Genomic DNA, 60,948 nt, shown 5'->3' with positions numbered 1-60,948 from the left:
GGTAGGCAAATTGCCCACCACTATTTTCATTACCTTTTTATTCTACATCCTGTGTAGGAATGAAACTACGTTAGCTTGAAGCAGGCATTGGCCTCTGCTTATTGATGTCATAATTTCAATTCATTATCATCACACTGTGCAATACAGACCGAATGAAAATGGCGATGGACAATTCATCTACTGTTTCTTTTGCTGTTGGGTGTACAATGGATTACTAAGTAAGAATTCCTAATTTTTAAGAAATTGTTCATGATCATCTATTTAAAACTATTTTTTTTATTCAGCACGGGGGGATATATTTCAGGGGTATAGGTCTATGATCAGTATGAAAATTGTTTTTCAAAGTCTTTGATTATGAACTAAATTACAAAAAAAAAAATAAGACCAGTAAAACAATTAAAATAGCATGTTCTTACTCAGCACACAACAAAGAAAAAACTGGAAATTCCCTAATTTTTAACTTGTCACAATTTTTACAAAATTTCCTACATATTATGTGAGATATTTGATAACTGGAATATCAAAGGAGATAATATATAATAATAAACTAACTCCTCTGCAAAAATCAACAAGACTTCCTTTATTTGCAATCATAATTACACTAACAATTACATAAATGTATAAAAAGACGAAATGATATTTCATTAAATGTGAGGACTAGGTGTGACTTAACCCCTTATCTTAATGATTTACGATTCTTATACTTTGACAAATACAAATAATTTCAAAAACAAAACAGTCGTAAAATGCATGTCAAATTCTAAAATCATTGTGTAACATGGAGTACAAAAATGAAACACTTCACAATAATTGCATGCCTTCCAATAAAGCAAGTCTAAAATCTACCCAACTTTTTTGTAATAGCACTATTAATTGGAAATGCATGATTCAATCATATCCTTATAAACATATGAAACTTCATTGTGCACATGTATTTTGTACAATAAAAAAGGAAAACTAAAAAAGTAATGTGTATTGTGTCATTTGAATCTCAGACACTATTTTCAATTTCTTTCATTATACTGAACTTAAAATCCTTACTGTCAAAGAAACACATTTTGAAAATAAAAACTATAGTATTACATATTTGGATAAATGCATTATAAAACTAAAAACATTACCCTCATTCTTGTTTTGATAATGACACAGATTTGTATCACAATCATAAAAGCACTCTAGGAGATCTTCTCCTCTGCGGTACGCAAGGTGTGTTTCCAACATGGAATGCTTTCATCGGTGTCTGTCTACGTATGTTTTCTGCTGATCTCATAAGACTTCTTGGAGTTCTGCCTGGTGTATCGAGAGTCCTCAATGATTTCTTAATTACTGGTGTCCTATGTGGTGTTTTGTGCCTTACAAAGCTGGAATTTTGCCTGTTTGATATTGGTGAAATAACTCGACCTATTTTTGTCATCTTTTCTGGCGACTGCAAAATCTTCACTGCCTCAATGTTTCTATTACATTCCTTAAGAGGAGATATAGATGTCTTACGTATTTTATCAGACAGAGGAGTGCATACATCATAGATAATTTCTTTTAAACCATCTGGTAACACCATGGTAGGAGAATAAGACACATGCTTTCTCGTTTCTCCTGTACTTTCATCTTGCTTTCCCATTGAAAAATTCTTTGATGCATTTTCCTTTTCTTCCATACGTGAACTAATTTGAGCACTGGGAATCTTATCTTGTACAAATGCTCTTGGATCTTTCAACAGTGGTGATTTCTTTTTCTTACCTTTCACAGCATCCTTGTGTTCGGCATTCCTTCTGGGAGAACCTATCTTTTTTGGACTGTTTTCAGACAACTGTTTACATCTGTTTTTGCATAATGGAGATTTTGAGATATTTCTATCGCTTTTTTGAGATGGCACACAGCAGCTATTAGAATTAATTTTCATCGAAGAGCTGGACACATTGTTTTGAGCCAAAGAGTCCTGTTGCATTTTGACACCATTAACCCTCATCTTATCAAATAATTTCACACTGGCAAGCACACGGCCAGCATTTTGGGAACGTAACTTGGTGATCGAGGCTCTACCCGTTGTTGGCACCTGCTGTAGTTCATCTTGTAAGTATGTTTGTGCATTTCTCCAGCAATCATTAACATTGCTGCTTTCAGTATATCCCTGTCCCCCTGTTCGGGTATTTTCATTACCCTGAGATGAAATGCTGCCATTTTTCAGCACTTTCACATCATTTGCACTTGTTGTTTTTCGAAGATTGCAGCTCCCACAATTCTCAATGCCATGAAACGAAGATGCCCGCCTCCTAATTTCAGGCTCAGTGTTGGAATTGTAAGAATGTTGAGATGATTCATGACTCATGCTACTCCAAAATGTAGAATTATTACTGCTACCAACTCGGATAGTAGTATCCTCTTGACGACACAATACTTCTTCATCCAAAGAATATGCCTTTGTGAGCTTCTCGTTGTTCTTCAATTCTGATGCATCCTGCAAGAAGGAAAGAACAATTCTGGCATCATCTTCTCCATCATTCTGCAAAACTCTTAAAGGACTAGGCTGTGGCAAACCTGTAAACACGGTATTTGGACGGCCTCTTCTAAGTGTAGCACGGACATACGATCTGTTACTGAAACCATCCGTGTAATAGAATTGTGGTTGCAGAATACAAGACTGACTTCTTGTGACGATATTGCCACCTCTTTTCTCTTCAGGGCAAAATTTACTTTGAGAACTTTGAGCATTTTCTTTTGATCTTCGCCTAATGGTTCCAATTTTGCGAGCACTGGGAGATCGTATCACTTTTCCTTCAGCACTACGGCGAATTTTTAATTGCTTGCCAAGAGTTCTGGCTAACTGATCAGCAGAAGTGTCAATAATCTGCCCTGATTCTTGTAGCGTCTTCTCATAAGCAGCCTGAACAAAGTGAACACTGCTCTGGCTATCAAAACTACCTGTAGAGATCCTGCTGAACTTTTCTATTAATTCCGATTCTGAACATACTTCCTCCTTGTGCGTTCCCTGATTATCGGAAAATAAAATGCTGAACATATTCTCATCTTCAGAAAGGTCTACGACTGATTCTTGCATGAAATTATGAACAATATAAGGTGAACGTAGCATATCAATGTTGCTTAGATTACCCTCTAGATTCATGCCATGAACAGAGGATGAAATTTTGGGTGTTTCACAAGTGACCCTCTTGTCTCTTATTGCACTAGCTGAACTCCATCTTCTTTCCACACTGGCAGCCGATGAAAGCATCTGAGATCTTGTTTCCCTTGGCTCTGTTACCTGTGTAGCAGTCTGAAATAAATAATTCGATTCAGTTTTAACAGAAACTGATCAATTTATACACAAACAAGTAACTTAGCATCCCAGCCCTCAATGATTATTCCTGCAGGCTGAAACCTCGATTTTATGTTTTTCAGGGGACCAACTTGAAAGAACTTAAAAAGCAGGAAAATGTAAAACCTGGTTTCCACTGTACTTGCCACTATGTCATGTCAGTATATCTGTTTTGTTTTACATTGAGGGATCTCTGAACACATAGGCAAGAAGAAAACTAGTGTTTCTGTAATAGGATTCCTTTACTGGACACTCCATCGTTAGGTAGCAAGAGAGAGAGGTGTGAGGAATGCAACCTGAGCCTCCTACCCACTCAACCTACTGCTCCTATGAAAAGCCTACCACCTTGGTGAATATAACTGCAGCAAAAGGACAGAAGAGGAAATAGGGGGAGAATTTGCATGGTGAACAGAACAGGCTTCTGGCATTTTTTTAAAAAATCGACAGTTTAGGAAAACATATGAAGTGGGAAATGAGAGTTACGGCAAGCATAAAATCAAGGTACACATATTTTTATTTAACAAGGCTTTTTCCCAGGACATGGATAACTACATGTATTAAGTGGGAATGTAAATTCAGGGTTCCATTTTTAAACATACTTCATTGGCTTCATTCATCTGATGTGATGTGCATAGGTTGGTTTTAATTCTTCTTGTCGCGTTTTTAAATTACTTATGCACAGATGGCTAATCGGAACTAGATATGGATATTGAACCCAGAACCCATTGACTGCAAGGCGGTGATGTTATTACTGTACCAATGGGGAGGCCCTGAATTTTCTTATTTTCTTTTCCCTATTTTTTCTATTATTTTCTTTCTTTCTTTATTGAGTTTGTACATTCAACATTTATATCATAATATTAAAAATTACTTGTCAAACAATAAAGCTTGGAAATAAAATGTTATGAATATATTATTTATTACATTTTACACATTTAAGCTTTTTCATCTCAGTTCTGTGAAAAATGTAAATTGAGGTTGCACTCTTATTAAAGTTCTGGTTCGAGTATGGAGGGGAAGGTGGTGTAATTTGATTCTGTGATGTTTTCTAATAACAGTGGGAATATTGTTCTTAAAAAAACAAATATGACAAACAATAATGAAAGTAAATTTACTTGATGGAAACTAACTGCTTATGGTATTTATTCATAATATTGTTGCAACAGAATATAAACTATACTTTAATATCTATGGGAAGTAGCTAGGTTGGAAACTATGCAGGTGAGGACTTTATTAATACAAACAATGAAGCACATGCTGACTTCCTGCTCCATCTTTAGAGCACCTGCAACCCAATGTACGAGGGTTGCTCAGAAAGAAATGCCCCACAATTTCTTTCTCAGGAACTATTTATTCAAAATGTATGAAAAGCATCCATAGTACAACTGAATGTTTCCTTTACACATGATATTTTTTCTACATAATCTTCATCTACGTCTACGGCCTTACGTCAGCACGAAACAAGGGCATGAATTCCTTCCCTGAAACAGCTCGTGTCACCGCATGCGATCATGAAGCTCCATTTCTCCACTTCCTGAAGCCTTAACTCTCTGCACCCAGTGTCAAAAGGTGCTCCTATCAACCACAGAACTTCCATACACAGCACACAACAGATTGTGAATGTTTCCCACACTTTCTTCATCCGCCACTAAGAATTCAATTACAACTCGTTATTTGTAATGTGGGTCACTCACAGATGCCATTTTCACGGACCACTACCATGGTGCTGTCAGACGACCATGTACTTACACACATGCGGGCATTAAACTTCAATGTTGCTACCCTTCCATTTGCACACTGTTCTTTTCATTCCGGAATGAAAAAAAATATGGGGCATTACTTTCTGAGCATCCCTCGTATTTTGTACAGTTTCCATAAATTTTATCCAAGTCAAAAATCAAAATGAATGATTAAAATGAGGCGAAAATATATCCATGACCTGGTTAAATCACATGGATTTAACTTCCGTTCCTTTCTAAACTTTTTCAATATATAAATTTTACAACTTATTGAAAAGTCAGTGAAAATTGAGGGCTCAATCAGGAATAGAACCTGGGACCTCTACATCCTTTACCAATGCAGTACAACATGAGACTTTGGCTTTTCCATCACCATTGTTATTATTTCAGTTAGATAAGTTTTAGACAAAGCTCTGTAAACTTCCAGCTCGACAGCACTAACCTGCATTCCTTTCTTGGCTGAGGTGTCAAAGCCTCTATCCTCAGAGAACTGCCTTCTCTTTTCAGGAGTGCTTCTGTAATAAACAAACACAAAAGAACAGAAATAAATATTTACTCTAATGTAATTCATGTAGTTACACTCTGCACTTAACTTTAGCAACAAAACTGTACACGTATTATTTATATGAATACCTTATTTACTTATGTATTATGTGCACTTTTTCTAAAATTTTTGTCCCCAAAAACTGTGGTGTATTACGCACGAAATAATTCGAACAGCCAACATGAAACAGGGTCATTCCATGATTTTGTGACACTTGCATTGATTTTTCATGTTTACGGAATCCTATGTTATATATTGTTGTAAAGATTAAATTCTGCGCAGTTTCTGAATATGGCAACAGTATCCCATTCAAGATGGTGACTCTAATGTGCAATGTGATTGAAATAAGCTCATCACAAAATGAAAGAATAATTTTTATGGTACTTTGGATGAAAGAAAAGATAAGGAAAAAGAAAATAATAATTAAAATGTATTACTGGCCAAATAATATGACATATATGGAGTGTGTAAATGCCTTAATTGAAGAAATCTTGTGCTGTTAACTGCTACTTTGAGGGTCCTGCATGTGCCTCTTATAAATGTTACGCTAGTCATGGAAGAAGTATATATTTTGAAGTTTTCTTTAGAAAAAGGAAAGAGAAAATTAGCAAAACTACATATAAAAGTTTAAAGGCCATTTCCCACGACTTGTCACTTTGTACTGTAAAGTTCAGCGACATCAAGAAAAGGAGTGCCATTCTGGCGGAATTCGAGCATGCACCTTCAGTCACACAAGATGCGTATCCCTGGTATTTGTTGGTCAAGAAAAAATAGAAAATACAAGGCACGTCCAGAAAGTAAGTTCCGTTTGGTAATAAAATTAAATTGTGTACAGATACAGAAAAGTTATTTATTGCACAAAATTCTACAACTCTTAAACTACTTTTCCACATAACTGCCGAAATTTTGCAGGCATTTGTCATAGCGTGGCACAAGTTTTTGTATACCTTCTTCATAGAAATTTGCCGCCTGTGTCTTCAACCAGTTGGAAACAGTTTCTTTCAGCTCGTCGTCATTGTTGAAGTGTTGACCGCCAAGGAAAGACTTGAGATGTTTCCCTCTCTCTCTCTCTCCTCTCTCTTTTTTTTTGAAAAGAAGAGAGAGAGAGAGAGAGAGAGAGCTGTCTCCTCTTTCTCTTCTCTTTTCTCTCTCTCTCTCTCTCTCACGCAGGTAGAGGAGAAAGGAACCCCTGCCCTAAAGAACCTTCCTCCTCTTCCGCCCCCCCCCGCCCCCCCTTCCGGACGAATGATGACGAGCTGAAAGAAACTGTTTCCAACTGGTTGAAGACACAGGCGGCAAATTTCTATGAAGAAGGTATACAAAAACTTGTGCCACGCTATGACAAATGCCTGCAAAATTTCGGCAGTTATGTGGAAAAGTAGTTTAAGAGTTGTAGAATTCTGTGCAATAAATAACTTTTCTGTATCTGTACACAATTTAATTTTATTACCAAACGGAACTTACTTTCTGGACGTGCCTTGTAACTTCCTGAGCACTGCAAATCCATAACGTAATTTTGATCTCTCTTTCTACTATTACAGAATAAATAAGTTGGTTAAAGAGTGAAAGCTTTGGGATGCTAAACACAGTGGATGGATAGGGGGGAGGTGGCATAGGTGGGTGAATTATTGTTTACACAAGAGGATATTTTCATCTTGGTCCACATAGCAACAGGTGACTCATTGAATAGGTGTGATGAAATTCACTTTTGATCGGCATAGCAATAGCTTTACAACCTACAACTAAGAAAGCCATTTCTTGAACCTGGATTATACTGCTCATTATATACAAGATAAAAGTAATTTTTTGTCACTTTTCCCCATCAAAAACGAGGGTGTGCATTATACACACACACGCAATTATGTATGCGTAAATACGGTAACATAAGTAATGTACACTTCTTTTGTTGGATTTTCGAGCCCCTGCTTGGCTCAGGCAGGTTCCATTAAAAAAAAAAAAGTTGCAGTCTTACAGATTGATCATCTTTACCGACTCAGCTCAGGAAGACTGTTTGAAAATGTTGAAATACTGTGATAAAAATAAATATGTGCAAGAAAAACCAATAAAGTAAATCAACAAATTACTTTAATTATTCATAAACATGTTGGCACAAGGTGTAAGCTATGCCCAAGAATATACCTCATAGCTTCTGAATTTCAATAACAAAAGCAGAAAAAAAAACTGAAAACAAGATATTGATGTCAACACACACAAAATACAATGCACTATCAAACTGCACAATACCAGTCACCATTTTTGGACACTACTAACATAATTAAAATTTTAAAAGACATGAACAATGTACTCCTATTGATAAAATGAAAATTCAAGAAATAAAAAATTGAATTCAGCATGTTGGTTGAAGAGCTATAATTCAAGCTGAGCAGCAGCAATAACAAGATGGGAGGGGAATAACTGGGTAAAAGTGTTCCCCTGTGCTTAGCACCACGCCATGAAGGCGTATAGGGGGTGTGGGGGTAACGCCCCACACTTTCTTGATCCGGTCGTGAGTGGGGGTGATGTGATCAGCATCACACCCCTGACCGCCTTTACCTCCCAGGGTTTCCCCCAGGTATCCATGTCATTCGATGCTGGGTGGGCACCGGGGCCCGCTTCCAACGTTAGAACGTTAGAACAGTTCCCGGATTTGAACCGGCCGGGGATCGAACCCGGGACCTTGAGCATGGTAGTCAGACACGTTACCGACTGAGCCACCGTGGATACTGGATGATAACTGGGAGACGATAAATGTGACCAAAAAGCTGAATAGCAATACTGAATGAGAAGTAACAAAAGACAAAATAGAAGATAAAGATGGAAAAAGTGCTTATTTTTTGCGTATGTATGATGCCTGTGAAAACAGATTTGATTTTGAAAACAGTGCTATACGAGGTTTGTTCAAAAAGTATCAGACTTTTATTAATAAAAAAATTGTGTATTCAGATACCACAATCTTACATTAATCTCATTCAAAGTAGTCCCCTTGGGCTGCCACACACTTCTCCCAAAGGTTCTCCAATGGTTGGAAGCAGTGCTGGAACGCCTCTTTTGGGATTGCGTGCAGCTGGTTTGTCGCATATTGCATGATGTCTTCTCTGGACTGAAATCTGTTTCCTTTCAGGGCATTTTCAGCTTGGGGAAAAGCCAGAAATCACATGGAGCCATGTCAGGAGCATAGGGAGCCTGACAAAGCACAGGTGTGCTGTGTTTGGCCAGGAAAGTCTGTATCTCCAAGCTGAGTTTCTTCTGCTCGATCGTTAGCAGCTTGGACACAAACTTCGCTGAGATTCTCCTGAGGCCCAAATCATTAGTCAAAATGGAATGAACGGATCCAATGCTAATGCCCACCTCGTCTGAAAGTCCTCTGATCGTGATTCGACGATCCTGCATCACCAGGATCCTCACTTGGTCAAAGACGATCTCATTTCAGGATGTTGAGGGCCTACCAGAACATGCTTCACTCTCCACTGACATGTGGCCAACTTTAAAGTGGTTGTACAACTCCTTTATCTGTGGGGTGCCCATTGCTTCATCCCTGAAGGTCTGTTGAATCTTGCGGATCGTTTCCACTTGGGATTCTCCAAGCTTGACAGACAGAAATTTTAATGCAGTAGCGTTGTTCAAGTTTTTCAGTCATTTTGTCAAAAACGAAATTCCGACGCCGCTCACTTACACCTCCTCACTCAATGGCAGTCTGCCAGCGACCGACTGCTTCTGCAGCCAGAAAATAAAAAAAATCTGCATTAGGATCACCTACATACGTGCATCAAACCAGGCCTCCCTAACTACATTTGTTTACGCAAAAAAATTAAGGTCTGATACTTTTTGAACAAACCTTGTATATGTAAATTAAGACAACATGCAAGGCAAAAACATCATGTAACATTCAATTTATTTTATCTCCCACTAGCAGTAAAAAAAAAAAAAAATCCATTTACACACTGTGCTTTATCTAATTCTTACCTTTCTGCAACTTCTGGTGTACATAATTTATTTCTCATCAGACAAATCTTGCTGGAACTTCTTAGCATGTAACGACTTGTAGGACTGAAAAACAAAATGAAATTAATACAAAACTGTCAAACTTTTCAACAACACAATGAATTAAGTGGAATAAAAATGCTAGTGGAAAATTGTTGGTTGATAATGGCTTTGAGCCTAAGATTGGGTGCATAGCAAACGTATCACAAGTTTAGCACATCAAACAAACCAGTTATGGCATTCGTAAACTATCCTTAAAATGTGGTTCAAATTAGAAATAATTTCTGTAATAGGGTTTCTGCTGCATGCCATGTGCAAACATTCCATTAACAAAACACTGTGACTGGCACTTTCACTTTTGTGTCCCTACAGCACACAATGTTGGTACATGAAGTATGCTTTGTTAGAACTTAAGGAATCCACCCATCAAATACCAATGCTCCAACCAAGGTTATCGAAGAAACATTTAGGATAAGGCATTCTACATCTAAAGTGGTCTATATCTCAATGAAAAATGGGACAAAATAAATGAAGCACATATTGGCACTTATAAAAACAACAGAAAAACCTTAGCCGGGATATATGACCATGGAATTTGAACCTACAACTTATCAGATTGTTTCTACTGGGCATGTTACAACCTCTGTTGTCATTCACTATCTGAAAACAATACACAAGTGGAGAGAATCAAATAATTTATTTAAGTAGAAATAACTTTTCACTCCAACATTGATGTACTTAATTGAATACTAAATGGAAATTTAGTTTCTACCACAGATGTATCCAGTATTCAAATAACAGCAGATACAAGCTATGGTATTACAGTGGAACCTCGATTTTACATTTTTCTAGGGACCAAGGTGGAAGAACTTAAAATGCAGGAAAATGTAAAATTGGGGAAAATTTTATAGCATTTTGCTCTATGACCATGAAGATTGAATGTATAATGCGGGAAAATGTAAAACCGGGGAACGTAAAATCAGGGTTCCACTGTATTCAGATTTTTTATGGCTGTTTACATTAATGCCTGATAATGCTAGTGCAAAAGAGGAAATTTTTATTGCGTTTTCTATTGCGTGCCATTTACCCCATATGATTTCGAGATCGTGTTCAATTGATAAAAAACACAATATAGTGAATAAAAACAAAGTACAGCAACATAAAAAAAAACATTCAGAATACATGAATATGTAATTCACTTCCTGAATAAATTAATGGAATGGTTGAAATATAGCATCAAGAGAATAAAAGTGAGGTCAAATTCTCCCAATGTTGCCAGGCATGTGAAGTTTTCAGTGTGTGCTTCTTTTATTCATTACCATGACTTTGCTATATTTGCATTCGTATAATTCTCTCACATGTCTACATTTTTCTGTGTTATTCCTGAAATGTAAATCAGAAACTGTTACAATATATTCAAATACTAAATACTTCAATTTCTCACAACAAAACGAAGGAACAATATCTTACGCAAAACATTACAGAAAAAAATGTAGAACAAAATTATTCTGTTGGCATTTACTTCCAATGTTTTGAGTGCATACATTGAAAAGCAAATTATCATTCCCTGGTGTTGAGAGCAATGTATGTGCTCAAAATGTTGGAATTAAAACTGACTTAACCTGGCTGGTAAAACAAGAACATCTGTTTGAATTGTACTGCCTAGAAAACCACAATTCTATAAAGCTCTGTGCTATGCTACAAAACATGTTTACTTGATATGTAGCCAAAACAATTGTAGTACTTAAGCCTTTCCAAACTGCTTGTGTAGAAACACTCACCAACAAATAACATTGTTAGTAAGAACAGTTTTTTAACAGTGTCAAATAATTAATTTAGCCACTAAAAAAAGGAAACAGTTATTAAGGTCACACTGAACCTTTTGATCAGTGGCAGAAGTCATTTTCGAAAAATCCCTACAATATTTCAAATTACATCCGTTTCGAATTCCTTCTAGTGCAGTGAAGTGAATTTTCGTGTCACTTGTTTGGTCATCTAGAGATATAGGCTTTCGCTGCCACAAATATCTAGACAACAATCAAAGCAAGCCCTGTAAAGATTCACTTCACTGCTTTACAAGGAATTCTTTAGACTTTAGTCATAAGTCCTGTAACATGAAATAAATTATGACTTAACAGAGGCACAAAAACTAGAACTAAATATACACCATACCTGGGGTTAGAACACACTGAAGGAGTCTGGTTAGATCCCTGGGACTTTTCAACAGAGAGCCACCGTGAATCATGCGGTGTATATGGTGTTTTACTTAATACAGAATTCTGTGGTAAAGTCTGCAAAATTTCACATCTGAAAAGCCAAAGAAATAACTGTTATATGCGTACATGAAATATGCAATATTCTTACACACACACAGAAAGTACCATACAACACAATATTGTACTAATTCTCATGTGCATTTACATGGTATGCACTTTTAAGCAGTTTATTGATATGAAGGGCAAGAGGCAACCTTGAAAATGTGTTTACGCTATTAACAAATTAAAATAGATATTGTCTGAAAGATTTATTAATAACGAAGAATGTGACATAAGACTTACTTTTTCTTGCTTGACAAGCCTGTTTCAGTGTAAGGAGCTTTCCTTTTAGTCCCAGGCTTTATGCAAGGAGTCAGGTATCCATCCAGCTTGTCACCTGGATCTTCATCCAACATTCCCTCTGTAGAGCCCTTCCGAACTATCCTTTTCAGACCATGAAACACACCTGAAAGAACACAAATAGAATACATAGAGATTAAATCTCAAGGTGTGAACTTATCTTTTTAGTTTGCCCTCAAAAATCTGTGTTACTTTGTATGTTACTAGGAAGAAAATTCTAGATGTAAATAGGAAGGAAGAGAGAAAATATCAAAATTGTTTGATATTGGCTCAAATTTAATCATGAATATTTGACAAACCAATACTTTTCCAGAGTTTATGTATCATGCGGGATCCACAAAATCCCACACAAAATTTCTATAGACTAAATATCCTAAATGTTTTGTAAAATGAAAATTTTCAATAATTTTGCCCCAGTATTGTGAAAAAATAGTTGTTTTGAGACTAAACTACAATTATTTTAATATTCTGGTTATATGTGAAATTATGAATATTTTAGAACAGAACTGGTAGATTGATGTATGGTAGATTTTCAATGGAATGCTTTAAATATTATGAAACACTTTAAATTGTTGCAATGCTCAAGTATCAGTAATGAGAGACTTATTGAAAAATTAGTGTAAATTGTTGCTCAGAGATTAGAATTTGGCCCTTGGAATTGTGTGCTAGTCCTCTACCAACTATATTACCAGGTCAAGCTACAGAGGATGCAGCAAACGCATAGCTTTCCTGGGGGTTCACCAAAATCATGCAACATACATCAGTTTCTGAAAATAAACATATATTTTTTTCATCTTTTATGATAAACTTACGGGGGTGCCTAAATAAATGAGAAACTGTTAAAAGGAGTTTGCGGTGTGTGGATAAAATACTGTCCAAAATGCTTCTCTACAGCCAAAATTGTAATTAAAAATATGAATTATAAACTATACCTACAAAATTTTTTAAAAAAAATCATTACTGGACCTACAGTTCTTAAAGAGGAATCATAATTAGAGGCACATATTTTTGGTAAATTAAATAATTTTTTGGTGTTATAGTGGTGAATAATCACATCAAAAGTGCTATATAAGATGACATTTTGGTTTTAAAATTGTGAATATAATCCTAAATTTGATTTAAAAACTGCACTTATTACACAAAATAAACTTATCCCTTCTAATAGCACATTTATGTAGTTACCAGAGTATTGAGTTTATTCCTGAGTAAAGGGGTCTATTTTTGCTTCACAAATATTTACAGCAGGAAATAATCAATTTTCCATGAATTGCATAACTCACAGGATACTTCAGACTTCAAACAGTGGCACGTCGGTAAATTTCATGTTTAAGAGTATATTTCTGATTTTGCAGTTCATTTTGCATTATTTCGTGACTAAACAGGGTAGGAAAATGCACCTCACACCTTTCAGAAACATGAAAAATGAACATTACAGCATGTTATTTCATATTTCACGTTTTCGTCAAAAACGAACTTTGCATGCCTCTAATCATAACCAATGAAATGTGTGCACACTACATATTGAACCTGGGTCCACTTGATTCAAATGCAACACCTCTATACAAAGTTGGCATGGGTCACCCAGTACACACTTTATCTAACTTCCTTTCAAAAGTTTCTTTACATCAATTACATACATCCATTCTAGTTGTTATTTCTTACTTCCACAACCAGCAAAACACCCACTCCATCAAATGAGATACCCTAAGTGCAGTCTACTACTATAATTGTTAATCCATTCACAAAAAATACTGTGAAATTGTATAATAATAAATATGCTCTATGCATCATACGTGTCAGAGAGCCACTTCTTCTCTTCTTCTTCTTGGATTTTCTCAGTTCATCATTTGAAACTATGTTTTCCATGTCATTAATTACTATTACTGGACATGTTTCCACCATAGGTAATTTCTTATATATGTTCTCAGTCAGTACTCCAATCTTTGCTGCATTCTCAATTAGAATCTGGAAATATAAACAAAAATGACCATTACAATGTATATCATAACAATGGACCAATATGAAATTTTTGCCACTGCAAATAAAGCTATAAAATTTAGTATCAATAACTGATTTCATATCATCCTGATTGCAGATGTTTCATGAGGTAACTCGATGGTTCATTCACCTCCTTAATTAATAAATATAACCAGGTGACTGCACTAACTTTTGCTTGACATAGAGAAACTGCAGACTTAGACATTCACATTGCAAAACCAGAATAAGTGAATTACATCTTTATACTAATCAAGACTGCCTCTGGCTTGACTTCTATGCTGACCCAGCCACAGGCAGGAAACGGCAAAGGAGGAGGATGATGGTGATGATGACTAATAAAAAATTAACAAACTGGTAGAATCTTGCACTAAATTACAAGCTGTTTATGGACATTTTAGATTAGTAAAATTGTTGTGTGCTGTATTTTTTTAACTTTCTGGCTCCCAGGTAATTCAGACAAAAAATGTCTATCCATCTGACTACTACTTACATTTTAAATTACTGCTTGATATGGTTAAATATTGTTTAAGATAATACATAACGTATACAAGTAGCTGTAATCATGTATGTAGTGGAGACTTCAAAGATAGAGAGAGAAATAAGATGCACAGTGGAGATGAAATCCTTAACAGGTATAGAAGACCTGAAAAAAATAGAATAAGGAATGGGGAAATTCGATAAAGTAGGTGTTGTGAAGCTACAGGCAGAATAGATTAGGCAAAGTTGAGATGGTTTGGGGATATGAAGAGGATGAGGCCAGAAGGACTGCCATCCACTGGCGTATTCTGAAAAATTGTCTGGTTTACCGCAACAATTCTTATTTATTGTATATTTTTTTATATATTAATTAGATATAATAGAAATAACACACCAATGCAGGCATGCAAGTAAAACAAAACAGAAGTCTGGCAAATTCAATTTTTCTTGCAATTTCTAGCTAATTTGCATCAGAGCATAACACACATGCTAGGTGTGTGTGTATATACACAGAGTGTCGCAAAACTCTTTCAACAATGCTTGGGTGCTGGTAGATATCATAAAAACAAGTAACTTTTCCCTATAAAGTTTACCTCGAAAGCCCTTACTTTCTGCACTATAAGTGCTTAAAATCTATCCTGTGTGTATGCAACCTAACACCGCAAACACTTGCTCTGACATAACTACCAGGGGTGCGTGGCAGGGTTGCCACTAGCGTTCCTCGTTAACAAAGACAACTTCAAAACAACAACTTGGGACTCTTGCCTGAGCAAGATCCAAAACATTGATTATACTTGAGATGTTGTAAGAAGCATTGACAGTATTTATAAACTGACCAAGACAAATAATGGGCAGACTGAAATTCAAGATTACTCATTCTAAAATATCTCCATAATTAATTGATTCATTGACTTGGTTTATTTTAATTCTCTTTTCTGCTACCTTTGACTAATCGCGAAGATGAGGATGATATGATGAAACAACAAATGACACCAATGTCTATGCCAGGATGTAAACCCGAGACACCTGGTGCCATAGCGAGCTGTGCTAACCACATCACCATGGAGTGTTTCGTGTATCTTGCAATATCAACAATTGCAAGCACACGTGAGATAGGGGAAATCCACGAACGAACAAATGTAAACATGATGTGTTTGCTGCCTCGTTTCGAACATGAATGTTATTACAATTTATTTGAAAATTATTCCTATCTGTGCTAGCATTATTGCTAATTGTATTCGTCTCATAAGGAAATCATTGCAAGGCTCTTTTCATTTAATGATTGATTTGCTTTATTTTACTACGCTTTTTGTGCCACTTTTGGCTAATTTGCGAAGATGGGGATGAGTGATGACGTGATGAAATTGATGAATGGACACTCACAAACATCCATGCCTTCACAACCAATCCAACGCCCTCGAAAAATTTCAGAAAGGTACACCATCGTGCTGGATCCACATTATCTGTCTAATGTTTAACGTAACTTCCTCAAGCAGCTCAGGCAAGATATGGTGAAGAAACACGCGATATACCTCACCACACACGATATACCTCACCATTTACATGATCAGGCAGCAAATAGGGACCAACTAAATGGTTGTCAATGATACCTGCCCACACATTTACACTGTAATGCTGTTGATGACCATGTGCGAATGTTGCGTAAGGATTTCTTCTTCCTACATATGGCTATTGTGCATCTTAAATATGCCTTCCCGCGTGAAGATTTATGACCAATCAGCATTGGGCATACATGCCCACACACAAATAACCACAGGCCAACCTAAGTACAAGGGCCATTAGGTTGGCATCAGGGAAAGCTTGTGAGAGCTATTCTCCCAGAGACTTATACCCCCCACCCCCAATTAGAATCATGGGTCATGTTTACCAACCAGTTGTCACTCATGGGAGGGGTAGAAATGCTTTATTTATAAAGAACCAACCATTGTTAGGCTGTTAGGCTAACAGTAGCCATTTTGGAGAACAAAAACCATGTGCTCCAAATCACATGCTTACTAAATCTTTTATTCTTTACTGAAAATCAGAGATAACACTCACCCATAGGTAAAATAATGTCTAATTTATTAAAAGTAAACTCATTTGCAATCATCTGGCATAATTAAGCCAGAAAAGGTGGAAAAAACACTTTTGTGTACACTTTTTAAGCAATTGATAACTCTGCCATCTGGTGGGAGAAAGTGGCACTTCTCCTTCTCCTACAGACAAGAAAAGATCTCAAAGGACTCCAGCTGGCCAATGAGAAGCCTTCAAGGCTGTGACGTCACAGAGTAGACTTTCAGATGGCCTATTGTGTTCTGAGCTTGCTATTCAAGCTCACTTGTATTACAGACCCACCTGAGAGCAGGTCACCTGGAAGTTGCTGGTAAAATCCAGTGTGTGAATGGCCACCTGTGCCAGCAACAAAGGATACATAAAGGGAAAAGGGATCTAAGGTCCTGTTACAGTAAACACAGGCCTAAGTGTGTGTGACCAAGTGGGATATTGTGTCCACAAGTGCATTTAAGGATCCCAGTGAAAATTCAGCAAAATAGCGAGTTTTGTGTCCCTCATCCCATGTGGAAATCCAGACCACATGGTCGGCAGAACTGACGCCATAGAAGCATCCATAGGATATCAGAGAATATCCAAGTTGTTCTTAGCCATCCATCCAAGAAAAGCCAGGAAAACTCATTTATCACTCCCCCAAAGCCTTTGTTACACCAAGGAAGCACATAATATTAAATTTTTAGTGTGGTGTACCCCAAAATTGTCCATGTGTCGGGATGTGGCGATAAAGAGTGAAATAGTGTGTGTACGGCCCCAGGTATGATTGATATAGTGTGAAAACGGCTGATATGTAAGTACAAAATCTTTTGTATATCTTTTTTGTGTCATGTACAGTGAAGTGCTCATGTTTGGTGGCAGCTATGCCACAAGCGGTATTCTTTTCAATGAATAAATATGTCGTTTAAAGGTGTCTGACCTTCTTTCATTTTAGTGAATCATAAGCCTATTAAGCCCTCCTCTAGTTACCGATTATTAAAGTTAGGCTAAAGTTCGTCTGTTGCTTAACAGATATCTCAGGGGATATCTGTTACTATACGGAACACCACATGTGGAATAGGGTCTGCGTGTGGCCGCGTAAAGCGTGGTTCTCTTTTGTTTTTGCTGTTTTTGATATATTATATATTTAAAGTTAACCTTTAAAACAAACTTTAACCAAACTCAAACCAACATAATATAAACAAACACCAAAACCATCCCCTCTTAGATTGCCTCGTCAGTGAAGAGGATTCTTGAAGGAAAGTCGGGCAATAGTGCACATTGATCTAAAAACCAAGTAACAAATCGAACTCGATTACCAAAATCTTGTGGACACATTGCATGCTCCCTCTGATAGTGATATGGGTAAAGTCCTTCGTCGTGAACAACTCTCCACACTAACCAATGATCCAATACAAACTCGTAAACAACAGCTCTTGTACTGGTCTCGGAGTTATCACCAAATCCTCGTAATTTACACTATTTTCACGTGTGGAAATTAGTTTTCTCATTTTGTGTCTTTGCTTCTCATTCTTATTATCGAACGTGAAAAAATATAATCAAAAGGAAACCATTGAGTACATCATAAATTGTACATATGTATCATTCATTGCAGCAACTTGATATCAACATTGAACTGTAAGAGTAACATTTTTGGAAGGCACCAAAATGTCAACTTTTAGTTCACCCTGGAAACGTTTTGTAGCAAACGAGCGAGATTCTGACATCTAGATGAATTTCCGGGATAATTCTTGTGAATTTCTATTCTTCTCATTGTACGTAATTTTGCTGCACTTTCAGGCAAATAGTAAATATGAGGACGAATATCCAGTGACACCTTTGTCCAGGTCAGAACTCGTGTCCGGAACATTCGATAGAGAGATCATGTGTTGATTACTAAACGTACTCAGTCACCGAAGTGGGTCAAGAATATTCAGCTGCCGTAGATTTTTGTTTCTCTTCAGTATAAAAACTTCAATGATTGCTGTTCAGTTGAGTTTTCATGCTTTATGCACAGATGGGCTCATCAGGACTGAACCGACAGTTTAAAGTTGGATCTGAACCACTATTTGCCTCAGCTGGGTATCGAACCCAGGACCCCTTGATTTCAAGGTGACGAGGTTACCACTACACCATCAGGAAGGCCCTTCTTTCAACACTAAACACATTTATCATGCTGCAGCAAGTGGTGTTGCTAGATACTTGCGAATGTTGCTAAATATTACTGTGTTGGAAAGTCATGACAGTCTCTTACTATAATTTTTATTATTACTATTAGATTTGGCAAATAAATATTCTCTATTGTAATTTGTTAAGATGTCATGCTAGAGAAAATAAAATATTACCCAACTGAGCTGCCCACTATCTATGGCATGCTATTTAAAAAAAAATAATGTAATAGGTGATGATTGCATTGCTAAAAAAAAAATATCTCAGTCATTCATGCTTTGAAGTTTAAAACTTAATGGGGGGAAATGGACTACATTATATTAAATGGGGTTTAAACATGCTACATACACAATCAACTTGAAGAACACTCACCTCAACCACTTGCGTATGATGCTGAAGCTTTGATTCATTTAAGGAAACTGCCCTATCACACTTTCTCTCTGTGGCAGGCATTATGGTTGGTGTTGTAATGATGGCTAAGTTGCTCATATCCATCTTGTTCTCATCACTATGGCCTGCTACTTTCCTCAAAAACTAATAAAATAATATAAATATCATGAAAATGTTTCAGTAAATATAATTAATGTATGGCATTAAAAGTATTAAATGTTATGTGGACGAACGAAATATACAGGGTGGTCACACATTATTGAATGTATTTCAGTAATGAATTATAAAGAGACAAAAGTGTCCACTGGCTGTGAATGAAGTGATCTGACCATTCCTTTTATTGCCATGACATATCAGTTTCATAATTTGCATTGATTGATTGAATTAAAAATTGTTGGGTGCGTCAGCACTTTAGGCCATGTTGCACCCTTCAATGTATACAGAGAAACAACCCCTTATCTAAAATTCTTACTTAAAATTTAAAATCAAAGGGTGTAAAAAGCCCCTTGGGAAAATTAAAAGTGCAAGGTTGTAAAGGGACATGCACAAGACAAACACAATACACAGAGGCATGCATATTTCGTTTTTGACAAAAACACGAAATGTGAAATAAAACATTGTAATGTTAATTTTTCATGTTTCTGAAAGGTGCATTTTCCTACCCTGTTTTGATGCGAAATGAACTGCAAAATGCAAAACAGACTCTTAGACACGAAATTTACCATTTATATACAGACGCATATTTTCTGAAGTATCCTGTGAGTTATGCAATTCACAGAAAAATGATTAATTCTACTGTAAATATTTGAGAAGCAAAACTGGACTCCTTTATACAGGAATAAACTTAATATTCTGGTAATGATTTAATGTGCTATTAGAAGGGATATGTTTATTTTGTGTAATTGTGCAGTTTTTAAATCAAATTTGGGATTATATTCACATTTTCAAAACAAAAATGTCATTTTATATGCCCCATTTTCACTGCTATAACAGCGAAATTTTATTTTATTTACCGCTTTTGAACCCGAAATTGACTCTGTTTTTGTTCTGAAATTTTGCTTTTTATTTACCAAAAATACATTAAAAAGTAAGAATGAACTAAAAGCATCCTCACAGACAGTGGAAGAGTCCAACTCTTTGCACAAAGATAAAAACATTTAATAAACTCGGTCTTTATCTCCCAACAGGGATGATAAATAGTTGAGAAGAGTAAAAGTCTGCTCGAGGAAAGCAAATTTGGCACATTCAACAACAATATGCCGAATACTTAAAATAACATTACAAACATGATACATTGGAGGGTCCAGTCCTTGCAGCGAGTGACCATGGGTTAGACGACTGTATCCAAAATGCAGTCGAGTGAAAAGAACTTCTTCTTGAATAGAGGGACGAGACAAGGAACACCATGCACCTATGGTGGGTTTAATAGCCTGAAGCTTGTTCCCTGTTACCGCATCCCACTCTTCCTGGCAGAATGTGGAAGAACATCAACTTCTGCACCGCAGACTTGACGGTAGCATCAGCTGCTTCGTTCCCCTTTATGCCCACATGACTAGGGACCCAGCAGAAGCAAACAAGAGAACAGGCAGATAAGGACACGAGCCGTTGAAGGACATGCTGCACTACCAGATGCCAGGAACTCTTGATTCCAGACTCTGAGAAACACACTTGTCGAATCAGTACAATGTTCTTTAGAACATTGATGTCTGCAAAGTCCAGTGCCTTTAGGATAGCGTACAACTCTGCAGTATAGATGACGCGAGTAACTGGCAGGATGACGACGACGCAAGTAACTGGAAATTTCAGAGTTTATGATGAAGATTCAACTGGCTTAGACCCATCCATATAAAACAAGTTAAATTTAAAGTACTGTGTGGGAAGCTCTAAAAACCTTTGCTGGTATTCAACCATTGGTGTTTCTGCCTTTCCGAGGGCAGTTAAAGACAAGTCTATGAAAGGTGCAGGAAATTCCCAAGTTGGGAGAGGCGGTATGAGTGGAGAGACTTTCATCATTTGCAAAACACAAATTTCACACAAATTTGACCAATCAACCATTATAGACTGACCCATTTCCATACAGGCCCCAGTTAAATGTAAATAATAATAATAATAATAATACTGAATATACCAGTAACTCTTACCTGCATGAAGTAAGCTAATGTGTCCAAGTGCAACACTGGAATAAGTATGCATGCTGACAGAATTGCATCAAGGCCTCTCTCTTTGACTTTCAAACACCTGCAATAAAACAAAAAGATTGAAATAGTGACACCATGCCACAATATACTCGGAGTATTCATTCACTGTGACGTTTTACTCCCAAGGTCTTTATATTGCATAACAAAATAGCAAAACACAACAACACAACCTAGCAAAGATAGAGAACCGCAACCTCGCCTTTAGAAATCTCTAAAGAAACTGAATTAGCAACATCTCATTTACTCCACATGGACTTGACGAAAGCTGTCATTTATTGGACGCACGCTATTGGTGGGAAATGTTTCAGGGGACGATTTATTGCACTCCACATGGATCTGACGTGTGGTTGTTAGAGGGAAAACTGACCTTTCGGAACTTTTTGAAGTAAAGTGAGGTTGCTTTGGGGACCAGCACTATACCGGTAACTTACATTGCAAGAATTTAAAAAAGCCACAAGTTGAATTCCTAAAGTATTATTTAATCTTTAAATAATCTAATACAAACTCAGTTGTATTTCTTTAACACACAATATTTTAAATCAAACTTCCTACCAAACTAAAACGAATCAAAATCAACAACTTCAAAAATATTGACATTGATACAGCGTTCCTTATCTCAAAGGTCCCTTATTAATTTATAAACATATGTCCAATAGAAAGAAAGTAAATATGTAAGGTAGTTGTTATCTTTTAGTCTAGAAGACAGTCATATGCTCTTGCATATTTAAAAAAAAAAACATGGCCTAAACAATAACAGAAAAATTCAAGAACAGAATTTTTAAAATATATGTTTTTTAATCATATTTTTAGTGCATCAGCAAAACAAAATAGTTTCCTTGGTCTTAGCCTGAAATATTCATTGGACACTATTCATTGTCTATTGCTTCTAGTTTTTACTTATAGAGAGCACATCATCTCCTGTATTCACGTGCCCAAATTTATTTTTGCTGCTGGCACTTTCTCACCTGAAGATGTAAGAAGAGGTGCTCTCTCGATAGTTTTTCTTATATGTACACATTGCTTGCATTGTAGAATTATTTTCTTGTAGTTTACGTATATTACAAGCATAAGAAAACAGTTTTTTGTTGTGACGTTTCAGGAGAACACAAGCTCCCTTCATCAGACATTTATTTTTTATTTTGACTAAAGATACAGTTATAACAATGGTTAGCAATTTTTTAAACAAAAAGAATCTCTTATATAATGGATGTTATCAATGTTATATTGTTGTAATATAGCAACCGAACTGTGAAAAGAAGCAGACTGTTTTATTTTTATTTCAGATAAAAATTTTCGATCACATTATTTTTTATTTAAAATTATGAATCCAAAATATCATCAGGTAATTAAAAGTCATCATTGTTTTCATAAAGCTTCTCGATGTTTTCTGTTACATTACATTTTAAAGATGGTGGCTTACTCCATTTGTGAAAAAGAAAACTCCATACTGGTTCTATGTTACCATTTTCATTATTTAATTTATTTAAGTGTTCTTCTGCAATGAACAAAGCTTCCCAGACATTCAACTCTATGTTTCCCGTCAATCTTATTAAAACCCTACCTTTTTAATCAAATGCTTCTCTTTGACGATGTGAGCTGACAAACCTGTTCTTGGGTTTATTCTTATTGCCATTTCCCTTGCTGTTTGTCCTACATAATCCTTAGAACATGAACAACTTATATTATATATTTCTGTGGTTTCCACATCTGGTAGAGAGTTTCTCATTTTGAATTCATTAAATGTACATTCCAAACTTCTTGGTGATCTAAAAACAATTTTGAAATTAAATCATCTAAAAAAATTTGCAATTTTATGTGAGAATCTCTTATGGAATGGAATGCACACAAATTTCTTTTCAACAGATTTTTCATCTTTGTATTTCTCTTTTCCTTTAGTTTTCTTGCAACTTGTTTTTTGATTTGGTTTATTCTGTTAGTGTGAAAGCCATTTTCTTTTAAGCCTTTCTTCTTCATTTTATATATCCTTATTATTAGAACATAGTCTTTGTGCTCTGAGGAAAAAAAAATAAAATATATTATCCATTGTTATACACGAATGTTCTGAATTGGCATGGATGTATTTTTCCCCAGCTAATTTTTTCCTATGGACTGATGTTTGAATTGTTGAGTCAGTTGTCTTAATTTTCAGACCAAGGAAAGAAATTACATTGTTATTCATGGGTTCGCAAGTGAATTTTATGCGACGATGTGATTCATTTAACAATTTAAATACGTCCATGATGGTGTTCTCATTTTTAGCAATAATTAGCACATCATCTATATATCTGATGTAGAGTATGATATCCGCACCTATCTGATTAACAATTGGAGATTCTGTGAAATGAAGGAAAATGCTGGAGATGATTCCGGATAATGGGTTTCCCATTGATAGACCATTACTTTGCTGATAGATTTTGCCATCAAATATAAAGTAATTGTAATTTGCACATTAGGGTGATGACTTTTTCATTTTTTTTCTCAAAAATTATTTCCTGTAGCACAAATGGATGAACTTTTGCCTATTAATGACTAAAGTGAGGTATATTCCATTGAAATATTGAAAAAGGTCACGCACAAACCATTTTTAAATTTTATGTATGCCATTTTACCATTTCATAAAATTGTATTAACAATATTTATATATAATATAATTCAGCAAACGGAGTTGTGCAATAATTTATGCACCAGAGAATTATATGAAATATTCCAGAAAATCATAGAACGCTGTGCACCGTCCGGCCGGACTGAGACGTCCCGGTGACGTAATTACTCGGGAAGCTTCTGTACAGTACTAAAATTTTCTTCAGCTGTTTCGCAGTGTGGTATAAACTGCTATAAAAGCAAGGTGTTCAAAGCGGGTAGTTGAGTTTTAATTAGATTAATTTGGTGCCAACATTATTATTGCCTTATTATAACTATTGCGCAATGCGCAATTGCGCATTATCCAGAGTATATTATAAAGAAATCCTTGTATTATTTGGTGAGCTACATTGAACTCTCTCGCTAATTATAATTGAGCATCTAATATATTATTAGTGTCTGTCTTTTTTTTATTTTCTATAATTGTTTTTGCTTGTTTTTAAATAAAATATATGGAAACTCAATAACAGTTTCTTTAATTTGTTACATATTTAATATTTACGTTAAGTCTTGTTCTATTTCAGTTGCTGAGTAGAAGACAACATGTTCAAGAAGAGCTCTTCTAACACGGAGAAGAACAAGGAAACCTGGACAAAGAACTTAGTCCAGTTTCAAGTGCCATCAAGAAGAGGCAACGTGGCAATTTATGAAGCACCCTTGAGTGAACGGAGTCGCATGCCCCTGAAAAGCCACGTCATTGGACGCTTCAAATTTCTTGAATCGACTGCCAAAGAACTGAGAGAAAGGATCGGTCTAATTTCTGTGGAGCTTAAAGCCCTATGGAGCAAAACATTGAACTTCCCGCATGTATCTGATCAAGCCATTTGTGCAAAACTAGCAAACCTTCTGAAAGACTATGAGCGATGCAGAAAGAAACAAAACTTTCATTCATTGAATGAACTGTTTGACGTGACCAAGGTGAAAGGCGAATGGATGTGCAAAGAGGATGAAAACCTCTACAAACTGCAAATTGAGAGCAAGGGCCAGGTTGGTTATTCCAGTTGCAAACGTGCTAGTGCAAAGACCATCCACCCATCCAAGCGAAAGAAGGCAATGGAAGCGACTGTGTCAACACTTACAAGCTCAGTGCCACCTGATTGTTCCGACAGTTACACGGACTCATCCGACAACAGCAAAGACAGTCCTTGGGAGGATGAGAATGAAGCATCAACAAGCACAAGGAAGCATAACCCAACAGGCATTGCAAGACGCCTTGTTACAAGCTCAAAGCTGTCGTCTCACGGAGCAGCAAAGGTGTGCCGCCAGCTTTCTGGTGAGGGCATTGCAATCCCAACCCCATGTCAGTCAGCAATCCACAAGGCTATCTATGCGAGAGCTGCTCAGATGAAGAAGCAGTTGGTGAGCACGCTTCATCTGGAGAAGTGGAGCATACACTTTGACGGCAAACACATTGATGGCTTTGAATATCAGGCCGTGGTCCTCAAGAATGAAGCAAAAGAAATTAAGTTGTCTGTACTCAAATTGAAAGATGGGAAAGCTCAAACAATCGCAGAAGGACTCCAGGATGTGTTAGAGGAGTTCAACCTATGGGGATCAATTGTGATGATTGTTGCCGACACAACAAGCGTGAATACCGGCAAGAAGACAGGCGTTGTTGTTCGGCTGCAGCAAATGTTCGAAGAGAAAGGTCACCCCAAACCCAAGTTCATCAGTTGCCAGCACCATGTGCTGGATCGCGTTCTTCGCGTTGTCATGGACGATGAGCTCCATGGTTCGACTAAATCACCAAACATCGAGTACTTCTTTGTGCAGGATTTGATGAGCAATTATGATAAATTGACAGCAGGCTTCAGCAACGGTAAAACTGAGATTAAGGAAACAGGCGGCTGGAGAGACGACATGAAGTTTCTATACCACCTCACTCGTGTCTTCCGTCACTTCACTGACAGGAATGAGATCCCCTTCGTGAAGTTTCAACATATCCCAAACATCAGCAATGCACGATGGAACTCTCGTGCCATTCTAGCCCTTCTTGCGTTTATTCTGATGCCTGAAACCCGGAACAGGCTGTGTCAAATTTGTTCATTCATTTCCTACTCATGGGCTGACCATTGGTTCAGCAGTCAATTGTTCCGCGCTGAAGATTTTGATGAACTATCTGCAGTTCTGAATGACTACCAAACAGGTCTCAAATGCTTGAAAACCCACTGGAAAACAGACGAATCTCCAATCAACATTGCCCGCAGCAACCAGTGCTGTGAGCGTGCGATCAAAGTTATGCAAGACTTGCACGACTCCTGCCGCAACAAGGACAACCTCCCACTGAGATTCATCCTGTCCAATGACATTATCGTGAATAATTGACTTCCTTGTGTGTTTGATGACCGTATATAATGTTGTATATATGTGACTCTAAACTTGTGTTCAATGTTATATCTGCTTACAGTGACTTCAAAAAATGGGCATAAAAAACTGATAAATAAAATTTTTGAAATCATTTTGTGCGTGAGGTTTTTTTATCTAATCACCTTGAAAGTAAGATTTTATCTAATCTTTAATGAAAGCTCATCAAATTATGATACAGGGAAATGAGGTTGTAAAAAAGTCATCACCCTATTGCACATACAGTAAACCATCAAACCATTTCCCATGATTCTACTGGTTAACCTTCATCTCAATAAGCCATCTGTATAATGCATCTGTGGCACCTTCTATTGGGACACTAGGATATAAATTTTCAACATCAAAACTTGCAATACGATACTCATTATTCCAAACAATATTTTTTAGTTTCTGTTTCACTTCATATGCATTTTTAGCACTGAATGGTGTTTGTTTTTAATTATAGCAAGAATTTCAACGAATAACAACGAAAAACTGTTTTCTTATGCTTGTAATAACCGTCAACTACAAGAAAATAATGATATTCCATGTTGTTGTAATCTTATTCATAAATTATTTCAGACCTTTTATTTGATAATAATAAAACATTTTAAACATTCAAACAGAGAAAAACAATATCTGCATGTAACAGCATTAATGAAGAAAAATAGGTTAGGAATGATGCATTACTGCTTCCTGTGGTGCAGAAAAATCAATCTGCCTACAATGCAGTCAGTACACATCACACGTTAGTGCTAACAATAATTCATTGAGTCAGCATCTATGCGGAAATTTTCTTCATGAAGCACACGGAAATTGAACATGCATCAACTCACCTAACTAACACATCGTGGAATGCATATGGTATAAGGGGTTCTGGAAGTTCTCTCAAGAATAGCTTCAATATATTTGCCACATCGATCACGTGGTGCTTAGCTCCAAGCCTTCTTCCTTCATCCAGATTCCTCTGTCAAAAACAGTAAGAGTATTTTCTTCAGGTGTAAGAAACAAACTGAATTATGAAACAGCATGAAAATGAATTACACTGTGTACATAAATTCTTTTTATTGTCACTGCCATGAAAATTTTACCTAACTAAAAACAAAACATTGATTACAAACAAGCACAATTTATGAACAGAGGTATACCATTTTACAAGTGTGGTACTTGGAAAAGTTTCAGTGGAGGGGAAATTCTATAACCACCCTTGAAGCACCAGCAGGGTTCCCACATAAATTCTAGAAGTACTTGCACTGAAAATTCTCTGACATTTTTCAGATTCCTCAATTTTTTGCAGAGTTTATTACTATTTTACATTTAATTTGCAATGGCCCCATAGCCATATCATCCTCACTTTATATCAGTAAAATAACTAATAATTTTAGCATTTGCAATTTTTATATTGGATCACTCGAATATCAGTATTGGCAAAAAATTAGAACTAGTTCAGCCCAAATGAATACTATTGCTTTCCGATACCAATTAAAAAAAAAAAAAACTAATTCAAGAATAACATTACATCTCTGTCCATATAATTAAGAACAAAGGTTATAGGTTTTCTAGAAGCTAATTTTCAAACTATGTAGTGCACAAAAAAAATTACGAAGACATTGTACATAAAACATCTAAACATGTCACACTTTTGACAAACAGAAGTTTACAAAGCTGCAATGCAAAATAAACATATATTTAAAGTGTATAACTTTAAAGTAGCTTGTGTACAGCAACTTATGGAAGTTATAATTATTAGTAGTTATCAGTTATCATAGATATTGCCAGGGTCTAGCATCTAGGAGTGCATGTGGGATGCTGAGCTTACCATGAGGAGTTGCCATGTTTATTTGATAAAAAAACACAGGTATTTATATATTTATTTATCTTTATATACAATTGTTCAGTTTCTTGATATGATTTCTTTGGGTTAACGGTTCTGATTGTTTTATGATTTTTTTTTTCAAATTCTCCTCGCAGAAAGACTAATCATCATAGAATTTTGGAAATATGTCACACGAAATTTGAACCTGGCTTGAAATAATAAGCACTGTTGGATTCCAAAAAAATAGTTATTTATGTTAAAAAATAAAACTTAAAAATTACCTTACGTAAGCATGCGTGCTTCCCATGGACAAGCAATAGTAAATATAGTAGACTAGTGGGAATGAATGTAGAAGTAAATTTGAACCTTAGTAGAATACATTTAGGGACTTTATTTTAATGCAAAATATCCACTTTCTTGCATTTAGGGACTTTATTTGAATGCTAAGAGAACGAAACCTGACCTGCCTAACCTAACCGCAAAAGCATATATTGAACAAAATATTAAGTAATCGCTAAAACTCCGCAGTTACAGACGTAAATCGAACCATGTAAAAATTGCAATAAAACAAAAGGAACTTGGGCCTTATTTTGTGTTTGCAATAAGATTGTACTTATACCGCATTATTCATTTAGCATCTATTATAACTATACTGGGCGAATTTTTGCACTATGAACATTAAAAGTATAATGTTAATGCTTATCTGATATATCGAAGGCCTAACATTTGAAAATGTATGTAATTTCAAAACTAATTTATATTAGGGATGGGCTGATATAAAATTTACCGATACCGATATTTTATCGATCCGATATAAAATTAGAAATGGTCCTTGAAGAACCTGGAAGGTTCATTGACCTCCTTAATAAATGTATGTTTCAAGGTGACTGCAGTGAAAGAGAAATTGCATATTTAGACATTTACTTTTTTAGACAGTAGGGCATGGAGATTATCCATAAAAATTACAACAAAATGGCAGAATTTTGAAATTATCAGATATTTATCGATATATCGGATCGGTAAAATAATCAGTAATTTTACCGATAAACCGATAGAGTACTGATTGATCGGTCCATCCCTAATTTATATAAATTATTAATTATAGTAGTTTAGCATGAAAATTGTGCACTACTGCTTTAAAATATATTGTATTTGAATAGCAGGGTCATTCCATGCCAAATCAACAAAGTCCACAACCCGACCATCTTAGATTTTTCTGAAACTCTACTATTTGGTAGTCTTCATGAAGATATGAAATCCTGAGATTTTGTAGCTTCCTGTGTGGTGTAGTTATGGAGTTTTGGGGGCTTGAAAATACAAAAAAAAAATTCGATTTTTAGTCTGCGCCTGAGACTTTCATGGATAATTGCTTTTACCCTAATTGACATAGAGAGCTGGTTGTAGTCTTGTTTGAAAGGACATGAAATAAGCTTTCCAATGGTGTATCACATCACTATATTTAGAATACATCACTATATTTAGAATAAAATCTTTTCAAGGTCATCCACTTTGACTTTGGACCTTGAACTTTTTGAAAATGCATATTTGGGATTTCCATGGAACTGAAATTCATTGTCAACACAAGGTTAAACTATAACATAACTGAATTTGAAGTTGGGACTATTATGGGATAATTAAAGAAAAACAATTTAATTAGTAAGTGTATTTTTTCAGCCGGTCATTTCTAGTGGTAGTTTGCAACACTGTTGTTATTTACATTTAAGAATAATATGATTATCTTGATACGCACCCACTTATTGTATCATTTTAGGTGTTTAATATGTTTAAAATATTAATTGTCTATTATGACGTAATTTGTTTTGTTCAAATGAGTAGTCTTTTATGGTTATGGACTAACCTGAAAACATTTGATTGTGGGTTGTGAGGAGAGAGATATTATGGATGTTGCTGAAATAATGGAAGTGATTTTGGAAATGTGAATGTGGTAATTTGTGTAGTGAAGAACAATTATGATCTAAATACACTTGTGTTTCTAATAAGGAGTTTAATTGTGAGTTCAAGTCTAATATATTAACATTAACTGACTTCTAATTATATTTTTGTGTGCGAGAGTTGGTAAGCTTTACGTAAGCATATCCTTATCTGTTTTCCCACAACCTGAGGGCTTCATGGTAGGCTGATAAGTCTCAGGCTCGCCGTTGAGGAATAAACGTAAGTAGTTCCATTGAGAATAATCCGGGGAACGTAGCAGGTGTAAACTTTTTGGCACTGCAACGTGGGACTCGATAAATGTGTTTGAGTAGGGTATGCAGAAGCGTAATTTAAAAAGTGATCGTCGTAAGTTAAAAATGGATACTTTAAGTTGCTGTTCCGATAAAGGGAAAGCTGATGATGAAGAGGTCGAGTGCAACGATTGTAAAAGAAGCTTCCACTTACATTGTGCTGGTTATCCTTTGCCAAAATCGCAGTATAAGATGGAAGAATTGAAATGTCTAATTTGTAAAGAGAAGGGTAACAAAGGAAGTCCTTGTTTGGAACAGTTGTTTCAAACTCTGATGGAGAAAATGGAAATGGGAAGAAAAGAAGATAAAGAGGAACAGGAAAGGATAAGAAAAGAAGATAAAGAGAAACAGGAAAGGATAAGAAATGAACAAGAAAGAATCAGAAGAGAAGATAAAGAGGAACAGGAAAGGATAAGAAAAGAAGATAAAGAGGAACAGGAAAGGATAAGAAATGAACAAGATAGAAAAAGAAATGAAGATAAAGATGAACAAGAAAGAATCAGAAGAGAAGATAAAGAGGAACAGGAAAGGATAAGAAATGAACAAGAAAGAAAAAGGAATGAAGAAAGAGGAGAATTGATGAAGCTGCTCAGTCAAGATAAGGAAGAATTATTATTTAGAATAGAAGAGGGGCGAAAGGAATGTAGAGAAATTAAGGAGACTCTGGGGAAGGAAATTGCGTGTGAGAGGCAGCAAGTAGCTGAATTAATTCTAAAGCTGGAAGAAAAACAAAAGGAGGATTATGACAAGTGGAACTTAGACTTGACACAGGAGAAAACATCTAGAGAAGCTAAAGAAAAGGAAATGGAAAATGAAATTGAGAAATTGAAGGGACGAATAGAGAGTGTTGAAATAATTGCAAGGCCAGAAGCAACACAGGGTTCCTCAGAATTACTTGATAATTTACAGCTAAATCAGAGAAGGCAAAGGCAAGAAAAGAAACTTGAAGAAGTTAAGGAGAAAGTCGCATCTGTAGATAGGCAGGTCGATCAACTACAGATGTTAATGGCAGGCTGTCGGGTTCTAGAACCTTCTCAAAACGGTGAAGCTGTATTTCAACCGGGAATGAACGGTTCAACAACGAGAGGTGATTCCAAGGAGAAGATGAGGAAAAGAAATCGTTACTCGTCAAGTTCTTGCTCTGCAGTTTTCTCTAGTTCTGAGGAAACTGAAACTAGGAAAATTACAAAGCCCAGGAAGAGACATAATAATGGAAAGTCTGAGAGATGGGGACAGGATGAGATATCTCGTGACAATGCCTATAAGAATAGTTCCTACAAATCTTTTCGCATGTCTGATGTTAACGCTCTTTCAAAGTTTGCTGGAGAGATTAATACTGTCTCTGCTGAGAGGTATTTAAAAGAGCTAATAACATACCTGGATCTAATGAATGTCCCTATGATTTTTAGATTGAAGTTATTGTCCTCTCTTATGCTAGGAAAGGCTAAAGCGTGGTTTGTTGCAAATGAGAAGAAGTGGAAGACTTTTGAACATTTTTGTGCTGCCTTTAGAAAACAATATGCATCTGCTGATGCCAAGCAAAGGGAAATGCAGACACTGAGAAACAAACGGTATTCGAGGAGCTGTGGCCTCTCACTTGAAGAATATTGCTGGGACACATATGGCTCTTATTGTAATCTTGTGGATAGTGTTGACCAAAGCGAAGCGCTGAACTTGGTTATTAGTCAACTTCCGCTGCGAGTGCGTCAGTTGGTACTTACTCGCGATCCACGCAACATGGACAAACTTACCAGCTTCTTGGGAAGATATGAAGCCTCGGAGCAACTTGAGGGATGGAGGAGAGAAAATCCGAGATTCGAGGACAGAAGAGCCAATCAAGCTAGAGTTAGGCAATTGACGTTCTCCAGTAATCAACCCAATTCAGCAAAGATGCCTGCAGGTAACGGAAGATCTGATAATGAGAACTTCAGTGATAGCGCTCGACAAAGTAACAATCCTTCAGGAGAAGAAAATAGAAGCGGGTTCTACAGAAGAAGGAACTGCGAGGGATCACAGCGATCTTCTGGAGAAGAAAGAAGAACGCCATTCCGAAGAAGAAGTTCGTATGGTAATAATAATTTCTCCCCACATCGCGATAACCGGTATAGAGGTAACTACAATTGGAGGAAGAAAGAAAGTGCTACACAGACGGAAGATTTCGATAGTGGAGAAACTAGTGTTAAACAATTAGATGTTACCACTTGGAATACGTCTGCCCCGTCCTACACTCCAAGAAACTGAGAAGCAGTTGGAGAGTTGAGTGGATGGCCTCAGAGTTTGAAAAAGAAAATTTACTCCATTTTCATTTTGTTAATTTTCTTTTTGTTTGTGGGAGGATGCCATGATACACACCCACTTATTGTATCATTTTAGGTGTTTAATATGTTTAAAATATTAATTGTCTATTATGACGTAATTTGTTTTGTTCAAATGAGTAGTCTTTTATGGTTATGGACTAACCTGAAAACATTTGATTGTGGGTTGTGAGGAGAGAGATATTATGGATATTGCTGAAATAATGGAAGTGATTTTGGAAATGTGAATGTGGTAATTTGTGTAGTGAAGAACAATTATGATCTAAATACACTTGTGTTTCTAATAAGGAGTTTAATTGTGAGTTCAAGTCTAATATATTAACATTAACTGACTTCTAATTATATTTTTGTGTGCAAGAGTTGGTAAGCTTTACGTAAGCATATCCTTATCTGTTTTCCCACAACCTGAGGGCTTCATGGTAGGCTGATAAGTCTCAGGCTCGCCGTTGAGGAATAAACGTAAGTAGTTCCATTGAGAATAATCCGGGGAACGTAGCAATCTACAGTAGTGAAAAATGAAGAAGAATGTTTGTTTCCTGAGAAATAACTTACATGCACCATAGTTCACAGGTAGTTCTTAAGTATTCATTCATTCAGTCCTTGCATGGCAAGCTGGCTTTCGTCCGTTGTTAAAATGTACGTTCTTCTTGTAGCAGTGGAAGGGTCCACTTTTGTTAGAACATTGCACGTTGGGACCCAACATAAAAATGATCCTGATAGTCCATGAGGTTGAATAAAGTTAATTTGTAAATCACCGGTGTCTTCAGACACTTTCTGAACACACACTAGCCACCAGTTGTTATTATATTCACAAGTAAAATATCCAGTAATATCTGTAAATTCTAAGGCATTTGAACATATAATGAAACAATGTTCTATAAATTCATGCAGAATAAAGTTTCATATGTATGACATCTCTTGTAAAAGAAAGTACTGCATGAACCTTTTGGATTCCTGGAATGGAAATAGGCCACACAACATAGAAAAATCATCCTCATGGTAGGCAACATTGATGACATTTTTGCAATTTTTGTAGTGTGCTGCTGCTCCATCAGAATAGTAAAATATCTTGGCCCAGTTGTCAGAACCAAATTTATGCTTCAAAAATGTAATAAGTACTTTCTGAAGTAAGTGATCTAATGCTGTATCATGCTATCTCATATGGTAACCAAATTTTCAGTTATGACTGTCAAAGAATTGGGATTTCCATAATAATAATAAAAGTAATAAATAGTGAATGGATGTATTGTTTTGCTTGACCATTATTCCAGTGAAAACCTTGTGAGGCAACTTGCAACACACAGGAGTAATTTTCTACAGAATCACAAATACAATGTAGTGCCTATCAAGAACTGTTACTTTTAAATGCTTGAGAAATTTCATTGGCATGAAAGAATTTCCAATCAGGTGCATTTTTTTTACTAGAATTTCTATGAATTCTGCAAGGTTCATTGATGTTTCAAGTGTTGATCTGTCTGTGGATATCCACTGTTTGTTCCTGCTTTGGTGTTAATTTCCAGGTGATACGTATTAATTTCAAAATATGGACTGTCAAGGTTTCCACACATCTCAAAATCTTTCTAATCTGGATGATGCCATGATGCTGGTGATCAAGGTATCTTATTTTAAAAAAAATCCTCTCAAATTAAAACTGTCACACTAAACACACTATCTATTCAACATTCTACCACACTTGTTTCAAACAAGACTCCTGCACACATTCTTCACTTTCTACTTGCAGAAGTATTGCACATTAGCAAGTCTGCAATGCAATATTGCAGTGTTGCAAACTCCCACTAGAAATGACCGGCTGAACAAATACACCAATACTAATTAAATTGTTTTTCTTTAATTACCCCACAATCGTCCCAACTTCAAATTCGGGTATGTTATAGCGTAACCTTGTGTTAACAATATATTTCAGTTCCAAGGAAATCCCAGATATGCATCTTCAAAAGTTCAAGGTCCAAAGTCAAAGTGGATGACCTTGAAAAGATTTTATTCTAAATATAGTCATGTGATACACCACTGGAAAGCCTATTTCATGTCCTTTCAAACAAGACTAAAACAAGCTCTCTACGTCAATTAGAGTAAGAGCAATTATCTATGAAAGTCTCGGGCGCAGACTAAAAATCGACATTTTTTTGTATTTTCAAGCCCCTAAAACTCCATAACTACGCCACACAGGAAGCTACAATTTCCCTGGATTTCATATCTTCATGAAGACTACCAAATAGTAGAGTTTCAGAAAAAATTGAGATGGTCGGGTCAGAAATTACACTTTTTTTTGTTGATTTGGCGTGGAATGACTCAGCAATTAAAAGCAATAGTTACACAGATGCTAATGGACTGAAATTACAGGAGAGAACACTTCAGTGCATCTACTACAGTAAACTCGCTTCCATTATAATTCGTTCATTAATTTTATTATAACTTTGATTTAATTTTTGTTATTTAGTGTCACTTTTCTACTACTTTTGGCTAATCGTGACAACGAGGATGAGCAATGATATAATGAAATTGATGAAGGAATACCTGCAAAGAGAACCTATGACCAAACCTGGACTAAAACCCAGGACCTCTGGCATTGTAGCATGCTGTGCTAATCAGCAAGTTTTGTTGTTATTAGTATCGAGTACCTAGCGGTGCCCACCTATGGTTGTAATTATTATTCATATCAGCAGGCAGGAGCATGAAAACAATGTTGAACATGCAACAGTGTGATGTAACAGCAACACACAGAATGTGGCAGCCACAAGTGGGCTACCATCTAGCAGAATGTTGTCTCAATAGAACTGCACATAGAAAGAAATTTTCGAATAGCATCACTGCTTAAAGAAAAACTATACATTTTATAAAATTGTACCCTACATACAATAATAGAAGTTTAGGGCCAAAGTTCCTTTTGTTTTATTAAGATTTCATCCTGCTACAAATGCAATATTAACATGGTTCAATTTCGATTTACTTCTGTTAACACATACTGCGGAGTTTAAGTGATTACTTAAGATTTTGTTCACTATATTCTTTTACAGTTAGGTTAGGCAGGCCAGGTTTGGTTCTCTAAGCATTCAAATAAAGTCCCTAAATGCAAGAAAGTGGATATTTTGCATGATTTACAAGATTTCTGTATTAATTAATTTTTGGGGGACCAAGTTTTATTTGCTTTATTGCAATTTCATCATGCTACGAATGCAATTTTTACATGGTTCAAATTCGATTTACGTTTATTAACACATACTGCGGAGTTTTAGCGATTACGTAAGATTTTGTTCAATATGGTTTTGTGGTTAAATTAGGCAGGTCAGGTTTGGTTCTATTAGCATTAAAATAAAGTCCCTACTTACTGTCGTTTGTCAATGGAGAATATGGGTAGTGTGTATGCTTGCGTAATGTAATTTTTAAGTTGTTTTTTTCAACAAAAATAACTTTTTTTCCGAATCCGAACAGTGTTCATTACTTTAAGGAAGGTTCAAATTACGTGATACAATGATTTCTAAAATTCTATGAAAATTAGTCTTTCTGCTAGGAGAATTTGAAAAAAAATTATAAAACAATCGGAACCGTACCGAAGTTTAGTCATCATACCTACATCATTACCTTAATATTTCAGTAATAGTAATATAAGACCAAAATACTCATATTTTTGGTCCAAAACAGAAACACACAAAAATAAACTATACCTGGATCTCTCTCTGACGTGCTGTAGATCCAGCTTTACGGAAGAGGCCCTCAGTAGTTATTTGACTTTCAATATACTTGCATGCATCAGCAACAAAATATGGGACATTAACGACTGCTCCTGAAGTTAATTCAACATCCTCACACTTCAATAGATGCAGAGGCTTTCGAAACAGTTTTCTTGAAATGGAAGGACTCTTTTCCTTTGGAGAGAATAAAAACATTAAAACAAGAAAATGTTTCCCAAAAATTCAAATTCAAAACCTCGACCCATCTAACTTAAAACAGCAAAATGATTATATTATACTCTACAACTGCATAAAATTTTGCTGCATTCCTCATATGGTAATTTTCCTTTTTAATCAAAAATATTTGCTGCACCAGGATGATACCTAGGAACTCTGACATTCTGTATCAATGATCTACATACAATAGTGTAGTGCCGTTCTCCTCACACACTTCATTCCATTAGATTATCTGTAAGTTCTTCCCAATGTGAATAAAGATAAAACAAATTGTATTCAAGTTAATGGGTAAATGTCTGTTATATCGGAGACACTTTTCTAACGCATATTTTCAGTTTCAAATGGTATGCACTTACCAATTGTGTATTGCGGAACCTATTTCAAGGTGCCATTATGCTTTTTACACGAACATAACTTTGATTTTTCACATTACGAGTAATTCTTTTGGGTCCTTTCTTCCGTTGCGGAACATAGAATATTTCGCGCACAGCTGTAGATCATTATGCGTTGTGCTTGCGTTTTGTTGATTTGGAGTGGGCATGCAGTGTTGCAGCCTTCTTAACTCAAAAAATACCTACTTCCGTGTTCATTATGTCATCACACACCATTGACGGATAGCTCCAAAAACCATTCCCGATAGCCCCAAAAACCATTGATGTATAGCCCCAAAAACCATCCACGATAGTTCCAAAAACCATCCACGATAGCCCCAAAAACCATTCACGTTAGCCCCACGAACCATTTCCGGCAAGGTTAGGTTAGGTAAGCATAGTTAAAAAAATAAAAATAAAAAAATTCTGGTAAAAAAAAGGCACGTTTGGAAACGCTGCTTCCTCTCGCGAGACCGCGTGACTTTCGACACTCGAGCCATCTGCAGGTTCATAATGGAAACAACGGCATAATGTTGTCGCTTCGCACAAAAGACTACTTTATTACATCAAAAGTGCTTAATTTCTGTTGTGCAGCGTTCCATAGTGACAAAATACCTCCACGAAGTTTGATAAATGCAACAGAAACTCATTTCCGTAAGTAGTTTCTCCTGTAAATTTGAAGAAAAGTGTCTCCGATATAACAGACATTTACCAAGTTAATGTATCTGAAGGAAGCAATCTTCAGAGGATTGCCAGATGAAAATGCAGAATAAACATCACATAATGGGAGTGATGCGCAAATTCGTGCAGTCCTAAGTACTTCAAGTTTGAACATGTTAATAAATGCAAGTATGTTTTTTTCTTGTAGCAAATTTTTATTGGCATACAGTACATCATAATATACCTAGTACTTTTTAAATTAGAAAAATTGTGCAGTTAAATGCTTCAATTAAAACTTTCTTCGTATACAAAACAATTTACCACTACGTGAAACAGAACTTACACAATGCGAGTACTTAAGATATATTTTCAAGGGCAATATATAAAATAAACTGAACATAAACACCTATCACTCTTGAGAAACTACAAAACAATTCTAAGCATCCTTTCAAATGGCGAAATAAGCTCACCTGGTATTTAACATTGTACTTTTTAAGCTTAGATGCCTGTTTAATGCCAATATTCCTCAGGTATTGGATGACTAAAGTATGTAATAGCTCTTTATCTTCTACTTCTGTAAAATGCATCTTGACATTGAAAGTAAAACAATATTAATGCATCACCACATATACACACTATTTGAATCTCCTACCCTCCATTTCTTTTGAAACGAGTGTTCATTCATGTTCGCCCTTCGAGTTCGATTCAGTCGATTCGATCGAGAGTAGGTTTAGATTTTGAGAAAGTTCCGAAGGTCGGTCAAGCGCCGGATTTAATTTTCTGTCGCAAGAGCGCGGAATGCTTTCGTGTTAGGTTTAAATCTCAGCCAGTCTCACACTGTGGTTAAATTAGGTCCTCACTTCCCGACCCACCTCCGACTCGAAACTACCATAAGATCATATACACTACGTTATTAACTTGACGTCAGAAGAAATGAGACCCAGTTCCGAAAGTCGCACGGTCGCACGAGTTACCGTTGTCAAATTCGGCCGAACTTTTGAGTGAAACACACCCAGCAGAAAATGGTGGAACGAACAGCACCATATAAATACGTTTGGGCTATCACTAGGGGTGTGCGGGACAGATTTTTTTGGGTCGGGACGGGAAATTATTTTAATCCCGATATTCGGAACGGGAAAAAATCAATATCTCCCGACAAAGTCGGGAAATTTCCGGGACGAAATTTCTCGAGGTTCTGAAAATCTCGAATGCTACACGTTATTTTTACTTTAACTGATTGTTTTTGCATCTCTGAAATAAAAGCTAACGATTTCCAATAAGTTCCAGAAACTTACAATGCAGAAAACATCGAGAATTAACGACTTTTTAAAATGACCATTCGGTATTTCCTGACTGCTCGGGATCTCGAAAAGGCGGGAACTCATTTTCCGATATCGGGGTCGGGACGGGAAATTTTTTTCCCGGTCCCGACTTTTCGGGATCCCGCACACCCCTAGCGATCACACTGAATCTTATTCTCTTTGCTGACAACGATATATTCGCGCACATGAGCGCTAGTGTCGCTTCCAATATGGCCGCTCTACGTAGGATAGATTTGTTTACATTCAGTAGTAGTACGTAGCAGAAGCGTGTTGTCATTGCTGGTATGGAAGCAGTAGCGTACGCAGGATTTCATGAAGGGGGGTGTTATTTCGAAATCTTTCTACAAATTCACATTACCATTGTTTTATTATACTTTAATTAATTATTATTAATAATAATAATAATAAATTAATTAATAATTCTTATAATTAATTAATTAATTAGTTTAATTACTACTAATAATTACTACTAATGCAGCTGCTATTTATGAAAGAAATAGAACAAAATTACATTTCTTTTGTTTCTTTGTTACAAAATAATTGTCTAGTCAACTGTTATTTGTATATGATAAGTGATACATTTTAAGTGTGAAGAAAATCCATAAAAACAAGCAAATATATTAAATTTATCGAAATATGAAACTCATTCAAGGAGCCGCGCTGGTCTAGTGTGACAACTTTGTGGGATATCCGGGTTAGATTCCCGGAATTGGTTGGAATTTATCCAGCCTTGTCTACGCACCCAGCCTCATAGCAATGGGTACCTGAGAGCAAACCTGGGGGATGAGGCTGCCGGAGCATGGTGCTGATCACATCACCTGCAAAATAGTTCGAGATCGAGAATCTTTGGGGCCCATCACACCACTACGTGTGCCTTCATGGCACGGTGCTATATGCACGGGGGAATTTACATTACCTTTACCTATGGAACTCGCCCAGGATAATGATGAAACGCGAGAATACATGTTGCTAAATTCCACTGAGTCTATGTTTTCGTTGAAAAGTAAGTTTATAGACATTCCAACACATTTATCACTTCTAGGTGATTCACAAAGCACTTCTTCAACATTATTTAATGATGTGGATGTAGACTCAGCATCACTTGAGAGTTCACAAGGGGATGTGAAATCAGTACCGGGAAGAACGTTTTTCCAATAAGGTCGGCACACTGCGACGAAGCAAGGAATTTTCACAATTCTCGCGAGAGTCACTGGGCGACTTTTTGCAAAAAAAAATTGCAAAATTGAACTCTGCGGCTGCTTAGATTGTGTTTGGAATGTTGTGTTTTTCTTAATGCTGCATGGGAATAATAATTCAAATTATTATTATTATTATTATCACTATTACTGTCGCAGATCTTTGACTGTGGTAAATTAGCCATTTTAAATTTTTTTCTACAGCATTTTCCATAGTATTTCAAAAGCTCAAGGGGGGGGGTTTAAACCCGGTAACCCCCCCTTGCGTACGCCACTGTATGGAAGAAACGTTTAAATTACGCGTTATATTTAAATATTGCGAATGCGATGTGAATTCCAGGAACTATGACGAAGGTGAAGCTGTGCTGAGAGCGAAGCATTTAATTATGATAATAAAAATAACACGGAAAATGCAGACGAAACTAATGTATACGCACTGGTTCTTCAAAGCAGTGCTGTTTCATTTGCACTGCACCTCGATTGTAACTGCCTAACTCGGGCTCTCAGTAATGATTTGAAAATAAAGGAATCCACCTGTATTGCAAAGCTTGGGCAGGAATTAAATGTAAACATGCCGTTGCAGTTTTTTTTTTCCCGCAGAGGCAGGCTGGTTTAATAACAACACCGGGTAATAATAATAACAATAACAACAAGTTCATTGAGGCTATCTTCAGTCTTCGCTGAGAATTGACTGACTGAATGAAACAGCAACATTAGCATGTCAATGATGTTTTTCTTACTTACCTTTATGATTTCGGACATTAATTAATTCTCATACTATTTTCATCTTTTCACTTAATCGACTTGCATCTGTTCCAAATTTCATGCATAATACATTGTTTTCGAAAAAAATGTTATATTCATAAAGAACAATTTAACATTTACTTTCATGGCAATAAGATCATCTTTCCGAAAGATTATTTCGGAAAATAAAGTGAACAGACTCGTGCATTCGTCGTAATTTCCTTGCCGCATTTCAGTTACTATGCCAATCTTGTCAATCAGTTATGTTTTCCCTGTTTTATTTAAACATTTCATTTTGTTGATTCCACGGGGTAGAAAACACATGTAAACTTTTCACTTGTCCTGAACCACAAAACAATTTAGAGCAAAAAACTGAACAGTAGACTCTACTTTTTCGCATGTTCCCCATGCTTTGAACGGCTTCAACATGGCGAAGCGCAGCGAAGTGTCCTACGTGGAGTGGTTCCTGAAAATCTCACCAGATGGCATATCGGATAATTTTAATCGCGAATATAGTCGTGTGTGGCTAGATTTAAGCGACCGCCGATTCGAACATTTTTTTTTATTTCTGCCGAATTCGCCAGAAATGGAGTGTCCTGTTTGACTTCTTTCGTTGTTTGGGAGATATGTTCATGGTCTCCCGACAGAAAAAATATTTCATTATCAGACTTACAGTAAGAAGTTTCAGCAAAGAGTATTTTATTTCTCTGTGGTTTCAGTGCCCAGAACGAGAAGAGATTTTCGCACCTTCCACGCATAGATTTAGCTAACATAGAAGATATTAGTTTCCCACATAAAATTAACATCTAAATACTATTACATGTTTTATTTACATATTCATATACTTTGAGGTAACTTACGAAAGAAGATGAGCAATGGAGAAGAAATAATAGATCGGGCTAAGAGAAAAATAAACTCAACTCACCGATAGACCCCTCTGACCTGACAATCAGCCAAACATTTGTTTACAGACAATACAAGAGGTGCCACATGACGTCCAGCTTGGTACTTCTTGTTTACACTCAATTCTCTGTACATTCAAATAGTACCTAATGTATTTCGGGAATTAACAATGGTTTTAAATATATTTTGTCATATACCAGCATCATTGAATAACAGCCATGTTAATTCTATGTTTATAAAATAATATATTTATAAATTAAATGATAAGCATGCAGTTCGAAAAAGTCGGAACAGGGACTAAAAAGAATAGACTGTCCGGACTAAATCGGGACATTTGGTAAAAAAAAAAAGTAAAGGTAAAGTGCTCCCCTGTGCTTTGCAGCATGCCATGAAGGCGTATAGGGTGTGTAGAGTTAGGGCCCTACACGTTTTTGATCTCGGCCGAAGCTAGGGGTGATGTGATCAGCACCACGCCCCTGGCCGCCTTTACCCACCTTATACGACGCTGGGTGTACGCCGGAGCTGCTTGGACGGGTGGAAAAAATCCCAGTTCTCCCCCGCCGGGATCGAGCCCGGGCCTCTCGCATGGTAGTCAGACGCCCTAACGACTGAGCTACCGCGCCTCTGGACGTTTGATACAAGTATCAATGGTTATAAAAATAAAAATACTAAATATTGTAAACTTCTGGAGCCTGCCTCTCTCCAGAAATAACCCATTCATTTGTGCAATGACAAAACCGAAATTCTTGCAAGATCTAAAAAAATCGTCAATGTTGTTTTCGTTGATTTTTATAGGTTCGCAGTAAAATATTTGGTAGTTCGAAGGGGGGCATGCATCCCTCCAGCAAACTGACGAATTTTCTAATGCAAGGTGACCATCACATCGCCACAACATTCGTCAGTCGAACAGGGCAGTGTAAATTTCTGTAGAAACGGATCCAATGTGACATTAGATCCGATTTCGGCCGAACTGTTTCACTGGCGTGCACGAAGAAAACAAACACCATGCAAATAACTGTCAGCGTTCACACTTTCACCACGCTATTCTGTAGTGTACCGCCGTGTTTCACCGACCATGGAATGGAACCAAATATTGTTTTCCGGCCGATTCGCCATGAGTGTGATGCCGGGTGCTTTTAACTTGACCTCCGTGGTGGAGTAGCAGCAGAGCGCTACGACGCCAGGGGTCCTAGGTTCGAATCCTGGCCTGGACATGGGTATTCTTTGAGGGTGCCAGTAGTATTGATGTGAGACAAAGTCAATCGCTATTTAATATTCGCAATTAATTTGCACGTACTTATAACTAATTTGCACGGTTGTTAATTAATTTGCATGTACTTAGAACTAATTTGCACGTACTTAGAATACTTTACATTTATATATTTGCATGTTTATAACTTTTATGAATATATAATTATTTATTTTATGAAAAATATGTATATAGAAGGTAATTAGAGGTACTAAACGCTATGCATATGGTTTTATATTCATTACTGCAAAGTATGTAATGTATGAAACTATAATAATTAATGTTTATAGTATTGAAAATAAGAGTTTATGGTTTATGAACCGCTATGAACGGTGGTAATGGGTGTAGGTACAGGTCCAATTGCGATTTGGGACGGTCCCGGTACTCGAACCCGCGATATGCAACGGTAATAATTATAGTTCACTATGTAATAATTTCATTATGTTATGAAAGACGGTGGTCTCAGACGCTAGACAGAATACTGTCTCCGAATCTCAACTCTGCGGTGAGGGTAGACGAGAAAGGAATTTGGGGGAAGTTGCGGTCAAGGTCAAATGACGTCAGAACGTCAGAACAAAGAAAGATCCCGATTGACCAATCAGAGAACGCGTCGGTAGATTTTCAGAACCTGTTTTTCCAAGGTTAACTAGAACGCAAGAACAGGGGAAAGCTATGCAATACTGTAGGGCAGGGGAGGGATTGAACCAGACAACAAAGGATGTCTGGGAATGCGCAGTAAGGGTCAAATTTTTGAAACTGTGCGTCGCTTGCATGCTACAACATGTTGCTGTCTAAGTAGGCCAAGGTTTTCTAGAACACTAGAACAAAGGATGATGGGAAGGAGTTCAAGGTGAACTAGACTGCAAGAACAAAGAAAGCGTCGGTTTATATTTCAACCAATTAGAAAACGCGTCGGTTTTATCTCAACCAATCAGAGAACGCGTCAGTTTTGTTTATGAAGTATAAAAAGCGCGTAAAAGCGAGAAGATGTTAGTTTGAGAAGAATTTCTGAACCATTGTGTCAGGGAAGATATCAAGTTGTGATTATTGTCTGAGATTTGAGGACAAAGAACTCAAAAGAAGCTATAATTAAGGTAAATGATTTTTTATTATGTAGTGTGTTTTTAAATAATATGTAAATGCAATTAATGAAGTGTAAGACACGCAGGTAATCTCGGGGAGGCTAAAATAGGACGTTATAAGTTGGATGGGCTCCATGAAGAAAGCAAAACTGTTATAGTTTCCAAGGTTGCTACTATCATGCTTGCCCGATTTGTCTTCCTGAAAACAGAGATAAGCCTCTTAACGAGACTGGCGAGACCCTATACCATAGGTACGAACGTACTGTTACCCGTAAAGAAATATTAGAGCAAATGGGGTACAAGGTTGTAGAAAAATGGGAATGTGAATTCAATGAGGAAATTAAAAAAGATCCAGAACTACGCAAATTTATTGCTGAGAATTGTTATTCCCTGAATAACCCACTTATCCCAAAACAAGCTTTTAATGGGGGACGCACTGAACTTTTCAGGGCACTTTATGAAAAACAAAAAATGAAAATACGAGCATGAAACTGCTAGATGTAGTTTCCCTTTACCCTGCAATGATGAAGCAAAGAAAAATGCCTACAGGGAAACCAGTGATTTACACGTCAGAGTTCCCCACCTTGGATAATGTGTTTGGGGTTGTAAAATGTGATATTCTCCCCCCTAAAGATTTATAATTACCAGTACTGGGCATGTCGTGCAATAACAAATTAATGTTTGCTTTATGCAGAACTTGTGCACAAAGCGAGAATCAAGAACAATGTACACACGCAAATAAAGAAAGATACTTACATGGCACCTGGGTATCGGAAGAACTGAAACTAGCTGTAAAAAAAGGGTACAAAATACTCAAAATATATGAAATTTGGGATTTTTCTTCAGCTGACCAGAATGATAATGTGTTCAAAGACTATGTAGACACGTTTTTTAGACTGAAACAACAGTCTTCAGGATATCCTTCCGGCTGCAGTTCAGAAAATGACAAAGACAAGTATATTCAAGATTATTTCCATCATGAGGGAATTCAATTTGTAAAAGATGAAATTGCACCTAACCCTGGACTTCGTTTTATTTCCAAAATTCTGCTAAATTCAATCTATGGAAAATTCGCCCAAAATCCTTTAAAAACTAAGTCTATTTTTGTAAATACAGAACTGAAATTCCATGATATAGTGTTTAATCCACAGTATGAAATCAGTAATGTAGTCCCTATTTCCGAATCTTGTTTATTAGTGAATTATATTGATCTGGAAAGCAAAAATGAACCGTTAGTACTCTCAAATGTACTTGTCTCTGCGTTTATTACTGCTTTTGGAAGAATGCACTTATATTCTTTTATGGATTAAGTCAAGAAAAGTATTCACTACGTGGATACGGACTCTGTGTTCTATGTAGAAAGAGAACATGAAAAACTTATTCCTACAGGCTCATTTCTTGGTGAAATGATGGATGAGATTAAAGAGCCCTACCAAATTACATGCTTTTTGGGTGGAGGTCCCAAAAACTATGCATATAAGATGGTGAACAAACATGATCCTCAGGATGAGAAACATGCTATTAAAGTAAGGGGCATTACCATGAATTACAGAACGCGACTCCAGATTAATTTTGATTATTTTAAGCAACTGGTCAAAGGGGAAATTGAAAAGCGAGTTGTTGAGAACACCCGTAAAATTAAACGAAAAGCCAATTTTGAAATTGTTTCTGAATCTGAGCAGAAAACACACCAAGCAGTCCACACAAAACGTAGAAAAATTGAAAACTTTGAGACGGTTCCATATGGTATCTAAATAAAAAACGAGTGTTTTGTTTTATTTTTTATTGTTTTTTAAAGGCCTAAGACCCTTCTTAGTGCCTCAATTTGGGTGGTTATCCATGGACACTCCCCGTTGACCCGCCGCCTGGTACAATAGCCGCATCTTTCTTCTCTTCGCCGCCTCCGGCGCGATGGGGGAGGGGCCATCGGCCGAAGGTGGTGTTCCGCCCTCATATGATAAATGAGGGCCTTCTTCCCTCTGAATCCCGTTCTCCAGCATATTTCACATTCTCGTTTTATTTCATCCTGAAAAGAAAAGATAAAATTAATTTGTGGTTTATAGTTAGGTTTAAAACTTATGATAATATATAAATGTGCCATTGTGTGTCTGCGCTTCAAGCAGAGAACGTGTGTTGTTCAACATGGAACTGCGTTTTACACACCCTTTTGCAATGATGGTTTGTGGGCCGTCACAAAGTGGAAAAACCACTTTTGTGGATAAGCTTCTATTTTATAAACATAAAATGTTTACTCAAGTTCCAAAAACAGTAATATGGGCGTATGGTGCTGTTCCTCCCAGATTAAAATTAAGCCAAAATACAAATATTCAGTTTATTGAAGGAATCCCTGATGTAGCAAATATGGATATTGAAACTCCTGGATTAATTGTCATTGATGATCTAATGAATGAAAGCAGCAAAGATTCCGCTGTTGCAGATATATTTACGAAATATTCTCATCACAAAAATATAAGTGTTATTTTTATAGTACAAAATTTATTTCACAAAGGTGCTAAAATGAGAGACATAAGTCTCAACTCACACTATCTTGTGATATTCAAAAATCCACGTGACAAACACCAAATATACCATTTAGCACGACAATTCAAACCTGACAATAGTAAAAGTGTTTTGGAAGCTTTTCAAGATGCAACTGAAACACCACACAGTTATTTAATGTTCGATTTAACACAAAATACACCTGAAATTTTACGTATGAGGGCGCATATTTTCCCCGATGAACAACTGGCTATTTATGCCACTGGAAAGCATGTAAACAAACCATTTCTTGTGCGAACGTCAGAATGACATCACAACTAAAAGAACATGCTCCGGTACTTAAATTATTGTGTAAATTAAAACCTATTCAACGGAAATGCCTTTTGCAACGAGCAACACCAGGACTAGTTCGTGTACTAGGACAATGTGCAGCCAATACAGTACGCGGTAATATTCCGCTTTCAGGGGTACAAAAAACCAAGCTTCAAAAGTATAAGGCCAGTTTGCGTAAACTAGCGGCGAAGGGCACTTCGCTCAAAAATAAAAATAAAATATGAATTCAAAAAGGCGCCGGCTTTTTACCATTTTTAATCGGTCCGATTATATCAGCGTTAGGTAGTGCATTGTTTTCACAATGAGCGTGAGAAAAATGATTCTTGTTCCCGAGGACTTTGCCACTAATATGCATGCCTCCGTTGAGAAAGCTCAGAGACACGAATCAAGATTATATTATAATATTCGTACAATATTAGCACGTGAAGATATAGGGGAAAGTGAAAAATGGAAACTTTACCAACAGGCACTTCGACCATTTGTTAATTTTACTAAGCCTATTCCCACACACCTACCAGTGATCGAAGAAGAAAATAAGCTGCCACAAATAAGTGAACCAATCCAACAAGACGACCCCCCTCCTAGTGTTACTCTCAGGGAAGAAATTCTTGCTTCAGTACCGAAAACTGATAAGAAGAAAACAGAACTTTTACTTAAAAGACTATTCTCTTCTCAATATATAAATTGGGACGCATATGGAACAGTGTACATAAATGGAAAAAGAATTCAGGGTTCTAATATCATCGATCTGATTAATGATTCTGTTCGCCCCCGTAAAAAAAGTCGAGATCCAGTCGGGAAAGATCAGTTCCAATCTATTCTTCATTCTCTAAACATACCCAAAGAATATATAGTTACACGCACGCCTCCACCCCCTTCAAGAAATAGGAAAGCTGAGTTTATATGGGAAGATATATAAAGTATGGATCTTAAAACATTGTATTATACACATGAATTACCGACTTCATTTTCCAAAACTGAAAAATTATCCAAACATTCTACGCAATCACGAAAGAATATTTCTGAGTGGATATCAAAACAAGATACATATACTTTACATGTTCCAGTTAGAAAAAAAAATTCCCACGTAAACGTTACGAAACCACTTTTCCCCTGGAACTTATGCAAATGGATTTGGCAGATATGCAGAATATCGCCAAGTACAATGACGATATGGGCCTCCCCCATGGCGCAGTGGTAGCGTCATTGCCTTGCAATCAAGGGGTCCCGGGTTCGATACCCTGTGGAGGCACAAGTGGTTCGGATCCCACTTTAAACTGTAGGTCCAGTCCCGATTAGCCTTACTGTGCATAAAGTGGACTTAAAACAGCAACTCAAAAAACTACAATGACGGTATGCGCTATATACTTTGTGCAATTGACGTGTTTTCAAGGCAAGCGTTCTGTATACCAGTGAAAAGCAAGACGGGTGAAATTATGGCAAAAGCAATCACTAAAATTATAAACATGTTAGAATATCCTCCTGTTTACTGCCAGACAGATCAGGGAAAAGAGTTTTATAACGCTCAAGTGAAAAAAGTGCTTGACAAGAACTAAAGGCAGCAGTAGTGGAACGATTTATTCGTACTTTAAAATCAAAATTGTATAAACACTTCTCAGCCAATAATACGTATCGTTATGTAGATATTCTCCAGTAGATGAAGTTAGAGAGTTCTGCAACCTCTATTGAGGCTCGGTGAGGCTCGCCTTAATGGACTTGTCTCGTAAGGCATGAGCCTCATTTGATGGCAGTGTTGCCAGCTGCTTACTCGAAAAAATCACCAAGGGTTTTTTTGGGTTTAACGTAGCCTCAAGCAAGGAGCTGGCAATTTTGCTTGAGGCTCGTTTTAATGGATTTCTCTTGTAAGGCATAAACTCTATTTTCTCGCAGTGTTGCTAATATTTTACTCGAAAAAAATCACCAAGGTTTTTTTTTTGTCTAACCTAGCCTAAAACAAGGAGCTGGCAATCTTGCTGGAGGCTTGGCTTACAGTGCATAAAGCAAGGAGCTGGCAATCTTGCTTGAGGCTTGTCTTACAGTGCATAAAGCAAGGTTGCCAACCTACTGGTATTTTTGCCATAATTTTTTACAAAAAAAAAAGAGAGGAGAGAGAGGGAAGAGTTAAACAACCGACAAGTACCAACACCCATCTACAGCTTTTTTTTTGGTCTAACCTAACCTAAAGCAAGGAGCTGGCAATTTTACTTAAGACTTGGTTTACAGTGCATAAAGCACTGGTATTTTTGCCATGGCTTTTTACAAAAAAAAAAGAGGAGAGAGAGAGAGAAGAATTAAACAACCGACAGCTGCCAACACCCACCCTAACCTACTCTAACCTAACCTAACCTAACCTAACCTAACCTAACCTACTCTAACCTAACCTAACCTAACCTAACCTAACCTAACCTAACCTACTCTAACCTAACCTAACCTAACCTAACCTAACCTACTCTAACCTAACCTACTCTAACCTAACCTAACCTAACCTAACCTACTCTAACCTAACCTAACCTAACCTAACCTAACCTACTCTAACCTAACCTACTCTAACCTAACCTAACCTAACCTAACCTAACCTAACCTAACCTAACCTAAAGCAAGGAGCTGGCAACCTTGCTTGAGGCTTGCCTTACAGTGCACAAAGCAAGGTTGCCAACCTACTGGTATTTTTGCCATGGCTTTTTACAAAAAAAAAGAGAGGAGAGAGAGAGAGGGGGGAGTTAAACAACCGACAGCCCACCTACAGTTTTTTTTGTCTAACCTAACCTAAAGCAAGAAGCTGGCAACTTTGCTTGAGGCTTGCGTTACAGTGCATAAAGCAATTTTTGCCAACCTACATATACTAAACAAGAAGATAGGTTAGGTTAGGTTAGGTTAGGTTAGGTTAGGTTAGGTTAGGCAACAAACACGCACTGCCGTAAAAGAGAGGGAGATATGGGTGGATGGTAATATAGTATGTGTGTGCGTGTGTGCGTATAATATGTAGCATTATTAACTAGAGTGTGTTGACAATTTACTTGCAACTAAAAAAAAATAGAGATGCCAATTTTGCTGTAAGATGAAGAGAGAGAGAGAGATTTATGGCTGGCAACAGTGGTGAGCGATGTCCTCTTATTGTAATTTTCCAAGTCCCCGGGGGACCAAATGTTTATATATTGTGATTTTTGTAAACCTCTCTTGGGGGAATGATGTGCCACACGCGCACGCGCGTGCCTCTTATTATTTCCGTATTGTGACGCAAACCAAACAAATAACATGCTATTTATTATCAATTTAGCTGTGTTCTGTTTGGCGTCTATTTCGAGCAGTTTGCCTGGCGGTAAAATCTTATTGTAACAATCGGAGGTGTATATTGGCTGCACTGCATTCTGTTTATTGCAAAAAATAATCCACAGTGGGTTGGATATTACAAACAATACGAGTTTGAGTTTTGAAAGTGTAATGTCTGGCATCGAATACCCGGTGACTATTTCTGATACATCAAAATTTGAAATATGAGCACGAGATGCAGAAGGAAAACGCTTAATCATCAACGTGTATTTCTATACGTTGGATAAACATGTTGTGCACCCCGTCAGGATAAGCGATGTCGACGATGATGATGCTCGTGTGATTAATCTTCTTCTAATTTTAAACGACAGTGTTCACTATTACTGTCTCAGGAATGTTATGTTTTTTTTTCTATAAAAAAGAGAGATTTGTGTTGATTGTTTGGTTAAAAAGAATTTCCTAATTATTTGTTTTTTTTTGTCACAAGAATTGTTTGAATTTCAAACATTCCTAAGTGTTTGCTTAAAGATTGATGCATTAACCTGTTAAGAATGTCATATTAATAATACCGGCTCGGAAATGTTATGTTTTTTTCCTCTATAGAAGGTCATATAAATGTGCTAATTGGTTGGTTAGGGGGGATTTTTTGATTAGTAAATTGAGGTTATAAATACGTACGTATAAAAATTTTGCTAATATGGAATGCTAAAGCTTAGTACTTGGCTTTCTCAGAGATTCGAATTCTATTAGGTTAAACAGCATAGAAATTTCACAGCAAGAATTGGCGTATACAATGTATATATTTTGAGAGGGGGGTTATAGCTTTTTATGCTGTACGAATACTGGAAGCTTGACAGTGACAACCAACAGAGTAGGTAAACCTACATCCAGGAACTGGTAACACTAGTTTCTGACAGTGAATTTGAAATAAAATATTAAACAAAATACATGAGTAAGCACTGTGATTACAAATAGTACCAGTGTTATGCCCCCAACTCCAACTGGACAACTGGGGAAAATAATTGTACAACAATTTGTACCTAATTGTACAATACTTGTACCTAATTGTACAACATATACACAGACATAAAAAAGAGAGCCTTCCCGTAACTTACTTCATGTACAATTTATATGATTTTACAACTGTGAAAAGAAAGCATATGTGTTCTGTATGCACACATTTATTCTTATTTTTCGAACTTGAATGAAAGCACATGTTTTTACGCTCTCGTAATACTAACCTTGCTCCACTGATTTTAAATTGCTTCCATCCGCTTTTTTTTTTTGTGTTATTTCCGCATGCACGCAACATTCGCTTTCAATAGACAGAAGGAGTGTTAGTATAGCAGGCTTCGAGTTTACAATTTATTAAATTAAACAATAATTTATGTAAGAATATACTTGTACTTAACGAACACAAAATAATAAAAGCACATGTGAATGTTTGCATGTGTTCATGTTATATGACGACTGAGTAAAAAAATAATGTTGACTCCCCGAAAGATAAAGTACTCCACGTCACCAAAAAAAATATTTTTTTTTGCCGATAAGTTGTCACGTTGTAATTAAAGGGTCCCGGGTTCGATACCTACTGGATTCCGATTCTATTTTAAACTGTATGCCCAGTCCTCCGATTAACCTATCTGTGCATAGAGTAAACTTAAAAAATCGGTTAATTATTGTTGCGATTAAGGATTAAAAAAAAAAGAGTGGGTGAAGTCAGATTCAAAAAGAATGCCACGTGATTATTTTGATTCAATAGCTTCGTCTAGTTTGCTGCATTTTTTGACTGCACTCATGCGTTTAGTTGGTTACACGGTGCAACCTACCTTGTTGATTTTGGGTGTCATGTAGTGTATTTGGTGTCTGTACCACGTCTTAAAAAGGTGTAATATGTGGTGTGGTGTATGACCACGTGGTGAGTGGTTAACTAATCAAATGAATGTTTAAAGCAGCAGACAGGCATTTGTTGAATTTTCTGAACTTGAACACTGCTATTTGTCTACTCGGTTGAATGTTATTTTTTTTCACCAGCCTGACACCGGGATACACCTGCACTGCATCTAATGTCAAAGAAGTGCAGCGTACTAGACGAGGATATTAAATTGCATACTGATCTATTGCATGCTAACCAAACCTCTTGGGGGGTGGGCCACGGGTCCTCCACATGTATGTATGTATGAAATGCGATTTGGGGGAGGCCAAATTTTAAATTTACAGCTTAATTAATCTGCATGCATGCTTAATGTTTGATTTTTTTGTTTCTAGTTCGACATGAGATACACACAATTTTATTTTTTGAAGTACAGTTAATATTACCTAGGTTAATCTGTGACATACAACTAGCGATCGACACGTCCACCTGACACACAGACACAGAGAGAGTGAACAAATTTAAAATGTGATCTATCGTGAATTAAACTAAGCTCCCTCACCCACCCACATATAGCCTTACAGGTGACTCAAAAGCAGAAATTGGTCATAGCGTGACAGGTCGATCTATCATGAACTAAACTAACCTCCCCCCACTCATACATACACACTATGTCTTACAATAAGTAAGGCTGCTATATCACATGTAAGGGCTGACGGTTGCCAACACACACAAGATCTATTGCAAATTTTATTAACCTACGACATAAGCCATGGACACACACACACCAAGTCTTTCAGATAGGCTATAAGCAACTCACCTCTTGCAATTGTATAACGGCGAAAATTAACCTACAGCTAGCAACACTGTTTGAGCTGCTTTCGACGAGTAGTGTTACCAAACTTATTTTTTTGCAAATAGGCTCTACAGCTAGAGGCTTGAAACATATACCCTACCAGAGTATGCCAACTTACCTCATGTAAAAATATTACCTAGTACGGGTTAAGCTGTGACATACAACTAGCGAACGACACGACCACCTGACACACAGACAGCTTATACGCAGTTTTTCCTACACACGTACTGGGTTTAAAAGATAACTTGCAACAACCATTTCACTCACCTCCTATCATATAATAAAATTACCACAGGTTTTTGATACTTGCTGCCAGAACATGGTGGTTTTAGACTGGAAATTCAGCCCGATTATTCTATTTGTGCAAGAGAAAAATGATGATGCCTGCATTTGGAATATATAATTCTTCTTACGGTATTTTGCGTGCCCCCAGTAACCTTGCTTTCGATTCACGGAAGCTATGACGTGTATTTCCTGTTTCGCGAACATACGAGAACCTTTCACAATGTCGCATCAGATAATATATTGCAAGAGCGAGTTGGTTGTGTATATAAATCTAGTCTTGGGGAATGGACATGAATATAATGTCAAAATTATTGCATAACTTAAAAAGAATATTTATTGCACTGCGCTTTCTAGCAAAGGTAAATGTGGAATGCCCCGGCCCCTCAGAGATTCGAATACTGTTAGTTAAACAGCAAGCATTGTCATATGGACTGACGATTATTATTTTTTAAAAAAACAGACCTCGTAGTAAGTTATAACCTGAGCTGTCTTGCAAGTCTCTCGAGTTTGATATCTGGTGAAGGAATATGATGCCACTATAAACTGTACACAAGATATACCCAGTCCCTGGCATGAGATGGACGAGGACCTATACAGTTGTACAATGGTTGTTTTTTTTATTAAAGCATAGCGCTTATTTACATGTCAGCGCAACATGCATGCAAAGAAGGGAGGGAGACCATAACGGATAATTCTTATTTCGATTTCAATATTTTTGCTAGTCACGCTATCTAGACGAACACTGGAAGATGGGCAAAAGCGAGGGAAAGAGAGAAATGTTACCTTTTGCCCCTCTGCCTGTGTGTGATATACTAGTTTTACATGCATACGGCTGTATCGTGAAGCGAGGCCGAAAATAATTTTTGAAAGCAGTCTCGAGCATCTTCGCGTTCAGCCAACAAGAGAAATAAAATATTACACATGGGTGTGGGGCGCAACAGCCACAGTACGGTAATGTGCATGGATGTTAAAACTTTTGGGTTTTTCTGAATAGACATACATATCAGTTTTGCAGTCTCCAGATGGGACCGGAGCTTACTCTTCATTTGGACAAGGGGGTTCAGATCAACTATAATTTTTGTTCACATCAAAATGAAACAAAGGATTTTACTCCACTGCTTACTTATTCAATATTTTTATTATTGTAAAGAATGGGGGCGGTGTGTCTTATTGTATATAGTCTTCCAACAACCACCTCGGGGGGGCGTAAATTTATGTTTCTGCATGTATGCAAAATGCACTTAACTTCTGTTGTGAAGTTTGTTTTGCTGCTGTGATTAAATACTAAACCAAAATCTTATTACATAAGTTTGAAGTATATTTGTTAATACGATCTATATTATATCATCGCTATAGGTGGTCCATGTTATGCGCAGGAGAATTTTTAAAAAATGTCTTGTTTCTCGAACCTGTGACCTGCAGATTTGCTTTTGCTGGCAACAGAAACAGAAAATGGCACTATGTTATTCTATACTGATACAGGTGTACTGTAATCATAACAATTTTCTAGTAACAAAACAACAACTATGTCGGAAAGAAATGGTGGGGGGGCTTGTCTGTGTGGGGTCTTATTAACTACTTCACATCTGTACCCGCACAACTCATCGACTACAAAGTGTGACAGTCAGATTTACCGTCATTATTATTATTATCATTATTATTCATGTATGTAGCGGTAAAAAGACGAGTTGATTCGAAGTGTTAAGTGTTTTAATTTGTGAGATTACATATTTGATTTTTGCCAAGCCGACGGGAGGAACGAGACATCCGCTTGTGTTAAGGGCGAGCACCTGAAGGGTCACGCTATGCGTCTAAAGCTTAGGAAATTCGACCGTAATGACAAACATTTAAATATCTCGGTTTCCAACGGTCAGATTCATGTGAAACTTATACCAGCGCAGCGGCATGTGTGCAAGGACGGATATGTGGAGTTTCGTCACGATCAAGCGACAATTACGGACGCCAGATCAAATCGGTTCTAATTGATCAGTTTGTGGACAGCGACTGCAATTGAGCTATGGGCGACAGCCAGGCGGAAGCTTAATCCGCGCAAGTCAACTTCGGACACGGTACGTCCTAGTTTGGAGACAATAGAGCAAAGTGGACTGACCCCTTCGGAAGCGTCACTCCAACGTGCGCATAGCGTCGTTTTTCAAAATCTAAATAAAACGAAGGACATGGTTTTTCGACACACAGTCTTACCGCGATCCTTGTAGGGAGAGCAGCTCCGTGCTACCTCTCCATATACAGTTTTGCCGCGATTCTTGGAACGAGAGCACCTTCGTGCTACCTTCCGTGTACAGTGGACTTTGTTGTGTTGTGCGAACACCAGTGTGTGTGATAGGCAGTAAGTCTACACGAGTGCGCCTACCTCAACCGCTGGGGGAAGTTGAAGCGAAACGTGCTTCCGTGATTACCTTACGCCATTTATAATTTTTGAGAAACAAGGAACACCGGAAACTATGGCGGGCTAGAGGAAGAAAGGAGATGAGGGCGTTACGTCGATTCGCCCGAGGTCAGAAGAAACTACGCCCATGATGCCTATCCGCCGCCATGGAGGGAGAGAGAACGTCGAACGCCGCCCCATTGATACGCCCATGATGCCTATCCGCCGCCATGGAGAGAGAGAGAACGTCGAACGCCGCCCCTATTGATACGCCCATGATGCCTATCCGCCGCCATGGAGAGAGAGAGAACGTCGAACGCCGCCCCATTGATACGCCGACGATGCCTACCATCCGCCACGTTGACGTCCCGACGACGCTTACCAGCCGCGACAGAGAGATGTAGAGAGAGATGTTGACGCCCCGACGACGCCTACAACGACCGCTCAGATGCGACGTCCGAACCGCGTCATACCACGGAGATCCACCGATCCCGAGAGGAAGAGGAGCCGGGGAACTAGGTGTTTGGATCCTTTTCGCATCTTCATCGTCGCGATCAAAGAAACCTTTCGCGTGGATACTATGTGTTTTCAATCGCCCATAAAGACGCCAGGATGCACCCCGGGAGCTGAGAGATGGTAAAGTATTCATCTGTGTGAACCTTAACACGTGACGGCCCGATTGATTTAGAGAACGCCCTTGAAATTCGTCGACATTTGGAAAACGCCCACTCAACTCGAAATTTTACATCAAACTCCCGTCGCGCTTGTCATTTGTAATCTATTCGTCTCAGGTCAATTTTTCTTATCCCTTGTGATATTTTTTTATGATCTTAAATTCATTGTTGTTTGTGCTCCTTTGTATTTGTTTAAAGTGCGTACTATTAGAGTAAAGCGCCGCCCGCTTAATTGCATATTCTACTTGAGGTTTGTTCATTTTTATGTGTCAGCGCTGTGTCGCTGCTAGCTATGTCCGGTCGCATATGTGATTATTTGTTAAAGTATTTGCCTGGTAATGTGAATTGCTCGTCGCGGCGAAGTGTTTAAGTCCCGCCTGCTAGCGAGTGTAGGTTTGCGTCACTCAACGGAGGTTATTTGTTATGTTTGAACCACGTGAGGTCTTGTAAAAGGAAAACGTCCGCCCACGTGAATGTAATTGCCGTTGAGACGCCTTTGTTTATACTGGTCAAGTAATGTATGGTCACCGCGCCGACTAGTTTCTTTTTTAAAAAAACAAAAGGTGAACTTAAGTAAGGGCTGGCTAGGATTTAAGTAGCACTGGAGCAAAATCACAAATGACCTGATTAGACAAAAAGTAAGATAAAATTAATTGAGAATGCAATAATTAGGGCTTGTCGTCATAAAACCTGTACATGTCATGTATAATTTCTAATGTCGATAACCCCATGAGGATTGAATCTGAGAGAGAATGTGAGAGTGCAAGTGTGGGGACCTGTAACAATTCCATTTTTGTTGGTTACAAATAGAATATACTTTTTATTTTCATGTTAATTTTGGGCTATATCATTTTCGTATGCATGTCGCTACCCGTGATTTTCAGGTATGCAGCTAGCCGCTTCCCGGCTACAGGTAAAGAGGTGGTAATTTGGAAGTACATATGTATTTGTTTTTATTCGATATGGCTTATTACTATGCACTGTTGGTCACCGGTTCCTACACACGAACTTAACCTGGACCGTAACGCTATTTCGCTTGTCCGAGGGAGATTTTGCCGCCTCTTTCTAGGTAGTGGTAGCATTTGTCTTCCCGGGCAAGGGAGGGTGTTTCATTCATTCATACAACTTTTGGCGCCGCGAACACAGGGACCGGTATATTTTTAAATCGAAAGCACCCTCAGTGCAGAGGTATATGTCGTTTTTGTAAGGGCTACGTCAGGCGTATTTTGGTGTCATGTAACTGTGTTTCATTGTGAGATTTTATTGTTTTATTTTGACGTGAGGTGGTAATTGAGACATTAGGCGTTTATTTTTGTCAAGGTAGTAGGGCAGCTACTTAAGGCGTTAGGCATTTTAAAATTTTTGTTTGGCATATGGCATTAGGCGTTAAGTTGGGTTCTGGCAAAGGGGGAATCGACCGCCCTTATCTTTTTTCGTTTGTGCATTGTTTAAATATATATTGGTATATATTGTGAGCGCTCACGTTTACGCTTGTCAGCGAGCATTGAAAGTCGACCGAGGGTTGAATATTTGATTTCATGAGATTGCGCAACCGCCGCATCGAGAACTTAAACATGAGTGACGTAAGGGTGATTTGCGATGTCTGCAGCGAGGAGTTCCCAGAAAGTGAAAACGTCGGCACAGCTAGCCTCGTTTGCTCCCGGTGCGATGTCCCGTTAAGTCCGCTTGAAGAAACCAGTCTACCGAACAGCGGGGGGCAAGCCAATGAGGTCAGCGCGCAACCGGTTTCTCCGGGGGGTGCAGAACGGGTCAACGGAGCAGCTAGCCTCAGTGGTACCAACTCCCAACAGATCATCGAGATGCTACTACGGATGGAAGCCGAGATGAAGGCCACGCGAAGCGGAATCGAAGCTAAGATGGAGGCCACGCGAAGCGGGATGGAAGCCACCCAAAGGAAGATAGAGGCCATCAGCACCCAGATGCAAGTGACGGAAGACCGCCTCCAGGAGACCATCCGTACTTCCGGTGAGGTGATAACGCAAGAACTCGTCACTCGGGTACAGGAATGCGAATCCCGTGTCGAAGCCAAAATCACCGAAACCAACTTGCGGATCGACCGGCAAGAGAACCAGATGTCAACACTGTCTCAGAGCGTGCGCGACCAGGAGGAAGGTATGCAGCAGATGGCCCGACAATGCGTGCAGCTGGAAGCGACATGTGACCGTGGCATAGACTCCCTGGGGCGACAAGTGAGAGAAATTTTAGTTCGAGCCGAAGGAAACTCCGAACGAATTGAGGACCTCGAGAGGAAAGTGCGTCAACTGAGCGTGACTAGCAGCGGCACTTCACAATCGTCGCGGGAGCCCAGATTGACGTCACCACCGGCAGCCGACGTCGCCACTTGTTCGAACGGGGAAAGCGACCAGCGAGCTCCAGAAACGCCCCGCCCCCTTCGAAGAGAAGACGCTACGTCACCACCCCCGAGCAACCACCACGCTCCAGGGGCTGAAAGGAACCGCCAGCTGCAAGATCCACCTTCACCGCAACGAAGACGCCCGTTCAGATGCAGGACGCCGTGGAGCGAGAATCCCATGGAGCCCAGCGAGAGACACGAACAGGCCAAATTCGAGACACGGTTCGCCCAGATACGAAAGAGAGAGCGACGTAAGAATGCGAGCTGACACGTAAATGCTCACATCTTGTTCTTGTTTTGTGTACATACTCTCCATATTATGTTTATATACAGGGTGTTCATGTATTTGTTTGTCAATTTATATACAGGGTGTTCATATATTTGTTTGCCAATTTTTATATACAGAGTGTTCAAGGATTTGTAACAAAAAAAAATTCTGTCCCTGTGTAGAGCGAATTTTTCACGCTTACGAAATCCTTGGAAGAAGAAGAAGGGCGAGGTTGTGACAGTCAGATTTACCGTCATTATTATTATTATCATTATTATTCATGTATGTAGCGGTAAAAAGACGAGTTGATTCGAAGTGTTAAGTGTTTTAATTTGTGAGATTACATATTTGATTTTTGCCAAGCCGACGGGAGGAACGAGACATCCGCTTGTGTTAAGGGCGAGCACCTGAAGGGTCACGCTATGCGTCTAAAGCTTAGGAAATTCGACCGTAATGACAAACATTTAAATATCTCGGTTTCCAACGGTCAGATTCATGTGAAACTTATACCAGCGCAGCGGCATGTGTGCAAGGACGGATATGTGGAGTTTCGTCACGATCAAGCGACAATTACGGACGCCAGATCAAATCGGTTCTAATTGATCAGTTTGTGGACAGCGACTGCAATTGAGCTATGGGCGACAGCCAGGCGGAAGCTTAATCCGCGCAAGTCAACTTCGGACACGGTACGTCCTAGTTTGGAGACAATAGAGCAAAGTGGACTGACCCCTTCGGAAGCGTCACTCCAACGTGCGCATAGCGTCGTTTTTCAAAATCTAAATAAAACGAAGGACATGGTTTTTCGACACACAGTCTTACCGCGATCCTTGTAGGGAGAGCAGCTCCGTGCTACCTCTCCATATACAGTTTTGCCGCGATTCTTGGAACGAGAGCACCTTCGTGCTACCTTCCGTGTACAGTGGACTTTGTTGTGTTGTGCGAACACCAGTGTGTGTGATAGGCAGTAAGTCTACACGAGTGCGCCTACCTCAACCGCTGGGGGAAGTTGAAGCGAAACGTGCTTCCGTGATTACCTTACGCCATTTATAATTTTTGAGAAACAAGGAACACCGGAAACTATGGCGGGCTAGAGGAAGAAAGGAGATGAGGGCGTTACGTCGATTCGCCCGAGGTCAGAAGAAACTACGCCCATGATGCCTATCCGCCGCCATGGAGGGAGAGAGAACGTCGAACGCCGCCCCATTGATACGCCCATGATGCCTATCCGCCGCCATGGAGAGAGAGAGAACGTCGAACGCCGCCCCTATTGATACGCCCATGATGCCTATCCGCCGCCATGGAGAGAGAGAGAACGTCGAACGCCGCCCCATTGATACGCCGACGATGCCTACCATCCGCCACGTTGACGTCCCGACGACGCTTACCAGCCGCGACAGAGAGATGTAGAGAGAGATGTTGACGCCCCGACGACGCCTACAACGACCGCTCAGATGCGACGTCCGAACCGCGTCATACCACGGAGATCCACCGATCCCGAGAGGAAGAGGAGCCGGGGAACTAGGTGTTTGGATCCTTTTCGCATCTTCATCGTCGCGATCAAAGAAACCTTTCGCGTGGATACTATGTGTTTTCAATCGCCCATAAAGACGCCAGGATGCACCCCGGGAGCTGAGAGATGGTAAAGTATTCATCTGTGTGAACCTTAACACGTGACGGCCCGATTGATTTAGAGAACGCCCTTGAAATTCGTCGACATTTGGAAAACGCCCACTCAACTCGAAATTTTACATCAAACTCCCGTCGCGCTTGTCATTTGTAATCTATTCGTCTCAGGTCAATTTTTCTTATCCCTTGTGATATTTTTTTATGATCTTAAATTCATTGTTGTTTGT

The 60,948-nt window shown here is 37.8% G+C and overlaps 1 protein-coding gene across 1 annotated transcript; it reads right to left on the bottom strand.

Moving 5' to 3' along the window:
• Positions 1–552: 552 nt before the first annotated feature.
• On the bottom strand, positions 553–38,449 carry LOC145985204 (uncharacterized). The gene is made up of 11 exons (XM_083118942.1): positions 38,252–38,449; positions 36,508–36,708; positions 27,287–27,417; positions 21,411–21,507; positions 19,252–19,413; positions 13,986–14,157; positions 12,136–12,298; positions 11,750–11,884; positions 9,560–9,643; positions 5,495–5,567; positions 553–3,271 (listed from the first exon to the last, which is right to left on the bottom strand). The coding sequence occupies exons 1-11, from the start codon at positions 38,366–38,368 to the stop codon at positions 1,163–1,165; spliced, it is 3,444 nt and encodes a 1,147-aa protein (XP_082975068.1). The 5' UTR covers positions 38,369–38,449; the 3' UTR covers positions 553–1,162.
• Positions 38,450–60,948: the final 22,499 nt, after the last annotated feature.

The sequence above is a fragment of the Lepisma saccharinum genome, chromosome 3 (genome assembly GCF_977018435.1).
Source record: "Lepisma saccharinum chromosome 3, izLepSacc3.1, whole genome shotgun sequence".
Classification (NCBI taxonomy): domain Eukaryota; kingdom Metazoa; phylum Arthropoda; class Insecta; order Zygentoma; family Lepismatidae; genus Lepisma; species Lepisma saccharinum.
Note: the sequence above shows the minus strand (reverse complement) of the source record. Positions and strands in the feature narration are given on the sequence as shown.

Bases quoted from the DNA above. Each gene is read 5' to 3' on its own strand.
- LOC145985204 (XM_083118942.1), bottom strand. From the start codon at position 38,368: ATGCATTTTACAGAAGTAGAAGATAAAGAGCTATTACATACTTTAGTC. The intron at 36,709-38,251 runs GTGAGCTTATTT...TTCTCTCCAAAG, and splicing joins AGTACAATGTTAAATACCAG to GAAAAGAGTCCTTCCATTTC. The intron at 19,414-21,410 runs GTAAGAGTTACT...TTATTTTATTAG, and splicing joins CATTAGCTTACTTCATGCAG to TTTTTGAGGAAAGTAGCAGG.